The sequence below is a fragment of the Vigna umbellata genome, chromosome 5 (assembly GCF_029865625.1).
Source record: "Vigna umbellata cultivar VRB3 chromosome 5, Vumbellata_1.0, whole genome shotgun sequence".
NCBI lineage: Eukaryota > Viridiplantae > Streptophyta > Magnoliopsida > Fabales > Fabaceae > Vigna > Vigna umbellata.
Window position 1 is genome coordinate 26049891 of NC_142169.1, and position 70187 is coordinate 26120077.

At 31.5% G+C, this 70187-nt stretch overlaps 9 protein-coding genes across 11 annotated transcripts in view; 5 read left to right on the forward strand and 4 right to left on the reverse strand.

Moving 5' to 3' along the window:
• The first annotated feature begins 2677 nt into the window (after positions 1–2677).
• LOC124836107 (putative methyltransferase PMT3) lies at positions 2678–7849 on the forward strand. 2 transcript variants are annotated; one of them, XM_047311186.2, is made up of 9 exons: positions 2678–2824; positions 2912–2983; positions 3094–3335; positions 3462–3626; positions 3740–3922; positions 4032–4626; positions 5033–5145; positions 5763–5983; positions 7289–7849. In XM_047311186.2, coding segments are annotated over exons 2-9 (1851 nt in total). In that variant the 5' UTR covers positions 2678–2824; positions 2912–2982; the 3' UTR covers positions 7620–7849. The 2 variants fall into 2 exon arrangements, with proteins under 2 accessions (XP_047167142.1, XP_047167143.1); XM_047311187.2 differs by lacking the exon at positions 2678–2824 and having other exon boundaries at positions 2831–2983.
• Positions 7850–9298: 1449 nt separating this feature from the next.
• On the reverse strand, positions 9299–18118 carry LOC148198011 (dolichyl-diphosphooligosaccharide--protein glycosyltransferase subunit 2-like). 2 transcript variants are annotated; one of them, XM_088116458.1, is made up of 20 exons: positions 17960–18118; positions 17709–17844; positions 16940–17129; positions 16725–16814; positions 16291–16353; positions 16017–16086; positions 15821–15885; positions 15299–15353; positions 13893–14020; positions 13697–13812; positions 13484–13553; positions 12701–12805; positions 12460–12549; positions 12208–12356; positions 11871–11982; positions 11709–11792; positions 11253–11333; positions 10939–11163; positions 9845–9967; positions 9299–9569 (listed from the first exon to the last, which is right to left on the reverse strand). In XM_088116458.1, exons 2-20 carry the CDS (start codon positions 17840–17842, stop codon positions 9453–9455), a joined length of 2067 nt encoding a protein of 688 aa, XP_087972584.1. In that variant the 5' UTR covers positions 17843–17844; positions 17960–18118; the 3' UTR covers positions 9299–9452. The 2 variants fall into 2 exon arrangements, with proteins under 2 accessions (XP_087972584.1, XP_087972585.1); XM_088116459.1 differs by having other exon boundaries at positions 17709–17858; positions 17960–18103.
• Positions 18119–20782: 2664 nt separating this feature from the next.
• LOC124836143 (H/ACA ribonucleoprotein complex subunit 3-like protein) lies at positions 20783–22778 on the reverse strand. The gene is given in 5 exon segments (XM_047311235.2): positions 20783–20983; positions 20985–21054; positions 22142–22184; positions 22481–22553; positions 22654–22778. Coding segments are annotated over 4 exon segments (192 nt in total). The 5' UTR covers positions 22535–22553; positions 22654–22778; the 3' UTR covers positions 20783–20958.
• A 307-nt stretch (positions 22779–23085) lies between these two features.
• Positions 23086–28244, forward strand: LOC148198012 (Protein kinase family protein). Its single transcript, XM_088116270.1, has 14 exons — positions 23086–23206; positions 23308–23625; positions 24282–24456; positions 24585–24668; positions 24769–25010; positions 25231–25438; positions 25513–25592; positions 25803–25887; positions 26045–26176; positions 26269–26382; positions 26489–26539; positions 26898–26982; positions 27793–27849; positions 27978–28244. Exons 2-14 carry the CDS (start codon positions 23402–23404, stop codon positions 28064–28066), a joined length of 1626 nt encoding a protein of 541 aa, XP_087972396.1. The 5' UTR covers positions 23086–23206; positions 23308–23401; the 3' UTR covers positions 28067–28244.
• A 9003-nt stretch (positions 28245–37247) lies between these two features.
• LOC148198013 (dual specificity kinase 1) lies at positions 37248–43579 on the forward strand. Its single transcript, XM_088115183.1, has 14 exons — positions 37248–37888; positions 38009–38049; positions 38648–38717; positions 39446–39594; positions 39680–39775; positions 40625–40695; positions 41111–41172; positions 41290–41353; positions 41458–41542; positions 41912–42038; positions 42144–42217; positions 42294–42357; positions 42585–42718; positions 42950–43579. The coding sequence occupies exons 1-14, from the start codon at positions 37813–37815 to the stop codon at positions 43223–43225; spliced, it is 1389 nt and encodes a 462-aa protein (XP_087971309.1). The 5' UTR covers positions 37248–37812; the 3' UTR covers positions 43226–43579.
• A 1627-nt stretch (positions 43580–45206) lies between these two features.
• Positions 45207–48007, reverse strand: VPS2.3 (vacuolar protein sorting-associated protein 2.3). The gene is made up of 8 exons (XM_047311231.2): positions 47958–48007; positions 47738–47842; positions 47537–47608; positions 46609–46680; positions 46428–46508; positions 45799–45834; positions 45651–45706; positions 45207–45534 (listed from the first exon to the last, which is right to left on the reverse strand). Exons 2-8 carry the CDS (start codon positions 47762–47764, stop codon positions 45483–45485), a joined length of 396 nt encoding a protein of 131 aa, XP_047167187.2. The 5' UTR covers positions 47765–47842; positions 47958–48007; the 3' UTR covers positions 45207–45482.
• Positions 48008–58517: 10510 nt separating this feature from the next.
• LOC124836114 (glutathione gamma-glutamylcysteinyltransferase 1-like) lies at positions 58518–62063 on the forward strand. The gene is made up of 8 exons (XM_047311196.2): positions 58518–58761; positions 58843–58999; positions 59319–59557; positions 59669–59832; positions 60039–60090; positions 60778–61005; positions 61104–61601; positions 61719–62063. Exons 1-8 carry the CDS (start codon positions 58687–58689, stop codon positions 61803–61805), a joined length of 1500 nt encoding a protein of 499 aa, XP_047167152.1. The 5' UTR covers positions 58518–58686; the 3' UTR covers positions 61806–62063.
• Positions 62064–62903: 840 nt separating this feature from the next.
• Positions 62904–67692, forward strand: LOC124836144 (glutathione gamma-glutamylcysteinyltransferase 3-like). Its single transcript, XM_047311236.2, has 8 exons — positions 62904–63128; positions 63206–63362; positions 63439–63677; positions 63911–64074; positions 64892–64943; positions 65285–65512; positions 65651–66169; positions 67267–67692. The coding sequence occupies exons 1-8, from the start codon at positions 63057–63059 to the stop codon at positions 67321–67323; spliced, it is 1488 nt and encodes a 495-aa protein (XP_047167192.1). The 5' UTR covers positions 62904–63056; the 3' UTR covers positions 67324–67692.
• Positions 67693–69224: 1532 nt separating this feature from the next.
• LOC148198014 (uncharacterized) overlaps positions 69225–70187 on the reverse strand; it is a 1060-nt gene continuing 97 nt past the window's right edge. The window contains exons 1-3 of the mRNA XM_088115696.1: positions 69919–70187; positions 69687–69833; positions 69225–69569 (exon numbers count right to left, since the gene is read on the reverse strand). The exon at positions 69919–70187 is cut by the window's right edge and continues 97 nt beyond it. Of these exons, the coding sequence (XP_087971822.1) occupies positions 69225–69569; positions 69687–69833; positions 69919–70187 (761 nt within the window). The remainder of the gene's footprint in view (positions 69570–69686; positions 69834–69918) is intronic.

Below are 70187 nucleotides of genomic sequence, written 5' to 3' on the forward strand. Positions count from 1 at the left end.
GTTGAGAGGAATATTCCAACTACGTTTTATCAAATATTCCAAATTATTTTTTTTTGGTGAGGTCCATATTTCTCTCTATAAGTATAATCATTTTTTTCGATTTCATTTTGAATATTAAAAACCGTTTTTTTTTTCTGAATAAACAGGGTATATTTCCTGAGCTGTACTTTGTGACAATTACATCTATCACTGTTCTTAAATACCTTATGAATTGTCAAAATAGTAGTTTTTTTATGCTATACTTTATATTTAAATGTATTGACTAATCTCCTTGAAAATTTTATGAACAAATTCCTGATCCTATAACAACTTATATTAATAAAAAAACAAAATAAGAATGTTAAAAATATTATATCTTTTAATCTTTCAGTTAGTTTGTTATTATTTATTATTTGTATTTTGGACTTAGCCCATATTTTTTCAATTATAAATAGAAAAACCCTATGTGTGTTTAACACAAGGGAGATTAATCCCATATATAATTTTCACTATATTTAACAGAAGACATTAAACACAAATAATTATTCTTTATACGTATGAGTAAGAGCAGTGAGCGAGACAGTCGAAAGGCCCATTATATGGGTGTTGCTCCCTCCACTATCCCAAGTGCTTCTGTATTTCTTTACTATTTTTTTTATTTCAAAAATACTTTATACCTCCCAACTAATTTTTTTTATTTCAAAAATATCCTATACTTTCCCACTATCTTCAACAATCTTTATCTTTCTGTCTCTGCATTAATGGAGCATTCATATGACTTAGATTTAAAGTTGTGATATATTGCAAATTTTTATTTACACTTTTCCTTAAATAAGTTTGATATTTATACTTCTTTTATGTCTTCTCAAACAAACTCACTCCTACCCTCTGAACTTTTTGTTTTTTAAAAAAAAATATCACAAAAGAAATTAATTTTGGTTATTTTGAAGTAATAAAAAAACAGTTTTTGTTATATGGGCGGTAATAAATCCAATAAAAAACACAAAATTTGTCTATTAAGAAGCATAGTGAGTATGAAAACTTATATAGACAAAATAATGAAAGATAAGAAAAAGTAATAATGGTCGTACAAAAGAAAATGAGAAGGACAGCAAAAGTGGGGTAGGAAGATAAAAACGGGGTGTGAATAAAAGTAGTTTGTATTGAACCCAAAATAACGATTAAAGTGTAAACTACTTCGAAAAAAAAAAAGAGTGACAGGGGACGGTAGAAAGTTTCTTCCTGCACATCTATAACTTTCTTTCTGCACCTTTATAATTTTTTTTCCATTTTTCTCTTCGGATTTTAGAATCTAAATTTTTATTTATTTATTTATGGATTGTACAGTTGTGCAATCTAGAAGATAAATATGAATTTTAAATCATATAATTCAAAAATAAAAATAACTTTTAAAGTTTTGTTTTTTCTCAAAAAATAGTTATCAGATTATACTATTTGAAAATCATTTGGCTTTCAGATTACATAATGTAAAAGTATTTTCTAATTTATTTATCAAATTATATAATTCAAATTTTTTTTCTAAAGAAAAAACTTTCAAATTATAAAATCTGAAAATTAAAAAATAATTTCTAAATTGTATAATCTAAAAAGGTTGAAATAGAAAAAAAAATCTTATGGGCTGTAGGAAGAAAGCTATGCATGGAATGCAAACTGACACTGCCAGGACGCTATACAAGGCTGAAAACACAATAACGCAAAATACCATTCACATAATACCCTGACACCAGATTTTACAATATGTAATTTTGAACTATTTTTTAATTTTTTGTGTATATAAATTATCCAGTTAAAAAAATACTAATATAATTAATAAAAATTGTAAGTTGTTTAAATTGAGAACTAAGATTACAGAAAGTAAAAATTAAAAAAAAAACACCACATTCTCAAATAAAAAACAAAAAGAATGGTCAAAGTTACAATTTTGAGAAAGAACGAACTTCAGTCCTCGAACATTCATTGTAGCAAAGAAAACTGTTTGCTGAAAAATATTCCCAACCAGAACAATTGCACGTTGCTCAACTTCACAAGACATAAATAGGCATGATGGACCAACTTTAAGAGAGGGAGACATTCTGTTGTCCTTTTAAAAGATAATCATAAGAACATGCACTTAGTTTTTTTTTTCATCCAAATTTTACAAATTTAAATGTACTGTTTTCAATTTTTCATTTTGTTGTTAAGGTTTATCTTTTGTAAGTTTTATGGATACTTTATGCTTCACTCAGTCAGACAATAGTTCAGTTTTTGACTGTATTTGGTGATCCAATGAACCTTTAATGCATTACTTTGACTGCACAGAAAGAGATTGTTGTGCGGCAAAGCAATGAGCTTTTGGCATTAGGTTTGAGGTAAATATGAAATATGCAGATTACATTATGCATAAACATCAATGAAGATCCGTCCAGAAAACGTGTGAATCTCAGACAGCATAATGTGAAAATAGATAAAAGTAATGATAATTAAGAAGGGTGGAGTGGTTTAAGTCACTTTCCGTTGGCTCCTCCAATTTCTTCCCTCCCCTTTTGGGAATCCCTACACTGACGTCAACAGCTAGCTGGCAAGTGGCACCTGTCGGTGATTCTCTTTCATCATCTCTTCTTTAATGTTTTTCCCACTTGCCCTATTGTTTCTTACCACTTCCATGTGCTTTTTTTAAGCTTCTCTCACTTTTTGGCATATTATTAGATAGATTTGATTTTGCTGTAGCTTTCATTTTTACCATCTTTCTGTCAAAACCTGATTTTTCTTTCTTAAATTATTAATGTGAATTTGGTTCAACAGTGATGTTTCTTTCATGACGGATGTGTTGAAGGTCCCACAGAGAGTAAATCATGTTTAGACATGCTTATTCTTTTGGGCTGTTTAGTTTCTGTGATATTTTTTTTTCTCAACCTTTCAACTGTCTCTGCAGTTCTTGTTTTGCGGTTCTAACTTCTCAGTCACATAAGTTCCTCACGGGGGTGAGTGAGTGAACTTTGAATAAGTAAGTGCTTTGTATGAGTTTTTGAGGTTTGCCTTGTTAGGTTTTGATCTTTGATGCGTGGTGTGGTGTGGCAGTTGAAGTTGTATTGAAAAAGGTGATTTTTTTCGCAGTGGCAAGCATGGCAAGAGGAAGAGCAGATGTGAACTCTAGAAAAAATTTAGTCGTGGCTGTGTTGTTTTTGGTGATTGTTGGTGTTTTCTTCTACTTTTATTCTCAGAGTGGCGATTCATCTATTGTTGAGTATGGGGATAAATCTTTGAGACAATTGGGTTTGAAAGGAGACAGAGATGTGAGCGAATCTTCCTCCACACTTATTGGAGGAGAGGACAGTGCTATACCAAAGACCATTCCAGTGAGTTAATTTAAGATTTTGAACTGAATAAGTTTAATGTTTTCCATTGACACTACCCTAGAATTTGAGTTTCTACTACTATGGCACGTTCAACTTTTTTTTTACTCTCGTATTTACCTTTTTAAGGTCTGTGACGATCGTCTATCAGAGCTTATTCCTTGTCTGGACAGAAACCTCATATACCAAACAAGATTGAAGCTTGATTTAGCACTGATGGAGCACTATGAAAGACACTGCCCAATACCTGAGAGGCGTTATAACTGTTTGATTCCTCCTCCTCCAGGGTACAAGGTGACGTTTTCACTCTCCTGGGATTGCTTACGTTAGATGGAACTATGAAAGTTCAGTGTTTTGAAATATTCTTTGCTTAAGTTTTTAGTTTCTTATGTTGATCTTGATAATAGATTCCAATCAACTGGCCCAAAAGCAGAGACCAGGTGTGGAAGGCAAACATACCTCATACCCATCTTGCAACTGAAAAATCTGACCAGAATTGGATGGTTGTGAAAGGTGAAAAAATAGTTTTTCCTGGTGGAGGAACCCACTTCCATTATGGTGCCGATAAATACATTGCTTCAATTGCTAATGTAAGCTTCAATTACCAATGTAATGCTTCAATTGTTCAAGATCTGTTAATTTTCTGTCAAAATTTGTCCTAATTGAGAGTATTTCAATCCATTCACAATTTTGTTACAGATGCTTAATTTTCCAAACAATAATATAAACAATGAGGGAAGAGTGAGGTCTGTTCTTGATGTTGGGTGTGGAGTTGCTAGCTTTGGAGGATATCTTCTTTCTTCTGATGTGATAGCAATGTCATTGGCTCCAAACGATGTTCATCAGAATCAAATTCAGTTTGCCTTAGAGAGGGGAATTCCAGCATATCTTGGTGTCTTAGGGACCCTGAGGCTCCCTTACCCAAGTAGATCTTTTGAATTTGCTCATTGTTCTCGCTGTAGAATCGATTGGCTTCAGAGAGATGGTATCCTTCTCCTTGAGCTGGATAGGTTATTGAGGCCAGGAGGTTATTTTGCATATTCATCTCCTGAAGCCTATGCACAGGATGAGGAAGATAGGAGAATATGGAGAGAAATGAGTGCTCTTGTGGAGAGGATGTGCTGGAAAATTGCTGCTAAGAGGAATCAGACTGTTATTTGGATCAAGCCTCTCACAAATAGTTGCTACTTAAAGAGAATGCCTGGTACTTTGCCTCCACTATGCAGATCTGATGATGATCCTGATGCTGTCTCCGGAGTTAAAATGAAAGCTTGCATTTCACGCTATTCTGATCGTGAGTCATATTTCCTATGTCTTACAATATCATGATATATGCTGAAAATAATGTTCTCATATCATTAGTTGTTCTTACTGGAAGTTCCAGATCGACTAGAGTATAAGTGAGTGCAAACTTCATTTTACAAATTAGTTTTGTAAAATTGAGTTAGGTTTAAATTCCATTTCTTAATCATTCAAAGTTATGATTATGCAGCAAAATAATGCCCTCATGGTTATGCAGCTGTTGAATAGTTCACTTTATGAAATTGCTTTTGTTATTGCCATTATAGATAGGTCCATGTCTCTCTGGAGATATGGTATATATCATAATACTATATCGTTTTTCCATGTTTCACTAGCAATGGCTTTAGTAGTTAATAACTCTTTTATGCAATAATAGTATATTCTGGTTTTGTATGCAGAAATGCACAAAGCAAAAGGAAGTGGTTTGGCTCCTTGGCCAGCTCGATTGACTACTCCACCTCCTCGTCTGGCTGAAATTCACTATTCTACTAAAATGTTTGAGAAGGACGTGGTAATTTTTAACTCTCTTGATCACCATTTTAATATCTCCAATATAATTCTTTCACTGATCAGAAAGAAGTATCAACGTGAGGCTTCGACTAGCTGTAACAGAAGAAGAAAAATATGAAAGAAAATACAAGAACAAGGGGGAGGATGCTTAAAACCCTGGCATTAATCAACTCATAGTAATAGATAACTGAGATCACATGCGTTACTAGACCGTATTTTACCATGAACAAGTTCATATTATACCCATCTGTTGCCTAGGCATCAGTTTGCCCCCTAAATTTTCCTTCTACAATTGGTTCCTTATTCATTATCTATTGGAAGACCATCTAAGATGACACCTTATGAACAATTCTTTATATTAGTTGAATGTCTTAAGATATAGATTTTAAGCCTAACTCAATTTTATAGAACCCGCTTATAAGATGAAATTTACACTTGCTTTAGATACTGTAAATTGACTTTATCACTAATCGATGTGAAACTTTTAACAATATGTAGTTATTCTATATCTTCTTCTCCAGTTCTAAGATGATCATGATGATCTTGCAATGGAAATTGACATGAACAAACAAACAAACGAATGTTGGCTAGTTTTACTAGAGATCTAACTTTGTGCAGGAAGTTTGGCAAGAAAGAGTTGATAATTACTGGAGCAAGCTAGGCAGTAAGATTAAAGCAGGCACAATACGGAATGTGATGGATATGAGGGCAAATATAGGTTCATTTGCAGCAGCTTTGAAAGACAAAGATGTATGGGTTATGAATGTGGTGCCACAAAATGAACCAAAATCTCTCGCCATAATATATGACAGAGGATTGATAGGAGCAGTTCACAACTGGTATGGCTCGTTTCTTTCACGAAACAATTATTTTAACAAGCTCAATTTATGGCAAACCTTATTCAAATTTTTGTTTCATTTTACTACTTACTCTCTCCTTTGGATAAATGAACATAAAATGCAAGAACCAATCAAAACATTAAATTGTTCACATTCTAAGCCACAAGAAGAACTTATATTAGATGTTTTTTTATTAGAGTTCAATAATCAAAGACTTTTCAAGGTAGATATCATACAATTTAACAAACTAATCATATTTGATGATTTGTGATTGGATGATAGTTAAAAAATTTAAATTAGATGTATTTTTTATTCTTAATTACAACACATTTTATAATTTGCTTAAGATTGAAATACTCTTTAATTATAATCAATTTACCTAAATTTTAGATTGACTTAAATATGTTATTGGTCCAATTTTATCGTTTTGGTTCCTATACTTTTTTTTCCATTGGTTCTTATAATTTCAAATTTTACTATTTTGACCGTTATTGTTAGGGTCTCCTGCTTAAATGATGATGTGACACGCATGAGTAATGTCATGAAGACACATGACAACATGACACCATGTGGCACCACTTATTATCAGGACATGACATTTTGTATAATACATCATCACTTAAAGAATAGATTTTAGATATTCGGAATTAAAATACTAAAATTTTAAGATATAGGAACCAAAATGATAAAATTTATATATTATAAAAACCATTTAGGTATTTAGTACAAATCTACTTTTATAAATTAATATTTTGTTATTTTTAATGATATTTTTTAAATACTGTCACTTAAATATAAAATTTATCTAAAAATAAATATTTATATATATTTTTTAAGTTATACCGAATTTTACATCTAATATTAGTTAAATTTTTAAATTAATTTACAGTTCTTGTTTCATGAAATAATGAACGGTTACCGTGAATCATATTAATTAATGGGTAGTTTGAAACTATTTGATAGCCGGTAGTTAGTTAGATTTAATCAGCGAAAAATCTCGTCAAAATAGCTTTTACCCCATGATACTACGTCAAGAAAGTCTACCTATACTGTACAAATTCAATTTTTATGGTGAGTTTTATATTTATATACTATAAAGTTAAATGTCAAATATTATATAGTGGGTCCTTTTTGAAGGAAAAGAAAGAGGTAATAAGTTCTCTTGAGAAGAAAATCTTATTCAGTAAAACCAACATTATTTCAGTTATTGAAATATTGACTCAACATGATCTGATAATTTGTTCAAATATGAAAACCTGGTATTAACCATGCTATGGCTATTTATATATTTTATGAATGGAACAGGTGTGAAGCTTTTTCAAGCTACCCTCGAACTTATGATCTTCTTCATGCATGGACTGTATTTTCTGATATTATTAAGAAAGAATGCAGTCCAGAGGACTTGTTGATTGAGATGGATAGAATTCTGAGGCCAAAGGGCTTCATCATTGTCTATGATAAGCGGTCAGTGGTGGAGTATGTGAGGAAATACTTGCCTGCATTACACTGGGAAGTTGTGACAAATTATGACATTGATCAAGGTAAAGATGATGAAGATGAAGAAGATGATCATGCAGTGGTTATAATTCAAAAGAAGATGTGGCTCACAAGTGATAGTATCCAGGTTTCAGAATAGTGTCATAATATTCACTGTATAAGTTCACATTAATTTCTGTAGCCTTATTACTGAGGCCTAAGTTTTCAGTGTAGCTCTCTTCACTGTAGACGTAAGTCGCAGTGAAAGCTCACTCAAATCATCATATCTTTTTATTTGAATTTATTTATTAAATTTTGGACGCTTCAGCGTTTATATCCACACCTAAGGGATACCGATTTTTCAATTAATTTTTACATATTACTGTACTAGATATTGTAGTTTTTTTTCTACACTTATGTTTTGGGATCACGTTGGCCCCTTGGTTGTTAACCTAAGTGCTTGAAAGGGGTACTATTGGCATGCAGGACTCTAAAAAACATGGTTTAGGTGGAGTTGAGTCCTGCCATAACTTGGGTTGTTATTTAAAGGAAAATAGTGCTTTGCTCAAACAATAGAGCACGACCCTCGAGTCGAGAAGACTGACATAGTACTGCTTAAATTGGATACTTTTATGGTCGGTGAGGATTTGTTGTTTTTTTAGACTCTGCTCCTTAATTGTCCCAACAGGCTCAGCTTATAAATAATGTACCATTTATAAGCCTAAGCAAATTCCATGACTTCAAAAACACATAAGACCAAGAAAAGAATGACTACTGTTATTAATTAACTCTTGTTTTGGTGAGTTCAGACCATTATGTAACATTACTATAATGGTGGTTTGGAACTTTGGATCCATAAATTTCCCTTTGCTTTGTTAAGAAAAATAATGAAAAGAATTATCAATATTACGTACGTATGCAGCAGTTGATCAAGTAATCACTATCTGGAGCAATTTAATGAGAAGTTCAGAACTTCTGTCATTTGTAATCACTTTTCTGATTTTTTGTTTTGGGCTGCAATGGGGCAAAGTTAGTAGCTGCCACAATTTTCGCTTGAGTTCAGAAATTTACAATTTAATTCTCATTTTCATCCTACTAAGGAAAAGAAACATAAATAAGCTTATCAAAATTTGCATTCAACTTAGTATAGTTTTAGTTTACTCGCTTATATTATCTAAGCTAAATCGAAATTACAGATTTTGATGAGGTAGCTTTTTCAAGTCCATATTTTCATTCGTTGTGTTTAATCTCAGAAACTAAACAAAATTGCATAATTTAATCTCCCAAGAATATTTGTCAATCGTGAACCTTTTCAACTGGGTATTTAGTGTGTAATACTTAAAAGTCAAACCACTCTTCGTGGCTAACATTTTTTTTCCGGTCTTATGGGGAGAGGAAAGGGAACTTGAGATAGCATGCATTCTTTACCGCGGATGCATGTCCAGCTGGCTGTGCTACTTGAGCTACGCTGGATGGACTTTCATATCATTGCCAACGTATATGAACCAAAAAGAGGCATCTTAAAACAAATCACTTCATAGCATTTGCACGATCCAACCCCATCTTCATAAAGGGATCTAAGCCAGATCTATATCCACTTCCAGAAATTGTCCATCCCTTCTGAAACTTGTAGACAGTAAACGATAATCCTCGAAACTGAGAGTCGACACGAAATCACAAACATGTATCTATAAAACGCAATTATTTGAAGCCGAAGGAGGTAGACGATGATAGCATATGGTGTTTTGGGGCAAAAAAGTTATCGACCATAATGTCTGGGAGAGGTATATGCAAGAACACGAGCGGAGTCGACGACTTTCATCAGGATAAGGCAAGATCAAGATAAAAAATTTTCTCTTTTGATATAATTGAGCTCTAAATTTGTTACGAATTAGTACAACAAAGTCCTACAAAATTGGATTAGTACCATATGTTCAAGGAAAAACACAAATTACCATATCATGTCTTTATAAATAGACAACCTTCCTTTTACTCATGCAGACTTCAACTTGGATGAAGTTGAAGCGAGATGGGAGAGAATTCTGTGTCCCACGAACATAAGAAAAACACCCAAAAGTCCTACAGTTTTGAGTGTAGTAAACAAGTCCAGCTGCATTTGAACAAAGGAAAATCAGCACACAAGCATTTCATATACAAAAATGGTGGAATAAACTGTGACAATACAGCCCCGCCAGAAGAGAGGATGAAAATTGTTCCACCAAAAACCAATGTACCAGCTCTGCTAGCTAAGCATTTTGTTTAATATTATAATTTACAGGAGACTGCTTCTCATTTATTAAGATCGCCATACTTTAAATGGAGAAATAAATATCACCGCAGAAAAAATTGACAGAAACATGTTGAATAGAATATAAGCAAGAATACCTTCAACCAGAAAAGTACATAGAGCAATAGAACTGCAGCAATGCCGAGATGGAATAGGATAGCGTATGTGGCAGGTGCTGCTGAAGATGGAAAATTTTTAAAGTTCACCCCCAAGCGAAACAGCTGTAGATGACGTAAAAGAGAAAGTTGTTAACTAACACAAGGAAGATAAACCAAATCATAAGAGGAAGACAGGATAGGTAAACCAATACAAGTAACTTGATAATTGAAACAACGTTGCAGGATGCCAAAAGATCATCTACACAAAAACAGTCTATCCCGCACACACCTAAGCATAAGTGAAGGAAATATATACCTATATGTTTAAACATAAAATTGAAGCCTTTTAAACTGAAAAGATATAATACAACTTAAACATTTAGCAATAGCGACCAAAAGGCATCAGACCAGAGGCTCAACTGCAGATAGTCGTAGATATCTTGTTGGTTAAAGCAGTCTTTAAAACATAAAATGTTGAACCTTTACCAACACTATCTTTCAGAGGATGGGTTTGCGATAAAAAAGGCTCAATTTTTAAAATATAGTCTTTGGTGTCCTAAGCAGATAAGACCTCTTGTTCTCCTTTTAAACCATATTTTTAACATGGGAGCCAGTGACTGATTTAAAAGGTGATTAGAGAAACAAACAATCTAACGCAGTAGTAGGTTATTCACTTCAAGTCCACCACAAATGAGGTTTTATGTCCGAAATTATAAGGAGAAAAATAGGCATGTTTCTTCTATAAAGAAATAAAGAAAAAAGAAAAGCCATTTTCAGTCTTCAGTTTTTATCCCAAAAGTTCCCAAAATAAATATCATATTTTAGAAATATGATAGGAAAAACCATTCATGTGTGAATGGTTGGTTTATGAGAACATATAATTCAATTTTGTTTATAAAATTCATCCAAATGTTAGTTAACTAATAAAGAACAGTCACAAAAGTAAATTAACAGTAAAAATAAATTATCAATTTTAGATAACTTTACTGCAGCTTCTTTTCCACTCATCTATTTGCCACATTATCTGAACTGCCTTTTCTCAGGCATCAACAAACGTGTGCCAGTTTCAAGGGAGGATTATTAACAAGACTTACCCCAACAAAAAAGCCAATAAATGGAAGAAGAGTCAAACTCAAGAAAGTAAGAGAGAGGTTCTGGGGTGGTCGTTTTTCAGGAGCCCTGAATATGTGGGCTATCTCAGCTTTGGGACCATATCTTGAGTAAGGATCAACAGGGAGGGGAGGAAGACGCACTGCCTTCTCAGGAGTTTCTGGAAGTTCTAAATCAACATGACCAAGAGGTCGCAAGAAAGAGTTCTCCTGAAACCACAATTTTTTTGTTAGATTGATTATTATATCATGTATCATGGAGTAAGGGTAAATTAAGCAAACCAAATATTGCAATATACCATAACAGCATCTCCAACGGTCAGTTCAATGTCATATCTGCCCGAGAGATAATAAAACTTTTCCACCAAACCAAGAAAATCCTAAGAGCCAAAATTACAAAGAACGTGAGAATAATAATAACATCTATAATGAAATGACAATTACAGAAATCACATATTGCACGTAATTTCAAAATGACAATTACATCTCTAACAAAATTACAAGCTTCTCAATCCCAGTTCAGCTCTAAAGCAGGTACAAAAGGTCAAATATTGGACATAGCTTCTCAATAACAGATAAATAACCATTCGCTTTCAAGTAGTTAAAGGTACAGTTTATCAGAAGCAGCATGCGATTTCTAATGTTGAAAACTATATGCTGCCATGCACTAAGAAAATATTTATCGGACCTTGGCAAATTATGCACTAAAGAAGAGCATTTGAAAATAGATAATGAAATATGTAATAGATACTTACAAGAATGATCTCAAACTTCTTGCCAGTATTTCCAACCACAAAGACGTGTTCATGGTTTGTCTCATGCTTCAAATTCAAAAATGCCTGCAGAAAAATAATTCCTCAATAAACAGAACAATGAAATGGCATTCATCTAGAAGATCTAAGACAACTACTACAGACCTGATGAGGCTTAAAAGGATGACCATGAGGTGTTGTCAATTGGAAAGAAAAGCGCAACTTTTGCAAGTGGTTAGCTGAGAGTTCAACAACAACATTTCCAGCCAAATCTAGCCTGGATAACAATATGACAATTGAAATTGAAAAAATAAAAACATGCAAAAAAGTTACTAACAGGTAAATATATACCTTAAGATTTAAATGCGCATGTACTAAGTTCATACATCAAACACAACATAAAATAACAAGTATTTGAAGGTTAGATATGTAATCAGTAATAAAGCAAACAGATTCCGAATATAACTGCAGAAAACTTCTTAAATCAGAAACAAAAACATACTTTTTCTGGGTTTCAACACTTCCAAGATCACTGTCAAGAACTGCAATTTCTGCATTGCTGACTTTGATAATGCCAGTGACATATATTGGTACATGAATTTGACCTCCAGTAGCAAAAACATTTTCACCAGCAGAATCGTGAAGTACAATCTACAAAACGGGCTTGAAATAGTTGACAGGCCAATACAACTTACAAATACACCTTGATGAAACTTAAAGGAAAAATATTTCACTAAACTTAACAAGCAGGTACCTCAAAAACAAACACGTAAGTTCCCACATCCACGTTGTCTGGGAAAACTTCCAAGACATGAATTCCATTACTTTCATCATATTGGAGCTCCTGTGTGATCAAACATCAGCAGTACTTCACACAACAGAAAGTAAAACACACCAGAGATATGCAAGAATTCCAACACTGGGGGGCCGGGGAATAACGTCTATATTTATCATGCCATGTTCCTCAAAATAAACTATTGAGAATCATCACTCACCTTGCTCTCAAAAATAGCTGAATCTTTAGCATCAGAGCGGAAAGCTCGGACAATCTTAACTGTTAAAGGTGGTGCAGCTGAACCAAGTACTGTATTCACCCTAACCTAATAAATTTTGGAATAGAAATTATCATGGTTTAACAGGAGTAAGAATGAGAACTAGAAAAACTGCACAGTTATAAAAGGGTTGATATGTACTTAACACAGCCAACCAAGCATGAGATGTTAATGTAGTAGTACTTCATGTAGACGAATCAACAAGGAATAAATGGAGACAAGTGCAAATAGAAGAACTTAATAAGCTTCAGGACAGAATAAAAGAGAATGGGACAAAGGAGAGCATAACATTAAGAAATTTTAAAAAGTTATATTGGCAATGAAAGGACTCATAATAACAAATAGCATCCTGCAGCAACCAAGGAAACCTAATCTAAACTAAGAGCTGTATCAGTAATTGTTGTGACATTACAGGATTTTGAAAGGTGGTGTGAAGAATGTATGCTTGAAGGATGGTTCAGGCCAAAATTAGATAAAAGTCAAAGAGTTGCGGAATATTCTCCGCTCTTCTATGTTAAAAAAGAATGTACATTGTAACATGTTCAGAAAGCAAGAGTGCATACCATCAACCACTCAGATATAGAATATAGGTGGGAATGAGAATGCTGTTTCTTTCTCTTTGGCACTTAAATTCTATATCACAATAATTATTTCCCAATTCCTAAGATCTATCAATTACAAAACTCTCGAAAATAAGACTTTAAAGATGCTATCTTCATGGAATACCTTGAGCTGATCTTTTTTGGATAATGAATAAACTGTTTCAGGAAGTGACAATACCAATGGGATGGAAACCCTACACCACAAGAAGAAATCCGAGGTACATAATGTTACTGAATAACATGAATAGATCAATGTATGAGAAAGAAAAGAATAAAAGAGAGATATCACTATAAAGGTGGATTTCCAATAATAGATTGTTTTTAGAAATGCGCTTGCCTGTTGTTCTCTAGAAGAGCTAATGATTCAACTTGATTGAAGAAGTCCTTGGCATCACCTGGGATTCCAATACCCAGGAAAAATTTTGCTAAACCCAAAACTTTATCCCCTGGAAGCTGGAAATGCAAAACCATAACATTAACAGAAAATTCTAACAGGATAAAAAATTAAAATGTAGCCCATACACTTCACATACATTTACTTTTCCAGAAATTACAGAAGCAAATGTTGTAACCCCCCGAACAACAGATGAAGTTGTGGAAAGAGAAGCCTGATGCTCACGTCCACCAACAAATTTCTCATCAAAGTAGAAGGTTCCATCATCTGAAAAGAGATAATATTTTAATTTTAGATCAGAAGGATGAGGAATGTGGCATAAGAAACAGCGTAACCATTTGATGCAGTAACAAACAATTAGGGTCTACTTCGATAAATCAAAATTACTAGGAATTTGAATTTCAATTAAAATTATGTAAGAATTGAAATCAGTTCAGAATCATAAATTTACTATTTGGATTGCACAAAGAATTAAGGTATATAATTTGAAATCCAAATGTATTATTTGAATGTAAAATCTAGAATTTAAATAAAATAATACAAATCTGACATTAAGAAGTTAATTAATATATAATAATCAAACATTTAAAATTTAATAATATTATAAAATAAATAACAGTTTAAAATTTAAAAAAAAATGGTTCTCTACGCTTATAATTTCTTATAATATAATGATGAACCTAATAAATAGATCTTAAATTCACATCTACTTTGGTAAAATCTAGATCTGATTTGTCTTTCAAAATGACCCTAATGTCATTAGCATAACAATATCGTATAACAATGAAAAAGAAGTGTAAGGAACATATTTTGTTTTTAGGTTCAGGACATTTAAATTCCTAGGCGTGGTGAGGATTTTTAAGGTACTGACTAAGAAATGGAAAGATCTTCCACGGGTTATTTTGCACTTCCAAGGAATTATGACTCTCATACCAAATTCTAATTCAATGCTCTGATCCAAATGCCAAAAAAGCACTTAAAGGAAATTTGCAGGAATATCCAATTAGGGAGGAGAAGACATAAGTTTGTCTTCCAGCAGATTTTATTATGTTAAGTGGCACCAAGTAGGACTGTTACACAATAAAGCAAACATAGAACTGCTATCCATATCCTCAACCCTAAGACATACTGCTTCGAAAAGTTTGTTGAAGAGGTGTATCTTCTATCTTTAGGTCATTTAGTTTGTAAAATGGAACAAAAATTGATCAATGGTATTAATTATTAATTACTAACAGTGGCATTCAACTCGATGAGTCTATCAGAAAATATGTATAGAAACAAACAGAACTCAGTGCTGTTAAAACTCTATAGTTTTTAGTTTACAAAAGAGAAAAAAAGAATTCAACCAAAAGAAAGTTGCACCGCAGCATAGCATGCAATGACATTGGGAGATACATAGTATCTACCATCTATCAAAGAACAAACTCTTTTAAAGGTAAAGCTATGGCTGCTACATATATCCACTCTAGGGGAATCAAATTTCATAGGTGAATATTAAGCCTCATGTTGAAATTTGAACGAGGTTAAGATCAGAGGTACACATACCATATTTCTCAATGCTGTCAAAAAGCTTCAAAATATCATTTTTCACTGTATTCACCTGACAAAATAGGAATGACATAAGATATCAATAGAAATGCCAGGATACCCATGATAAAGTATGGTCGCAAGATGCACCATAAACAACAAAGGTAAGTAAAACATAATCTAAACAGGTAAAATGTATAAAAAATGTAAAACTTATAAGTTTAACCTTAGATTCACAATACATCTCAAAAAAAGGTTAAACTTCAAGTATTTGAATAGGTTGTCTCACTTTGTTCACCATTTAAATTCATTTTCATTTATCAGTGCCCTGCTGGTGTTCAACTTTTAGTAATTTAGTTTACAAATCATCTGATGAAACTTTCCCAACATAAATTTTATTTGGCACAATGCATATACTTTCATCCACACTAATTTTAGAATTTAAAAAGAACATGAATATTTTCAACTAAGCAAGCATTAAAGCTTAAAATGTGAAGAAGGCTGAAGCAGGTAAAGCAACCAATTTAAGACAGATTTTACCCTAGACTGATCAATTTCAGAAGATGCTAATGAGATCACTCCGGCCAGTGCTTCAAGTGCTAACCCTGTAAAATATAACAATAGCTTAAGTTGTCATTATAGATAACCAGCAATATTTCCAAGAAGTCCATAATGCTAGTTTCAATGCAGATCGCAGGAAACATAAAATATCATCCTATTTCCAGCAAATCATTACCAGCGGCAAAGGTACTGGACTCTGGATTATCAGAACTATAGCGCCATCTTCCATCACTTTGGCTCAGAGCCTGACAATAATGCATTATATAACACTACACATCATGACCGTCTAAATTGCAATTGCAGCAACAAAATCATAAGTTGTGAAACGAAACAAATAAAACAAGGGAAATCCTATCACCATGCTATATGAGACCAGAATGGTAGCTATGAAGAAACAAAATAAGTTCCCACCTTACTCAATACCAAAGACACTAAAAAGTAAAACAGACCTTGATTGAATGGAAGATTCCATCCGCATCGGCAAGAAGCACATCAACATCAGAAGCCTGATCCTGTATATATAGAAGGAAGTGATCAAATCCATGAGCAAACCATAATGAAACATAATATCCCATAGCAGCTAGCAAGTGACAGTAAAAATAGCAGAGTCCTTAAAAGAGAGACATTGCCATTATCTAAAATAACATAACAAGAGAAATTTTAGCACATTAGGAGAATATTTCAAGGACCAAAAAAAAATTCTTTTACATATCAATTAGAGTAGCAGGATGACAGGGAACTCAAGCCAAGTGTCTGAGTATAAAGAATGGGAAAATAATCTTCTGCAATGCACCACAGCCTCCTCAGAGGATTCAAATAAAAAATCACATAACAACCCGATGGGTTTACCACCTACCAAGTAGCATAAAGTCTAGAGAATTACCTTTATGAGAACCAAACTTGCTATTGAATGGTACATGTCAACCAAAGTGCTTGCATCATTGACAGTGGCTTTAACTCTCACAGCAATATCCTTTACAAGATAAGCAAATTGCAGCATCAGTTTTCAGACTTGCAATTTAACTACACAATAATTTCATGAGCCATGACATTCAAGCACAACCTAATCATAAAAAGATACCCATAGCACAAAATTACCTTGAAAACGTCCGCATTAACCTTGCACTTTAATATGCCATTAACCTTTAATGCATAGAACAAATCCTTCACAGGGGACGAGGACCCAAGATTTTCCACTACTTGCTTGCACGTGGTTGCGCTCACATCTGGCTTATTCCCAATCCCAAGAATCTCAAAAACTCTGATGGCCTCATAGGCCTCTTCTAAACTGATAAGAAATAAGAGAATAAAAATAAGTTGACTTATATAGAGTTATCTAAAGTTTCAAAGTGATGGAAACCTAACAAATCAATTCATTACAGAAAAATAGAAGATACACACCAGAGCTATAACAATCTTGTAATGTCTTAGGATGTTGCATTTCAATAAAACATGCGATGCGAGAAAACAAAAACGAGATTAAAAAAGCTAGCGCATGGTTTTCGAAACAATACTATAACTAAATGGCGGCAGTGTCCGTGTTCATTATAGTCTGCATCAAGTTTTTAACTAGTGATCCGGACACAGTTTCATTGCTCTGCGGTCGAGGTGATCCCAAAAACCTTATGGTTGGACTAAAATTGCGGTCGGAAACTGTTTTTAAAACCCTGGTTTGTATTCACGACACTCTACTTCGACAAACTCTACACTGATTACACTAATTCGTGAAATCAATTCACAACGAAACCACAGCTACTCTTACGAGGATAATAACATAAGGATCCATGATCTACGTATCAAAACTAAGCTAAGCATTAACCAAACTACACAACACGCGAGAAAGGGAGCTAGAGAGAGTTCAATTGACCTTGAAAATGAGCCACCGAAGAGCTCCGATGCTACGGAACGGTGAGCATCAGAGATGGGGCCAGGAATCGTGACGGCTCCGCAGATCGAAGCAGAAAAAAGCAGTGCCAGTAATCCTCCTAGGTATCTGGCCATTCCTGCACCGTTGAATCTAAGAATTTCAAAACACAGGAAATCGCATTTACAATTTGGAAGCGGATCGACGGCGAATGTTAGGTTTTTTAGGTCAAGAAGATGAGAACTAGGACATACGCGGCAGCAGCAGGAAGATGAGAAGGAAGGAATACACTTCGCAGCGACGACTTCAACTGAGGAGTGTTTACCTTCTTCGAATGCAACTTAACTAGAAGTCCTCTTTGGTCGTGGCATTAAATTTCATTTCCAATATTGTCCCTGAAACCACGTTTTTAGTGTTCTCAAAGAGAAAAAATTTTAAATGTTTTTTTTCATTAAAATATATAAATTAATTTTAAGTGTAAAATAGACATAATTATAATTTTTTTTATCTGTGTTCTACAAATTTGTAGTTTTTATCGCTAAATTTTGTCTGCATTTTAACCTTTAACCATCGGTATTTTTATGGCACAATGTCACTGAAAAATATGTGTGATAGTCGTGACTTATCTTATAATTTGATTGTAATTTAACATCATTTTAAATTAATTTTAATAAAATTATAAATTATTTGAAGTTAAATGACTAAGATTTTAAAAACATGTAAATTTTATAAAAATATAAACCAAAACTATAATTAAGTAAAAAAAAATGTCTCGTGTTTTTTCAGAAGATACGTCAGTTTGCATATAGATAAGATAAATACTTTTCAATATAATAACAAGAAGAAATGGAGAAAAGAACGAGTAATTTTAAAAATTTAATGGTTAATCGTGTTTTACTATAAAAATTCATTTTAATTCTTTAATTTTTAAATTTTAATTATTTTGACTTGTGGTCTATGGTCGAGTATGACGTGGTAAACAACATGAATCTTGAAAAAAATAGTCCTTCAAAAGCAAATCTTTATGAAAATAAAAAGTTACATATATCAAATTTCTTTATAATAAAAGTGAGAAAAGTCATGTCACATTTTTTTCTCTCAATGGATAAAAGAAATTAAGGAACGAGATTAATACCAAACACTTGAGTGACGTACAAGTCAGGCATCATTGTAAATTTTGACACTCAGTATTGATATCTAAATGTTTATTAACAATTTTTAATCAACTAAAAATGTATTAAAAAGAAAAAAAAATAATGCAAAACAAAAATAAACAAATTATATCTATTATAAAAATAAATCTAAATAAATGTATGGTCAAATTATCGGTGGTAATGACTCATTAGACTCCTAATGTAAATTAAGGTATGATTTAGTCATTATTAGACCAACGAAAGGTAAAGATCCATCATAATTATTATAAATAAAGGTCTCAGGTATGACTTAGAGGGGAAGAATGCACATAATATGTACTACTTGTTGTGCTAACTGATCAGTCATATTACTGACTTGAGTATTAGAGTACCTTTGGCACGGCTTGGACAAAAGAGAGAGAGGAAACAACATAACTTGGATGATGGAGGACCATTAGGGAGCTCATCCGGTCTTCAAAACAACTTGAATTGCTTTGAGTAAGGAACCTCAAACTTGTACCCGAAACATTTTGGCGTCCACTATGGGGTTGAACGAGTATCCCCCACTGTAGCCACAAGGAACTAGTGAGTGGTACTTTGGAAGACCTCAATTGTCCAATCGTTCAACCTCAATATTTTTGTTCAACATCAGCTTGCTCAAACCACTTTATCAAACTTGGTCTCAAGTGTTCGACCTAAATTGTTCGATCATACCTTGACCTCAACTGCTCGGTCACCCATCACAAGTATTCGATCCGGCACTCCCTCACAAGTATTCGATCACACTTGGTCTCAATTGTTCGGTCATTCCTATGGCCTCACAAATATTCGGTCATTTATGACCTCACACGGTCACCTATGGCCTCACAGATACTCAGCCACACTTGATCTCAACTATTCGGCCTAAAGTGTTCGATTTCAATTTTTCGGCCCTACCTTGGCCTCAACTGCTCCCCCCATGGTCTCACAGGTACTTGGTCACACTTGGTGTCAATTGTTCGGTCATACCTTGGCCTCAACTACTCGATCATCCATGGCCTCACAGACACTCCGCCACACTTGGTCTCAAATGTTCAACCTAAAGTATTCAACATCAACTGTTAACTATATTTTAGTCTCAACTACTCGGTTACTCATGACCTCACAAATACTCCATCACACTTGATGCCTTAGTGTTCTGTCATACATTATATTAAAATTATCATTGTTAATAAGCTTCGCTAATAATTATATCTTAGTATTTTTTTTTCTCCCCTCCATCTACTGTCTTCATTCACCTTCCTCCCAAACATGAACTTGAGAGAAAAATCCCAAATCAAATCAAATCAAATCATAATAATTAAAATGTCATCGTTTTTGGGCATAGCTTGCTTGTTATGTTTCCATCAGTTTCATTATTATGAGTATGTTGCTAGTGCAGGAATTATCTTGATAACTTTGTTTCAATATTGGCGTTTAATTCTGAAGAACTTAAATGTAATAGAAAGTGGTGAGTGAGAACTTAAATGTAACAGAAGATGGTGAGCTATGAAGAAAATGAAGGGTGAAAAGAAAAAAAAACTAGAAAAATTTCAAAATAAAAGATAACCAATTTAATAGAAGATTTAATGAAAGACATTAAGTTGATTATATTTAACAAATATTGAAACTCAATTAAATCTAAAAAAAATATAGAAACTAAAGTACATCATAAATCTATATATAAAAGTCGAAATACTAATTTAGTCATGTTAATATTAACTCGCTTCTTTCTCGTATGTTTCCTTAGTTCGGAAAAGGAAAAAACGTGTAAATTATATTTGAGCAGATAAAAATATCTCATTCTTAATAGATTCATGTAGCTGGTTTAGCTGCACTTATCTTGTTTTGAGAGCTGGCAATCACCCCATGCATGGAGACATGATTTGTTTTACAACATTATATTGACTGCAACACAACTCAAAATGCATTTCAACATCAGGTCACTTCATTCTAATACGTGAGCCAGATTTTACGTAATTCGTTCATAACACAATATATATGGCTCAATCACTTGGCCTCATGTATCGGCACTACACTAGTTCACAAAAACACTGCTAATCATAGGAAAGACACTTAAAAAATTGGAACTTCAAAATCACTCAGTACTTTGGAGGTGGCTGCTGGGGGTAACAATCCAAAACGCTTCTTCAGAGTAACTCTCTGCCTCGAATATTTATCATCGGGTGAAAACCGGGCTGCATTTTGGGAAAACCATTAAAATCATAACAAGTACAGAAAATGGAACAAATTAAAAATAACATTTGACAGTATTTGGCAGATATGAAAACGAGGAAAGTTTTTCTCAATTAGCAGTGACAAATCTGCCTTATTCCAATGACAAAATCCAAACTGTGCAAAAAGTAGATCTTTAAAATATTATACAGGGAGCAATGAAAATAATAAGTTATTTAACTGCTGAAAATAGAAAACAAAGTACTGACTTTTTAATTAAAATGAAAAACAATAAATCAAAATAAAAAACATTTTCTTGCAGTAAATTAGCCCCAAGCAACTAAGTTCTACACTATAGAAGTTCTTAACCAGACAGCCACATTGATAATGTTTCTCAGTCAATGACTTTCATCCAATGTTACATATAACATGCACGTCAAGATGAAACTGACTCGGCACTTACGGAAAAACGATGAGGCTGATGATGTTACTTTTTCACTTACAAATAATGAAATCCTCGATGGAATAAAGACCAAAAATCCTCGATGGAATAAAGACCAAAAGGTGAAAAGGGTACAAAAAGAAAACAAAGATCAAGAACAAGCACCAAAGCATGCCAATCTCTCTAAAGAATTTGACACTGACAGTGGCTATTACCACACAACCAATAAAACTCTTGAACCCAATTTCACAAATAAACTCGAAAGAAGACTGCCTGCCAGAGAAAAATCTAAAAGAATTTTATTTCCAACCATAAATTCCACAGAACCACAGATTGAATGCAATGCTAAAACCCTTTTTCCGTCGTCATTGACAAAGCAAATCCTCTAAAAATTAAAACACAAACTGCCATTAATCCAAAAGAATTCTAGCCACCAAACAATGCAAGAACAAGAGATGACCGTTTCAGAAAATTATCTACGCAACTAGAAGAGAAATAAAAAAAATACAAACAGTAACTATAATCCACAGTGCATTTTAGTGTTAACGCAGAAATTGGACAGAGAGAGGGACAAAAGGTTTTCTTTAAAATCCACGAACAAGTAATATAACATATTTGAAAGACCTCACATGTATAGGTCAAAAACAGTAGTAAACAGAGCAAAATACCTGGATGCGCAGATTGTGTAGCTAGCCCTAGCGGCGACTCTTTCTGCAAAGAAGAAAAACAACTCACTTCAAAACACTGATAACCACCAAGATACAATTAAAGAACCAGCGCGAAGGAAATTCGTGAAGATGCAATTACATTACAGGAAATCCTAATACGAAGAAATTAAAACGTAGGAAAAGAACCAGTGCGTCAAATTGAGCAAGGGCTGAAAGAGCCTTTCAATAAGTAATTTCAAATTGAGTCAAGAGGGCTAAAGAAAAACAAAGAATAAATCTTCTAATTCCATTACTGAATCATTAATAGATGTAAACTACAGAACCATACACAAAACTTACCTTAGTGGTGTAGACTTTGTCACCATTCTCGTTTATGTAAAACTGAAGATACATTATCACTGATAACTTCTCACTGCGAAAACCGAATAAGATAACAATAAAGCTAGAAACAGATAACGTGTTGATATCAGAAATTGGAAACAATAATGAGTCTGGGGTTATCAGAAACATACCTGATCGAAAAAGAACAGCAACAGGGATAGACTCAGCCGAACGTAAGAGAAAACTGCGACGGAGGCGAGGGAAAGGGTTATAAGGTTTTCTTGTCTACACAAGTGCTTTGTTTCAACGAGAATGGGCCTTTCATTTAGGTTACATGCCCTTTTTATTGGTTATGGGCCATTTTGGTAACACGGCGTGGCCCATGATGTTCACACTTTTTTTATCTTCTCACTCCCCACTATTTTGTTTAATTATTTGAGTTAGATATATTTTATATGTTATATACAAAAATATATATAGTATTTAAAGAGAGAGTTGAGTGAATAAAGGTTTTTCATGAGCCAAGTCATACCCATAATGTTGTACCCGACATTATTGGATTCTCTCTCTTGCCAGTTTTACATAATTATAACTATTAATTAGATGGTAATCCGAATTGTCAGCTTCTTCCCACAAATTCAACTTTTTCACAATCTCAATCTTTTAATCCATCAATTATTGTTTCACTCCGCTGCGTTATTTGTTTTTCTTACGTTTGTACCTTCCGAAAAGCTTCAATTTAAGGTACGATCAGAAACTCTTGCGTGTTCGCCAAGTCAATTAGAACTATTTTTTTTTTTTTACTTTTTTGTTGTTTCGATATTTAATATGAAAATGATTCGCAGGGTTATCATAGTTGAAATTTGTTGAATTGAAAGTTATTGCGAAGGGAGTGATGGTTGTTGTTGGTAGTGGTTGAAACTGTGATTGGTGAGCGAAATGGATTCTGCTAGGAGTTGGTTACAGAAATTTCAACCACGAGATAAATTAAGAGCCTCAACTAGAAAGAAAGACGATACTCATGGTGGGAATGAAGCTCCAAACGGGCCTCTGGACGAAGCAGCTCTTTCCAATATCACAAAGCAGAAGGTTGCAGCAGCTAAACAATACATTGAAAACCACTATAAGGAACAGATGAAGAACCTTCAAGAAAGGAAAGAACGGTACGTTACATTCCCTTGATATGAATAGTCCATTACTTATTTTCTTGTTAGTTTGATTTTCAAATGAATGCGTATTCTGTTATCTACTCTTTATTAGAATAAATGTTGTTTTTTTCCCATTAATGCATTATAGCTTACTTAGTAAACTAGTTGCAGTGCAACAAAAGATATTATATCAATTGGTGTTCCTAGTTTAGCTAGAATTTTCTAAGAACATTGGAAGAACTACCCTTGTTGATATGAAATAGGGGTGCAAGTTTGAATAAGAAAATATGTGAATAGGATGAAGAATCAAGAATGTTCCAAAATATGTAATTTATTGTTTGACTCAAATTTGGTGGAGATGATCTTTATTTATGATCTATATATAAATTTGAATGTTTCACCAAATCTTAGGTTAGTGGTTCTTAATACAACACAGTGTAACCATGCAATCCTAGTGAGTAAGTGGAACTGTATAAACTATTATTGTGGCAGAATTTTCTTTGGAGTGCAAGTTGAGATTTCTTGAACCATGACTACAGGTTTTTCTAACTGTTTAGTTAAATTGTGTTAAAACTATCCAACTTATTGTGTATGTTTCAGTATTAATCTGAGTTATGATCGTTGGATTAACAAATATGTTGAAAACATATCTAATACCTTACATGTGTCAGTCGAACCATCTTGGAAAAGAAGTTGGCAGATGCTGATGTATCTGAGGAAGATCAAAATAACCTACTTAAATTTTTAGAGAAAAAGGAAACTGAATATATGCGTCTTCAAAGGCACAAGATGGGTGTAGATGATTTTGAGTTATTGACCATGATTGGAAAAGGTGCATTTGGGGAGGTATGTTTGTGCTTCTTATATATGATACAAGTTAATGTGATTTCTACCTGTTTTCTTAGCTTTTAAATCTATTTATGCTTCTGTCCATCAGTGGTTCTACTTTTACCTACAATTTGAAATTGTTTTAGGTCAGAGTTTGTAAGGAAAAGACTACAGATCATGTATTTGCAATGAAAAAGCTAAAGAAATCAGAGATGCTTCGCAGAGGCCAGGTTTACAATCATTTACCAAGCTACATGTATTATTTTACAGAGAGTAATTTTCATGTTAAAGGCTAATGTTATCACACTTTAACTCAGCTAACTATTTCAGGTAGAACATGTCAGAGCTGAGAGGAATCTCCTTGCAGAGGTTGACAGCAATTGCATAGTTAAACTTTATTGTTCTTTCCAAGATGAGGAGTATTTATATCTTATTATGGAGTATCTACCTGGCGGGGATATGATGACTCTACTAATGAGAAAGGATACCTTGACCGAAGATGAAGCCAGATTTTATGTGGGAGAAACAGTTCTAGCCATTGAATCAATACATAAACACAATTATATACATAGGTATCTATGAAATTGGTTGTCTACCAGATATCAGTCTTGCTTTCTGCAGTATGTTATAGTTGATTATACCATGTAGACTAAGGTGGCAATAAGCCTAAAATAAATTGATCTACAAAACTCATTATTAGAAGTAAGTATTGTTGTGATAGCTAAAATTATAATATAACTTTTGTTGATTGTACATCATATAAACTAATCTTCATAATATGGCACATTGCAGGGATATTAAGCCTGATAATTTATTACTTGATAAATATGGACACTTGAGACTGTCAGATTTTGGGTTATGTAAACCATTAGACTGTAGTACACTTGAAGAAACGGATTTTTCTGCTGGTCAAAATGCAAATGGATTTCCTCAAAGTGATGAATCTGGACGCACACAACAAGAACAATTGCAACACTGGCAAAAGAATAGGAGGACACTTGTAAGTTCAAAACTACTATGTGGATTTTCTTGTGTGTGTGTGTGCTTGCAAATGTGAATGTATGAATGTTGCAGGCTTATTCTACTGTCGGTACACCAGACTATATTGCTCCAGAAGTTCTATTAAAGAAAGGCTACGGGATGGAATGTGATTGGTAGGTTCTATGCTTGTGAATGATAAGATTCAAATTAATTTCATTTTGCTTTTATGACACACCTAATACGGAAGCATACTTGTGTTTCATTCAGTAGTAGTGATTCTTTCAAGACATGTTTCAAGTAACACAGTTTACTCTAGACGTTCTTGTATATTTGATGAGTTAGATGTTTTATTCTGATACAGTTTGTCATGATAAAATTCCCAGGTGGTCACTTGGTGCTATTATGTATGAAATGTTGGTGGGATATCCGCCTTTTTATTCTGACGATCCAATGTCAACATGTAGAAAGGTAACATTCATTATAAAAATAACTACAAGCTAAGACTACTGTAATGTTTTTCATTTGATTAGCTTTAGCCATTTTTACTATGAACATGATAGTTCAAACAGTTTTATATTTTGTATTGCTCAATACATTTATCTAATTAACTCTCTATTTTATGTAGATAGTAAATTGGAAATCTCATTTAAAGTTTCCTGAAGAAGCAAGGTTATCTGTGGAGGCTAAAGATCTTATCAGTAAGCTTTTATGTAATGTGAACCAGAGACTGGGCTCAAATGGTGCAGATGAAATAAAGGTGTTGTATGGTGTGTCCTTTTCTACATTCTTAAATATCTTGTGTAGACTTTTTAATATAAACATTACCTTTCTACTGCATTTTTTCTTTAGGCTCATCCATTTTTCAATGGTGTTGAGTGGGAAAGATTGTATCAAATGGAAGCTGCATTTATTCCTGAGGTCAACGATGAGTTAGACACTCAAAATTTTGAAAAGTTTGATGAGGTATTTACATTTTTCAAATTATTGCTTATTTTGTGTTGCAATTTGTTTAAGATTATTCACATTTGTAAAAAGAAATATTCTCATTTTACCTTTATCACTTTTGCAGTCTGACCACCAGACTCAATCAGCATCAAGAACTGGCGGTCCATGGAGAAAGGTAATCCAAGATTTTACTCTGTTTTACATTTTTCATGAAGTTCTCTTAGAAATTATTATGCAAATTAAGTCTAAATACTACATACCTCATTGATAAAAGAATATATGTGTTTTTGAAAAAGTTATATAGATTTTTTAATAATATGAAAACAAACTTTAAAGCTTATCAACTGTGTATAATTATCTAAGTCAAATGTATTCTCTCACTTTCTTGGAAAAATTTATCCATATTCTGGTATTTATTTCTTGCCTTGTGTATAGTTCTTGAATGATGGTGTTTACAATTTTTTATTTCTTAATTTATCTTACACATTTTTCTGTTCTAATCCTTATTTGACTTATTATATGTGATGGTACAGATGCTTTCATCTAAAGACTTGAATTTTGTGGGATACACATACAAAAACTTTGAAATTGTCAACGATTATCAAGTTCCTGGGATGAGTACGTAACTTTTTGCTCATTTCGTTTTGAATGTAAATAATGTTCCTTAGAAGATTTTGCTTTTATTTTGTTTCATATCTACTTCTGAAATTAATTTTTGTTTCATATCTACTTTAAGACGACATTGATTATATTTTTTCTGTTTCTTATTTAAATATTTCACTTAATAAATTAAAGATTAATAATGGTGAGAAATATGTTATAAAGTTTAAAAAATCTAATATAAATGAAAATATTATTCACGGTTATGTGTTAAAATTTTAAAATGTACACATTTAACTTTTGCTAGATGTTGAGATTAAGTCGTGGTATTTTTGGGTAAGAGAAGTCTTGTATTAATTTTAAAGAATTAATCTCAGTTCAACTTTATTGTAAAGAAAAATAACAATGATTTTCATTAAACTTGTTGTGAAAGAAGAAAAATTTGAACTCATTCCTCTTGTTTCCTTTTTAATTAAACGAGAGAACTTTATTTTAAAAAACTTTTCTTCCTTTAATATTTCTTGTGTACTCTTCCTTTTTCTTTTAATGTAAACCTAAAAAACTCAATATTTTATTTAGTACTTTAATAACAAATATAAGTAAATCAGTCATAAGTGTCATATCCACAACTTGAGATCACCACCAAGTTAAGCCAATTGCTCATTCAATTTTTCTTCTGTACGAAATATTGCAATTTTATATAAATAATAGTTCACACCAATGAAGTTATATGACTTTCCAATAACCATTGTACAACACAAAAATTGTTCATATTGAAAATTAAATAAAAAAGTAATTTTTTTTTCTTTTCTTTCCTTTCTTTGGCAGCTGAATTAAGAAAGAAAACTTCTAAAGTAAAGAAGCCATCTGTTAAGTCTCTTTTTGGTATGTCACTTCTTTTAGTTTTTTTTTTTTTTAAATATGTTTGTTTATGTTGCTAATTGTATACATGTTTTTCTTTATGGTTTTGTAACACTAACTCTTGTTGTTCAATTACATTGATTAACATATAGATTGTGATTCTGACACATCTGAAGCATGTGCATCTGAGGCTTCTGATTCAACTGCAAAGATTGATGATCAACATACTCATTCAGAATAGAAATAACAACTCAAGTCTATATTAGTTAATAACCATTTTTCGTGTTTATTGTAATTTTTGCTTTTATTCCACGTTTTCATTTCTTCTTGAAAACCTCAGTGGATACATGATTGATGGCTCGCAAAAAAACAAGAAGCATATGTTATTTGTAGAAGCAATTGATTACTCTTTAGTTAGTTACCAAAACTTATATAGAAATGTAAATCTCTTATTTAATATAACTTGTGAAACATAAAGATTGTGTAAGCAATAGAAATCATGGCTTTTTAATCAATTATCTTAAAATTACAATAATTGTGTAAAGTTTTAAAAATATTTAGAATTGACAAATCATGTCAAATTGAAACAACTTCACTCTTAATAAACCAAAATCGTAATGCCATGTTGTGATAATTTCAGTTATGTATGGAATTAATTAAAATTGAATCATAGTGTGACGACTTTAGTTTTGTATGGAATAAACTAAAATCGTTTTATACTGTGACGACTCCAGATAACTTCAATTTTTATCAATCCTTAGCATTGTGTTTCACACCATGTTATACTTCTTAATTTTAGTTAAATAAAAATAACTTTTTTACTCTACATAAAAATTCATTGAATGAATTAACATAATAAAGTAAGAAATAGATATTAAATTGAGGTAAAAAAGTAGTTTCTAATTTTATTAAATACTATTAATTGGGAGTTTATAAGAAAAAGTTAAATGTATTGAAAATGAAGTAAACAAGGTACATTTTATAATCATGGATACTTTTACAAGTGATCAAATTTTACTTTATATGTTGGCAGTTGTCTCAGTAAATGACTTATATGGATATATGTCCTATAAATAATTTCTTTCCCTAGATGTAACAAACTATGTAGTCTTTCAAAAATAAATGTTGATTTTTTTTATTATTTAACTGTAAAAATAAAAATAATAACTATTAAAATACACAAGAAACTAAAGGTTGAAATTATGACATAATTGAAGTGGTTACAACGAGAAGGCATGACTTCAATTTATTCCATATGGAACTGAGGTCGTCACAATATAACACAACTTTAATTCATTTTTATACAGAGCTGATATTGTCACAATATGACATGACATGACTTTAATTCATTTTAGTATGTTATTTCAAGTTGTGATGACTTCAACTTTTCACCAAAATTGTTATATGTTGACACAACTTATTGGTTTTAAAGTTGTATAAAAGTTAGTCACCATGCTTATTAAATGTAAGTCTAATTTATTTGTTATTTCTCAAATATTTAACTCTTTGTACACAAATTACGTTTATGACAATATAGTATTAGTTTAAAAATTGAAAAAATATGTTTTCAAAACCTAACTCAAGTGAATTAAAATTTAAGTTACATCTAGAAAGAAGATGTTATATTTTTTAAAAACATGTTTTTAAAAATAGAGGGCCTAATTCGAATTTGTCTTATAAAATAATATAAGTAACTAACTGAATTATTTAGAAAACAATACAAAGTACCTATTATAATTTTTAAATAGTAAAGAATTAAAATCTATTCTACAAATTAAGTCGAAAAAAAGGAGTGAGAATGGCTGTGTAAATAAAGAGAACTTGATTCTCTATATAATTTTTTATTAAATGATGAATTTTATATATTTTAATTTTTAACGCTAAGCATAAATACCAACTCTAAAAAAAATATTAAAAACATTAAACTTAAAATACAAGAACGAAACAAATATCCGTACAATACCCACACAATAAAAAATTGAAATGAAAAAAAAAATCAGCAAATGCTGTCATCTTTAAATTAAAACATAATAATATTTAAAATCAAAAGTTTCAGCAGTTTGACTCATAACGGTAATTATTCTAATATAATTATACAGTCAACAACAACTATGTTATATTTATTTGACTATCATTTATGTTTTACTATTCACAACAACGATAGAAAGAGACCCATTCAATCCTCAACAAAAGCAATAAATCTATACAAGTGTATAGTGTTTTATTTTATTAAAGAAGAGAATGATGAATTAGAATAAATGAAAGTGTACTAGATAGAAATAATTTATCCCGCCATACAAAATAATTAAAATATATATAGTTACTTTCATCTTTCACTTTAAATTGAAACATCTAAATTTATAAAATCATGTTAATAAACAAAATTAATTATATTGTAAGACTTTTGGTCTAATATTAATGAAACATTCCTGGTAGGCACACAACAACAACTACACTTATCTTCTCGTGACTAAACTATAATAAATTAAATATTGAACGGTCACCCTTCAAAACAATTAGATTTAATATTAATTAACTTACTAATAAACTATTATTAACAAGTGAGTCGTAATTAGGATGTTGTTAATTCAAAACTCTTTAAAATTTATAAATACAAGTTTGTAGTAAAAAGGTAGATGATGACATTTAATACACTAATATTTTGTTGACTTTAACATCAAAGTATCTTGTATAGATAATTTCCAAATTTAATTAAAGAAAGAGTTAGGACAAAAAGCAAAATGAAGACAAATATTCAGAGCTATCAATCCACCAATTAATATTTAATTAGGTTAAATATGTTTTTGAGCTTTTAGATATAATGCAAAATTAGAATTGGTTCTTTTTCAAAACTTTGATTTTGTTTGATCTCCTAACTTTACAAATGATTGGATATATTTCATTATGCTCAACAACGTTAAACTTTCTGTAACATGTCAAACAATGCTCCCATGTAGCATCTGCACGATTTAAACTTCCTTGTCATAAGCTTTTTCTCCCTCGTCTTATTCACCTTATGCGAGACTCTCATCTACCTTCATGGTCATTGAAGCTTTTTCTATGGTGTCCACTCCTTTCTCCTCAGCGTCATTGCAACGCTCCCAACCAACAACGTTGTTGTCGTTGTTGTTCTCATTCCTCGCGTAGGGTTTTGTCGTTCCAAATTCAACTCTACTGGTAACCAATGAGATCCTCTCTCAATTTGTCGTCATTGTTGCCACAATAACCATAACAAATTGCCATCGCTACAAGAGTCAATCTTCTTCTCTCATGTGGAGTTCTCCTTCTTTTTCCCTTCTAAATCACATGGGACTCTCAACCCACCACCCCTCTTCCCTTTAGTTTTAATCTTCACACATAACTCCTAATTAATTTGCTCATGTTTTTAATATTTTTAAGTTTGATTATAAAATGTATTTACTTTTGTGATATTGACTCGGGTTTCATCATCTACTCATGATTTTTTTAAGTTAAAGACGAATATTTGAAAAGAAAGGGAAAAGAGTGACTAAAGATGCTTTGTGGTTTTTTTTAGTTGAAATGAATATATAAATTGGGAACTGTTTCTTTTTTTTCCACCATTACTCCTTGTTCAATCTACAATCGTCCCCCCACCCCTAGTGGCCAATAGTTCAGGTCCTCTCGAGTTTAATTAGAAACTCTTCAACTAACTATCGCATATATATAAGAATACTGCATGAGTTGGGTGGTTGGGAGTGAACTTAACCCAATCACACAAATTTTTCCTAATTCTAGTTCACTCCATGAATGAATAGTCAAACATAATGTTATCTCAACAAAACAGAAAATAATAAAATTAAACAATAAAACAAAATTTCAACAAATTAACCTAACCAAAAGCATAATCCTAAATTATATAGATGAAAAAGATACTAACATTTGTTTAAAACCATAATTGTTGAGATGAATGGAGCAACACATTTAAGAAAATAAAGCAACTTGTACTAGGGTCAGCCATGATCGACTAAAGGTGTGAGATGAAGAGTAGTAAACAATCAAAACTGCTAGAATAAGAAAAATGACAGATGAACTTACAAAAGTTCAACCCAGTGATGAGGAGAAGGTCGAAATGTGAGCCACGAAGGAAGTGAGTAGGTAGATAGTAATGAAAAGGTGAAAATGGAAGAAACAATAGAGGAACACCTTGAACTTTTTGAGAAACGTAATAACAAATGACGAACACAATGACAAATGAAAGAGAAAAAAAAACAAAGTCTTCAAACTCACATTGCAGTGACAAGATTGGGAAATTTACGAGGAATAAAGGAAGGGGAAAATTGGCGTGACGAATGAAGAAAGGAAGAAAATAGATAGTATGCAAATCCCAATTTTACTAAGGATATTGGGAAATTTGAGAGGGATGAAGGGAGGGAGAAATTGACACTCTGTATTTTTAGAATTTGAGAAAAAAAAATTTAATTGTAAAATTTTGGGAGAGAATAGATGTAAAAAATGGAGAATGAAAGTAAAAAATGTATTATAATTTTGGTAGGTTTTAAACCTCTTAAAAAAAATAATTAAAATCTTCATAAATAAATCATTTATCAGAACCATCCTAAATTGTGTTAATTTATGGAGATTTTTATAACTTTTTAAAATAACCTTTAATATATAGCATTTTTTTTTGTAGTACTTAGAAGTGAATAAGAATCCGAGAAGATTGTTTTGGGTTTTAATAGGTGTCTCTTACCTTTATGTTGTTTACATGAAGATTGATTGAAGATGAGAATATCCAAAAGAGAATAAGCTCGTGACAATAATGTGTAATCACTATAGGAATACAGTGATAAAATATCGTTTAACATTTAAAAAAAAATTATTGAATATATAATAAAAGTTATATCAATAATTTCTAAAGTTAAAATACCAAATAAAATCAAAATTTAAAACAATAACTAATTACAATTTTACGTAATAAGAGATAAGAATATATGTAATCATATTTAACTCTACACTTTAAAGTTTATAGTCTTAAAAGTTTACTTCCTAAAAATATCTTAAAACATTTTTTACAATAGCACAGCTATCGTGGAATGCACCTTATTTTCTGTTTGCGTGTTGCAATATCATGATAAAGGTATGGACATTTGACTTCACCTCATCCTGCGTTTAAAGCTACATTATACATTATGAATCTCCTTTTGATTTTTTATTATGCATTAAAGTCCCTGGCATTATTTTATGCACTTGCGTACCATTTTTCAATATGCCGTGTCGTTTAGGCAGAAAATTCTGAACTTCTGACCCATCATGCTATGTATGGATCTCTTTATCGTTTGAAGTTGCCAACCTCACAAACCACTCATCATCAATAACATCTTTATTTCTCAAGATTCTACTGTCTAAAGAACCTTGCTTTTTACCAAAACTAAACCTATAATAATAATAACTTTCTGTTTTATTAAATTCTGATTTTGGTTTGGTGACGGTTGTTTTCTGTTTCCTTTAGCCACAATGGATTAATATATATATAAACGTAACTTTATCTTTATCTTAGGATTTAACGTAATTGTAAAACATTGTCTGGGTAGGTTACTCGGAGTTTTATTATGTAATACAACATCAATCTATGTTGGATTAATATTGCAGGTGAAAATTTGTTGGATGTGTCGCCGTCATGATGTTTGCGACCGAAAGGGGAAGAGAAACAGATAAATAAGACAAGATTATTAAATATCATTTTTTACATTAATAACTCTTTGATGATTGAATTAATATAGATGTTATTAAGTTTGCACTTCCCTAATTTGTAGCTAGTTGAATACTAGTTTGTTCATTTATGTAACCTTTTAATTTTTTTTAAAACTAAATATTTTTGTTATAATTGTAAATATGTATAAATATATATAATTTGTTTTTATGTTTTTGTACCCCTCACGATACGAATATCCATGTCTTGGATGAAGACAAACCAAGCCATTCTAGAGTACCCCGCTCAATTGGTAACGTCTCATTCATGTAATACATAAAACATACTTATCTATATGCACCGTGTTTTACTTGATAGAGCAATGAAAGTTTCTAAGACAATGTATAAGTTATCAATAAAGTAGATTGAGTAATGATATTAGCAATTAACTAAAATAATATTTATAATAAAATAATTATCTACGAAACAAATAAAAATGATCTATAATAAATTTGTAAAAAATTATTAAAATTTACTTTTATAAAAATAATATTTGTAATAATAATAATTCTATTACACTTTGTAATCATAAAAAAAAAAATAGATATACACATAACAAATATTTTTCCACCATTTTATTGGAAGTGAGACTTATTATGTATAAGTAAAATTATGTTTTCACGATTTTATTGGAAGTGTACTTATTATGTGTAAGCAAAATTGTAATCCAAATTAATTTGAAAAGAACAAATTTGTTATACGAGTCATATACTGATTAATTAAGAAAAAAACATGTGTTTTTCTTTATCAATTATCAATCCATTATGCAAGAACACATGTATTGTTAGGTTATTCAAATGAGACTATAAAGAAAATTAATATCAACTAGTAGCGAAAATTTATCTTAAAGACTAAAATATTATCATTAACAAAAAAATTTAAGCCAATGAGTTTGTTGGATCTTTCATATTATATATATATATATTTATTGTTCATCTTATTTATTTTTATTTAATGTGAGATTTTTAACTTCTTTTAAATTTTTAACATCTTTGATTCCATTATGTTCTTATCAAGAAAGGGAAAAATAATGGTGTTAGAACTGACAATTTGCTTTGGTGATTTGCTTGAAATTTTTTTCATCTTTATTTAATGTGAGACGTCTAATTTATTTTAAATTTCTAATACTTTTCTTTGCATTGATATATACTAATTAGTATCAAACTTTAAATTTAAATCCTCTTCAATTCAGTATATTTTTAAAATAAAATTTCTGTCGTTTGCAATGTTTGCATAAAAAAAAAATTAAAAGATTCAAGTTTGTATATTCATAGTGTAAATTTTTTTATCTTGTATAAACTAAAATCACCATTGATATTATTTCTCATATAGTTCTATAGAAGCTTACAAAATTTATCACGCATGATTGTCTAACTTTGATAATGTAATTATATATATTTTTTCAAAACTATAAATTAATAAAGTTAAACAAATTTTTATTTTCAATTGTATTACGTTAATATGTTATATATAAGTTAAGTAGAAAAACTAAGAATTCATAGGGAAAAAATAACTCAATAAACAATAACATTTTAAATTAACGTTGTTAATATAATAAATAAAACATAAACTATATGCACTTAAAACTTTAAGTTCTTTTTTTAAATAAAATTATTTAATTGGCACTTAAAAACTACTATTCTTCCTAAGAACCAGACCCATCGATATTCTTCAATATCTATAAATCACTTCCACAATTAGGTTTTGAAAATTTGATCCCATCTTATTGTTTTCAGTGACAAGTCAAGAATGTTGATGCTAAGGTCATTATTCCATTCTTAGGAACATACGAATGTCTTTAGTTTTCTAGTACTATCAATACCTAAAATTTGGAGAAACAGTGACACAAAACACAACACAATCATCCTCTACCACATGATGCCAACTGCCTAAGTTCCCATACTAATCATCAACTCTTCCTTTTAAAAATACTTATTATGGTAAGAGACATGGTTACATATTAGTTTTTCTTAAACTATTATACAAAATTATGTTTCATCTTTAAACTAAATTATCAAATATTTATATTTCTTATACACTTTTTTAAAATTATATGACAAATGAGGTATTATAATAAACTGAAATATAATGTTTTACATTTATAAAAATGTAAAAAATGAACACCTTATAATTGGTTATAAATAAAACATAATTTTATAATAACTTGTAAAACAAAAGTGTAAAACATATAGAAAAGAGTTATTTACTATAAAAGGTGAAATAATTTTTTCCAATTGATTGCAATCGTGTACTCTATAATGGTACACAACCTCCATGATTATGTTTTTGTTTGGCCAATTCATTAATTACTATTTAGCTTTTTTTCTTGAGTGGAATAATAGGATTTATGATGGATCCCACGTTCCTCTCTCTCTATAAGTCACTTTTTTTTTTGTCTTCCAATTATTGTTTTTTATATAATTAATGTGTCCCATATCTACACGGGTATTCATTTTATGCACTCGTGACATCCTCATTATACAAAACTTTTCAAACTTCACCTTTATTTTATTTTCACAATAACTATACAATAAATTTTTTTATTTTCTTGGCGTTCTACAAAACTATGTTCCCTTCATCATGTTTAATATTTTACTTTATTTAAAACAAGAATTAAAATATTATCTTTTGCAAGTAATTAATAAGTCAATTACTATATATATATATATATATTTTTTTTTTTTTTGAAATTATGAATTCACGAGGATGAATATGCATTCTCCATACACAGCTATAGAAATCACATTGTATAAAAGTCAAGTTAGAAATAATGTTAAGTATTGACTACAGAATTCAATTTTTTTCGGTGCTACTTCAAACCGTTTTAAAAAATAAACTCGACCAACAAGTTCTATCAGTGCAATTGAAAATTGGATTTGTAACTGATTTATTAACTTAAAAAATGATTTATCTTCAAATTATAAGCATATTTTAATTGATATTTGTAGTTTTGTTTTTAAAAATTTAATCTGGAATGTTTAAGAATTATACATAAATATACATTATTCCTAAAAAGTAATGAATTATTTTAATCTGTAAAATGTATAATTTAATTTGTTATATTAATTGAAAATTTGATATATTAACTTACGATGATTTTTAATGAGGTTAGATAATTTTAATTATTCTAATAATCAATTATATATATAATAATTATTTTTATAATAAAATATAATCATAATTAATTTCTGTTTGGATAAATTATTCGAATGAATAAAATAGTTACTTATATACAAAATCTGTGGATTTAAAAAGGAAAATATTGTTTAAATTAATCATAAATGGTATATTTGAACACACATAAAATGATTTCTCTTTCTAATTATTTTTTTAAAAAGGTAAGTGCCATTTAATATTGTAACCGAGATTGTAAACAGTTTTTAAGATGAAAAGAAGAGGAAATAAATTAATAATGAAAAAAAAAGGAAAAAAAAGAAAAGAAGGGGAGCAGTTTGACTAGGAATGGGAGAGGAATAGAGATATAAGGGATCGGTTAACCCCTCGTCTTGTCATAATCTACAAATTTTCTTTTCGAACACAGTTTCGCTGAAAAACGAAGATGAAAAAGTAAAGAAATATTAAAATAAAATTAATTTTAAATACAACGAAAACACATCAACGATTACTATAATCTTGCCAGCTTTTCCTTTTTCTCATTCTCTCTCTGTCTCTCTCTCCCTCTCTGTCTCTCTCTCTCTGTCTCTCTCTCCAAAGTCCATACTTTTTTGATTTGTGGAATTACTCCAGTTCCTACTTGGTTCAGCACAGCCTCCACAATCTCCTCTTCTTGGTCTTTCTCTTTTTGTATTTTTACAATAAAAAGACTCAGTTTTGTGTGTTGTTGCTGATACCCGTTAGCATTTTGTGTTCTGGGTCAATGCGGTCATGTTCTTTGCAAATTAGGGCTTCAATCAGTGGTCTGGGGTGATCGATTCTGGTTTATGTGTGGATAAGGAATGTAGTTGGAGAAGGTGGTGTGTATTCTGAATAATAAAGATTTAATCTTCATTGTTGGGGATGCTACGAATTTTGTAAATTTAGCTCCTTTTTTTTATTTGCCCCTTATCCTGGATTTGTTCCTTATTCCCCTTTGACGGCTAATCGGACGACTAGATTAGAACATCTCATTGGATTTGAGTGGATGCTCCAATAGAGGTTGGAAAATTTGACCTGGTGGACCCCTTGGTGCACATAATTTGGTGGTGGAATTGGGAACAAATCTGAGCAGCAAAGGCTCGCTGTAGTTACCGGTGAGGGTGTATTGAAGGTCTTTTAGGATGGATCATGTTATTGGTGGGAAATTTAAATTGGGAAGGAAAATTGGGAGTGGGTCTTTTGGGGAGCTTTATATTGGTATGTTCATGTTTTTGCCCTCTTTTTCTTAATTACAGTAATTATTGTCTTCCTTTTGCAGCATTTTTACATATAATTATGTGGTTTGTAACGTATTTTTGTTCCTATTCTCTTTTTCAGCTGTTAATATACAAACTGGAGAGGAGGTGGCTATCAAGCTGGTATGTTAGTTCTCTTCAAGATTTTAGCCCTCTTTTGCGTCTGGATGTGGCAGAATGATTATTAGTTAACCCTTATATGAATTTGTAGAGATCCATTGATATGTTCGTGTTTTTGATTCCATTTGCCTAGTATGTGCATGCATAAACTAGTCAGTAATTACCTTGATTTAATCTGTGGAACATGGTTTTTAGACCTTATAATTGTCTTGCACTCGTTGGAGTGCTTCAGAATACTCCAAGTTTGTTTTATCAATGTTCAGAGAGTTCCAATAAGGATACTTGACATTTGATTTGAGATGTAGTTTATTATTGTCTGATTAACTGACAGAGGAAGTAGCATCTCTCTCTTGCACTTTTACTGAGCAATACTTACGGTTTCCAAGAAATCAATAAGATTACTTAATGCATTTCAGTGGCATGTGCTAGGGGTGTAGTGCACAATTTGGTTCCCATTATTAGCTGCAATTTATCTTAGATTTTTCATCACATTCTTTCTTCTGTTGTGTTTTGATAGTTTTTCTTTAAGTTTATTATATTTGTCTGCTCATTATATATGTGTTTGTTCTTAACCCATTTGTCCTCTCTATAAAATTTCCAGGAACCTGTGAAGACCAAGCATCCCCAGCTTCACTATGAGTCAAAATTGTATATGCTTCTTCAAGGAGGAAGTAAGTCTAAATCTCTATATCTTCTCTCTCCCCTTTTTTTTTCCATTTTTGGTACTAATTGTATTAGGCATTACCTCATGCTAAAGTTTCACAATAAAATTATTTCTCAATCGTTCTGTTGTGTGTATGAGTGTTGCTTTCTGGAGGGGAACCCGTCACAGAGCAACAAAAAATCAATGAAACAGTATGAAGGGAGGATTACTGAAATTACTTATCCATTATAAGCCCTCCAGTACACAGTCATGATGCAATAATAATGCAAAACGCAAGCATTGTATTCACAGTATACCATAAGTAGAAAAATGAACAACAGAACAGTACAAAGAAAGATTCCGACAGAGAGAAGGATCACAATTCAGAATTCTCATTGCCCTCTTCCTCTCTCCTCTAACCGTCTCTTTTATTTATTTGTGGAACAATGAAAATCTTTGAGCTTGATGTTAGTTATTTTGGGCCTAGAGCTCCTCCTGACCTCAACTTTCCTTTCCCTCACGTGTTCCTCACCTCCTCTATCATTAAGTGTCTCTTTTGCCCCCTCATGCATTGTTACGGTGTCTTCTTGAGTGTGGAGGGTATGGCTTAATAGATGTCCTGAATAATCTTCTATTTATGAATCCAAAATCATTAGTCTCAAGCTATTCCCTCAAAGTAATGTGAGACTGAAAAGGTTTCAGAAAAAAAAATAAGATTTTTCCTTTTGAGTAATGCAATTTGGTTCCTTCTTGAAGCGGGTATTCCCCATCTCAAGTGGTTTGGAGTAGAGGGAGATTACAATGCGATGGCAATTGATCTTCTTGGACCAAGTCTGGAAGATTTATTCAATTATTGCAACCGGAAGTTAACATTGAAGACAGTGTTAATGCTTGCTGATCAATTAGTGAGTCCATATGTGCCATCATTTTCTAAGCAAAGTACATTAAATAGAGATACTGATATTTTATTTGCTTAATACTGTTCTTCAGATTAACAGAGTTGAATATATGCACTCTAGAGGTTTCCTTCACCGTGACATTAAGCCAGACAATTTTTTGATGGGCCTTGGACGTAAAGCAAACCAGGTATATTATTTTGTTGAAGTGTCTTGTTTCTTCATCTTCACCTTTTTGTTTTGGAGGGTTTTGGTTGTTATTTCATCATTTTTCACACGAATGGAAACTAAATAACTCATTTAGTCATTACTTAGACATGACGTCAAAGCACATTTTGGAATTCAAATGTGCAAGACTTCTGAAGTGTGTACCTATAACAGAATTGGATTAATCTTTGTAGTGCAAGAGAAGACATAAAATGGTGTTGTGCTACTACGTATCAAAGAAGATAAATTTGATAAATTGAATTCTTCTTCATAGTTCAAGAGAAGGCATAAAATGGTGTTAAGCTAGCTACTAGTATCCTAGAAGATAAGTTTGATAAACTTGTTTCAGGAAGAAGAAAAGGAGCAGAGTGTTTATCTTTGCTAGGATGAAGAAAGAACCCTAAAAAATTCAACTCACTTGAAAAACTGCGAGTCTGGTGGTTATTCTATTTTGTCCTGTTTTGTACCTAATTGTGCAGGAGTGATTAAGTTTAGATTTAGGAGCCGCTTTCTACAACAAAGCATGAGACAGTACCTCACATGTCATGGTGCTTTGGATGTTGGCTTGTCATGGCCTCTTCTACACCTTGAAACTCACAAGGCATTCTTGCAAAGTGATTGAACATCGCTTTGAGACAACACGCCTTTCCTCTGGCTCTTGTCATTTCAATGAGTTATTTTCCTTTCTTTTTGCCTTCAATTCTATTCCAGTGTAATTCTTTGTTGCCACTAAAACAAATGATTGATATATTCTGAATGAAACATTCTATTTGCTCATCCAAATTCCAGTTCTTTTAACTATGTTCATCTCATGCTGGATATCTCATTTCAGGTTTACATCATCGACTATGGCCTTGCAAAGAAATATAGGGATCTTCAGACACATAGGCACATACCATACAGGTAAATTTTATCATCATTATTTGAGGATATTGAGGTGTAGTGTATGAAATTTTGACCAGTGGTTCAGGGAAAAAACCCTGCTGTATTTATTGATGTCTTTGATTTAAGCATTTCTATCTCATCACTTCTATAGGCATAATACCCTTTTTCAAGTGGGTAGTCTTTACCTAAATTTAGGTGGTATTGGTATCATTCACTCGCTACAATGGTTAATGATAATATTAATTGGGATCACTGTCAAATATTGTGGATGTGGTTCGGTTGTGCTTGCAACCAAGCTCAACTCTGCAAATTGCAACATTTATCTTTCACTTTATTTTTTTTTTATTTTTATTTTAGTAATATAGTTCTATTTCGTAGTTTTTTGGTAAAATTCACATTTCTTTTCTTATTTACCGTTGTATTTCCTGTGCAGGGAAAACAAGAACCTTACTGGCACAGCTAGGTATGCAAGTGTTAACACTCATCTTGGAATAGGTGAGTATTATGTTGTGAATTTGCGTGGTTCATTCTGTTTTTTTTTTTCTTTTATTTTTTTAACAACCAATAATTAGAACTCTTGCTTTAGTTAATTTTGCTTTATTTTGCTGGCAGAACAAAGCAGAAGGGATGATCTGGAATCTCTTGGTTATGTGCTCATGTATTTCTTAAGAGGAAGGTCAGACAATTGATAGAGACATCTACTTTATTATGTTATTCTTAACATAGTTGATCATAAAATGTTATTCTTACTATATCTTTCCATTGTACAATTTTTTTCAGTCTTCCCTGGCAGGGACTGAAGGCTGGCACCAAAAAACAAAAATATGATAAAATCAGTGAGAAGAAAATGTCAACTCCGATAGAGGTATAGTAATTAATTGGATCAGTACAGCTTTTGGATAAATTTGATATTCCCTCTGGATCTAGTATTTTGTGCAATGAATTTGGTTGGATGTTGTTGAATGGTGACTTCTAATGTGAATACTTATGAGCAAAATGAACTGCTTGTTTCTCCTGTGCATTGAACTATATTTAGTTATCTATGAATATTGAATGATGTTATTAACTAAATACTCAGGTTAATTTTCACATTTCAAGTCTTAACAGTTGTATGTGCTGTGCATACAATTGGCAAAACTTGCCTATTGTGTATTTTACCTTTCTTTAATCTTCTATTATAGCTCTCAATGTTGTCGGTCCTGTTTTATTGTTAATATTTGTGCTTGTATAATAGGTGCTTTGCAAATCATATCCCTCAGAGTTTGTATCATATTTTCACTACTGCCGATCCTTGCGGTTTGAAGACAAGCCTGATTATTCATATTTAAAGAGGCTTTTTCGAGATTTATTTATACGAGAAGGTATGACACACATGGTATCTAATTAGCAGATTAGCATTCAATATATTTTGATGAAAAACTAGTATGTTAAATGGATGCAAATTGTTCTGGACATTTCTACTGCAGGCTATCAATTTGACTATGTTTTTGATTGGACTATATTGAAGTATCCACAGATCGGTGGCAGCTCTAGAGGGCGGGTTAGTACTTTTATATCATGCTTGTTTGGATTTTTCTTTCTACTTGAGGTCACTTACTATAATGTTTTTACAACAGCATGAAAGTGGCAAGGCAGCTATGCATGCTGGACCATCTGTACAAAAGCCAGAAAAGATATCAGGTCCAATCTCTTTCAGCCAAATAAGATGATAATATTTCTTATTCTTCTAATTCAAAACAAATCTGACTCTGGTGATCAGAAATTAATATACTCTGACCTCCAACTTCCGAAACATTAAGCCATGTCTATCCTTTTCATTGTTCATTCAATTGTGGTTGAACTACTCCACCTTTCTCAAATTGATTTTTGTATAGTTCATGGTCATTCAAATCACTTACTCATTTCAGTTGGGAAAGAGATTCGGGAAAAATTCTCTGGTGCTGTTGAAGCTTTCTCCCGGAGGAATCCAACAAGTTCTAGTCCTCGTGGTGATCACTCCAAACATAGGGGTTTTGAGGAAGGAGCAGTGCACAAGGACGTGGTAAGTTTTGTTTTTTAACAATTAGATTCCACTATTGTTTTCGAGCATGAGAGCTTTGTGAATGTGTTGCATCATTGCATGCAATCATTTGTTATCAATTTTTATAGTTGTGGAGTACTTCCATCACGGAAACAGTGGTGAAAGTTGTCAGTTAAATAATGAACTAGTTTATCTTCATACCTATACGAATTTGTTTATATTTCTATTGACATGTTAACATTGTCTTTGAAGTATCATGATCAAGAGAAGGGACGTAATTCATCTCGATACGGTAGCAGTTCAAGAAGAGCCATAATCTCATCATCAACCAGGCCAAGTTCATCCGGGGATCATACCGACAGTCGTACTGGCCGGCTCACCTCAAGTTTGAGCCGTCCATCAACAACACATAGAAACATTCAACCTATGTACGAGAGCAAACAACCAACGTACACACGGTCTGGATCTACCAGAGGCAACCGTGACGACCCTCTCCGGAGTTTTGAATTCCTCTCTATCAGGAAGTAACAAGTATATTTAGTTTCATTTGTTGGAAAGACATTTTCTAAATTCTAATGCACCTGTTTCTCCCAGAACTATTGATCTCAAGCTTTATGGAATCATGTTCACGTATATTATTGCATTGCCATGAGCCACGAGCCATGAGGTTATAAGCAACTTCATTTGCTGTGTATCAAGGTGGACTATTTTCTACCCCCTCCTAGATAGTTCCTTCTGAAGAAGATTTCTCAGATGTTGTATCATGTTCCTAAAACATGCTTCTGAGAATTCAACCAGCGTCCTCTCTTGTTTACCACAAAAACTTGTTTTCTTTTCTATAAAAACAAAATAGATGAAAGTAGAGTTGTAGTTTATGATACATTTGTTCTTGTCTTTTTTGCAATGAGACTCAACACTGTCTCTATCTATCTTTCCCTTGCTATGAGAGTGGAATTATTGATGTTAGAAATTGGTCTCAACCATTTAGAGCTGTTTGAGATCTTTCATTCTTCATTTCTCCGGCAGTTTTATAAACTACGTATGATGTTCTTGTTAGTTTTAAAATTTCTGGTGTTTGGTTAGTTGATATGATTTTCTCTAAAGATAAATTTATTTTCGTAATGGTTCTTAAATTTAATCATGGATGGTTAAGATTAAAATATGCGAGTAATCATGTTGCATGATAAGCATTTCTTTTACTTCAATTTTGATTACCATAGTATATAGTTGTACGATTTAAATTTATTATTGTTTTTCAATGGAAAGTGACTCATTTGATACATTACGTTGAGTTGAAACTAGTTCATTAATTAAACATAGTATGTTTAGTAGTATTTCATTAATTTTCGTTTTAAAGGTAAATAATTACCAAATACAATTTATCCAACAGATTATTGAGGACAAGCATGATTTTCTCCATGGACAAATATGGTATTTGAGAACAAACATGGACAATTACAGTATTTCATTAATGGTTATTACTTTCTTTACTCTCTCTCTCTCTATATATATATATATGTATGTATGTATGTATGTATGCATGCATCTTCGCTTTTTGCTTTCTCTTAATATTGTGCAATATTGCTTGTAAAATTCTTTTCGTACTAACTTTTACTAAGCTAAATTCCCGTTGCGTAGGGGTTAAAGGGTGAATTCTTGTATTTTCTACTGAAAAAGAAATACCTTTCAATGTATATATGCTTATTATTAAGTTGCATATTTCTAATTTTTTGTGATTTAAAAATAAATGTATTAATTTTAAAATAAGTAGACGTATATAAAGTAATTTGTTGAATAATTTTGTACTAAGAAATAAAATTGAACAAAGTGCATCTATTAAATTGAATTCAACTTAAATGGAATTGTATCATGAGTAAATTGAATGAACTAATCTACTTCGAATTGGTTAACTACCTGCATTATTTAAATTATTATCAATTAGGATATGATTTTAAAATATATTTTCTAATCCCATACGTTATAATTCAATTTAATTTAAACAATTATATATAAGCATAATTCAATTTTCAAAACAACTTAAATTTTATATATATTTCCAAACGACAGAAGTCAAACTTCGATCACTTTAATTAAGTGATGCGAGTCACTTGCTACTAGTATCAACCCAAATTGGTATAAAAATGAAGCATCTAATACACTTTACAAGAATTTTACAAAAATCTCCGATTACGAATAAAAGAAGTAGCGATAATTCGAATTAACTTGTAGTTTTCGTTTAACCCAATAGCACTTTTAAAGTTAATTAGGCACTAGTTATTTCTTAACGTGTAAAACATTGTCTGTGACAGAGGTTTAAACCACGAGACTAGAAAATGCTTGATTTTCACACAAATGAATATTTCTCATTTTAGTTAATTTATTGACGGTAAAGCTTTGGGAATCAACTCTTGATAATGCAAGGCCTACATAGAATCAATGAATGTACACATGTTCAATCTACAAGCTTCTATTTTATGATTTTCCCTTGCTTTCATTCCAAGCAAGCACCTGCACCAACAATCTAAAACTTTTTTTCGGCTAGCCTCAGCATTAATCAACGTGGCAGTTTACATAAAAGTAGCATCAAACTTAAGACTATTTATTATTCTTTATGTCCCAAACTAAAACTTCTACTGGTAAATTGCCATCTCAGCAATTTTGATATATCATCATTCCTACATGATAATATCAAAGATGTATGTACACACTCAACCTGTCAAATCCCAGTAAAACATGATCCAGGAATGAATTTTTGTTTAAAACTATCACAATCCCAGGCAAAAAATTAAGGGTTTCTTAGAGCTGCCAAACGCTTCTCAAGTTCGTCAATGCCCGAGCTGCAGGGGCATCAAATAAACATTAATAAAAAAAATGACTAAATTTTTACTTATTCATAGACACAATGGTCCAAGTTTGGTTCTTTAAAAAATATGACCAGTTAGACAGAAGATACCTGCTAACATCTTCAGTATTCTTTGTTCTAATTCTCCCTTTGGGGGCTGCTGATAACTGCCAGAGTTCAAATATGAATCACATTAGCTCAAGAAAAAGCATTATGACAGATTAAATGAGTGCAGAGATTAAGAACAGCTTATTCCTACCTGTGAGGCAACATCCACACCAATTTCATCCAGCACCTGTAAAGAAAGAGTTTAAGAGAAATTGTCATCAATTTCTTTTTTGTAATTTGAAAAACAAATGCCATCTCCAAACAATAAGACCTTGACCATCTGCCTTCTAAACCTTGTAAACTATGCCACAACAAAAATAGTTCAGAATTCTAGAAGTTGTTTCAGATCTGGAGAAGGAAACATGATAGTAAAAACACCATGCTCTTTCTCTTGACAGACATTCACCAATTACTCCTTTACTTATCTCAATGAGATTATGGAAGTACTAGCCAAATGGCGTCAATTGATCAACCTAGTTCACTCCACCCAAAATTTACATAAGGCTTGGTGATTTTTTCTATTGATTCTTGACTGCCCTGAGTGTTGTTGCTGTGGTTAGGACCTAAAATTGGACCAATGATTCTAGCACACCCACCTAATCCTCAAGAATTGTAACCAAAGATATAATTGTTATTCCTCCCAGTAATCAACTTGATGTGAAATAAATGCCATGTCAAATATAAAAGGAGTCTTAAATTATTTGAAAAATTAGTAAAAGGCCCTGCAAACATTACAGCATATTATCTTTTGAAGTTGCAATGGAAGATAATAGAGAATACCTGATTTGTCAGTTCATCAGTTTCCTCTTCAGCATCATCATCATCCAAGGCATCATCTATGGCATCGGACATCATTTCAGTCTGCTCATAAATTATATAGCATTAAAGTCCGTAAGTTGTTAAAACAAAAATGATTCCTGTTTTTTCTAACTTCAAAAATTAGTAAACCAAAACATCTTACAGTCATATCCATCTGTGCTGACTGTTTCTGGAAGTCCTGTATAATTTTAGCTTGCTTAGCTGGCTCCATTTGCTGCAATGAATCTTCTAATTTAGCACAGGGGAAAAAATAATAAAAATGGAAGTAGAGTTTAAAGACTTCGATTTAAATGTTTTTTTTTTCAGAGGAAGTTATAAGAAGTGCTGTAATCATTGCTGTTTCTATACACAGCATTTTTCCTTTGAGTTTCTCCTCAATGCGGGATATATCCACGCCATCCAATTTTATCTTCGAATTCTCATTCCCTTCCCTCACGTGTGCATGTGATAGGAGGGGAGAAGGAGGGCAGAAATATTTTTACAAAAAATTAGCAAAAGAATAATGTCATGCCCTTGACTATTGTGTGTAATAAAATCTAGCAAACCCCTCAGTAAACCCTAAATATGAATAAACTTTATGCACCAAACCCTCAACTTTTTATAAACTTGCGGATCCATGAATAAACATCAAAATACATTCTCGTTCACATATCTGTATTGGACACATATATTATACCATTACTTTTAGATACTTCAACGATATGTATTTTTGAAATATAGAAGCCTTCAAAAATTCTAGTACAGCCAAACCTAAGACATAGAAGTACTGATTGTAGGCAACAACTCATCACATTTACTTAGTAATATTGAACAAGTATGCCGTTAATGTGGATTTGCAAAATAGAAACTCTATATTAAGTTTCATGAATTTTTGTACATATCCTGCATGTATCATATATCCTATAAAAGTAGTTGTCTTGTATCACTACATTGGATGCATATAGACTTCAATACACATCATATATATGGATCATAAATAAACCTAATCAAATGTAGCTCTCATGGCCTAGAAACATATATACTATATACGGACAAGGTACATATTTAAAGTATAAGACTGAATGTGCAACCTTATTGATAGCTGACATTGCCTTTGTAGCGCCTTTCATGCCAGCAGCAACAGAAGAATGGGCATGCATCGCCTGCATCAAATTACAAACACAGAAAATACAGGGCAAATAAACCATGTACCTATTCAATTTTCAAACACAAGTAGCAAAAGAAGACAAATAAACGCATTACAAAAAACGAAGGCTCCATCGACGACGTACCTGCGTGTGAGTTGCTATGCCTCTCATCTGAGCTCTACTACCTTGAAGATTGGCAATTTGTTGCCTAAGCCTGACCAACTGGCGTGCTAGAATTTTAGTAGCTGCCTGAAAACAAAACATTCATTTTTAAACTCTGAACAAGTGATCAATGTCTGCAAACAAACGCAAAAAAAAAAAAAAAAAAAAAACTCCGACTATGAGCATGAAATGCAGAGGACACCTCATTGCCTGTCTTAGCAGTTCTTTTTATCTCAGCAAGAAGCTCTTTTCCTAATAACACAAACACATAGTTCATATTATATAAATACACACGAAAGTTGAGGTTCCAAAAAAGGATAATCTCACATTAACTCATTAAGAAACTGTAAAAATGACATACTTCCAATTGTAGTGCTCCAATTTCCTTCTCCACACCTGAAATAAGAAAACATATTATTTTATACACACAAGTAGAAATCTCAGCTCTCGAAACAAAAAAATGATCATAACCAAGGTAAATTGATCGACGGAAGGGTTTATGAGGTTGACTGAAACATCACATCACCTCTAGTGGCGTTGGCCATTTCTCGTTTACTCTCACGAAGGGCCTCTGCAGGAAAAAGAAACAAGGGCTTTTAACCAAACCAAAACGTGAAATTAATCGGCAACGAAAGCATCCCAAACATGACGCTAAATTAACTATGATTGGCCGGGAGAGAAAGCGATGATTTGACAGAAGAAGAAGAAGAAGAAGAACCTTTGGCAGTGGGTTTCTTGGAGAAGATGTTCATGGCGATCGGTCACCGTGGAAGGGAATTAGGAAGAGACACGCACAGCACAGCGATGGTCGTGGATAGAAGAAAGATCCTCGTAATTTGTTAATCCTAATTTTCATGTTTTTTTAATATATATACTTTTTGTTTGTTTGTTATTATTTCCCATCTTCCACTTACTCCTCGATTTCACATTTTTAAGATTTTAGTTAATAGAAACCGCGTCGGTCTTGGTCCACCATTTTAACTATAAAGTTTCTAAAACAATTTAGATATTTATTTCTATTAATATTTATTTTCCTTTCCAAAATAAATTTGACATTTAATTTTGCAAACAATTTAGTTAAGGGTTCACGTCAAGTGATTAATTCAGTTATTATTTGTTTTGTTGTATGGAAGAAATTTCTACCCTATAATCAATAATGCCTTTTAGTTTAACTTTAATGATCTAGTTTGGTTGATTAGTGTGAATTATTATAAACTTCATCACATGTATTCAATTCTTATTAATAAAATGAAAACAAAATTAAAGAAGCAATAAAATTTTGATTTAGACTTTGGATTAAAAAAATGCCTCCATTTTTTTATTTCTATTAAATTAATTATAAAATTATATTTAAGAATAAAATTTAACTGAATTATTATGAGTCACTGTTAATTTTTATTAGTATTAAAAGAATATTTAATAAGTTAAGTTTTTTCGATAAATTATACTATTATTTACTAGAAGAGGATGATTAATTATTTTTATTATTTTACTAATTAATTATATCTTTTTCTTTTCAATAAACTTAATTAAGATCAATATTAAAGATTAAACTGATTAAATTTATTATCTATTAAAAATATTAAATAAAAATAATTATTAAAATTTATTAGGTAATTTATATTAAAAAATGTTAAAAATAAATTTTAATTATAATACATTTTAATATAAATAATTTAATTAATAAATAAAAAAGATATCACTAAATTTATATTAAGTCGTCTCTAAAAAATGATTTGGTAGATAGAGATAACAAATAAGAGAGATAAAAGAAAGTGTAGGTTAAACAAGAAACAAATTATTTTATGGGCATCTTAAACGATTTATTTATGTTGATTTTATCTTTATATTTCTCATTTCTCAAGAATCCAAATCTAACTAAAATAATTTGTTGAAATGACATGGAAAGGAAAATAAAGACATGTCTGTAATGTTAAAATAAAAAACATAAAAAATAATAATCGATTTAAAGAAATATTGTATCGTTTCAATCATATTCTTTCATGCCAAACATTCTTAAAATTTATAATATTTCTCATTTATTTTATGTATTTTATTTTTCAATTTTATCCATTTATTTCTTTCATACAAGACACGGTTCAAATAATAACATATTTACCAAACTTTAAATAAATAATCCTTTGAGGTGTTTTTTAGTTCAGAGATAATATTTTAACATACAAATTTTTTTATACATATTATTTTTTTTCTTTTTTTTTAAATATACAAATTTACTTTTTTATAATTATTTTATTCTTAATATGTGTCAAATGAATCCTATAATTATACCATTATTCTTTTTAGCCTTACACCAAACATCTTCAAACACTCACTAATAAAGAAATACTTAGATTTTGTGTCTTTCTCTCTTCAAGTCACACAATTCCACGACTTAAAATGATTAAGATTCCCACAAACTGTTTTAAGAATAACTGAAAAGAAGACGAAGCTACCAAGTAGTACAAAAATGTTTGCAAAAAGAAAACATTAGGTACATTATTTTCATATAAATTGGTTGTAAAATATCTGTACATAAAAAATCATCAATAACTGAGGTAAAGAGGTTACCACCCAAAGCATAAAAAGATACAATTTTAGAGTTGGGAGAGAGTTCTAAATTCAATCTTTTACTACTCGATGAGTAACCTAATATATAGAAACAAAACTTTTCTAATTTAGGTGATTTTTTTTTTAAACAATAACTACCATTTACAATCCATGACAGAGGTAAAATATTCTAATAAAAATGAAATTTTGTATTTGTAAAGAAAAAAAATACTAAAAATCAATTTTTATATTTATATAAAAAAAAGAGAGTAAAAGGACAATGAAAAATAGTGTGGTGAAAATTTTGTGTGAAAGTATCAGTGTCCATTTAGGTTACTTTTTCCTGTATCTTCTGTAGACTTTGTTGTCTCAACGTGTCCATCTTCTTGTAAAGACTCATGTTTGTTAGCTAATTTGGAGCTACGTCTCCCATGGCCTTCGCATTTTGATCTTCCTTTGCTTGAGGCACCACCGACATTGGAACCCTCTTTTGTCATCTTGGGACGTGACTTTCTAGGCGCCAAATCACTGTCTTCGTGTTGGTGGGAAATATCACCCGTGTGCATGTCGTGGTCGGTGTCTTTCGATGTTTGACATGAATCATGCGGTTGGTGCGATGATTTTGATGACTTTTTTGAACGCCTTGGTCTGTCAGATTTTTCCTTTGCCTGAGATTCTCTTACATTCCCCGTTGAATTTGAATGTTGTTTAGATTTTGCCGACTCGAACGAATGCCTCTCATCACCTTTCACAGATCTTGAACTTCTTTCCATTGAATCTGCAAAAGAAAACTCTTCATCTATGATATACACATCCAATACAAAACACGAGAACTTCTGCTATCATCATGTGTTAATCTATGACTTTCATCTAAACAAAACATGCTATATATATTACGTACCTTCAGAGGCCCTTTGGATTGAACTATTGGATTCTTTGCTATGATCAATGTCTCCTTTACGACTGTGAGATGCAGATGAATTCCCTGGGACAGATTTAAACTCGTTCATCTGAAACAAGTGAAGTAATGCTCCAATGGCTTCTTAAATGATGCAACATTTACAAACCTTATTCATTAATATTTCGGTTTGATCACCATTATTCTATAAGACAAATTATGCATTGTAATATTCTCTCTCTCTCAAGACAAGGTTAACAAAACCACTTTTACAATATTTCGTTCATACAAAGAGTGATTAAGTAGCTAATTGAATGTGTTAATGTTCATAAAGAATGTTTTGGAAAAAAAGGAGAATTACCCAGGAGGGGTTATTGTCAGAGGGACCTTGGCCATCCCATCCAATGTGTGCTAGATGCTTTACATCTGTGGGCTGACCAATCTGAATGTCTGAATCTTTCTCATCTGCAAAGAGAAAATTAATTAATCTTTCTTCAACTTTTATTATATTTGAAATTGTAAATGGATAAAATAATTAGCGTGTTAAAAGTAATTTGAAATTAATTACAGTGAGGGAAAGAAATTAAGAGAATGCCATGCACGTACCGAACATCTGAGAAATGAATCTTAGACCTTTCAGGAGACCCTTCACCTTGTTGTTGTTGGACATGTTGAGCAAATCTTATGCCTTCAATTTTCTTATATGAATTCAGCTTTACTTAGACTTCACAAAAGCCTGGAAGATAATGCTTAAAAATGATGAATTTGATATCAGAAAAGCCTGGTTTGAATAAATGCTCATAGCATGAATGAGGATAAGGCTTATATTTTAACTCTTTTTGCTTGATACTCAGAACCTGAAAACATGGTTTAGTGATTTTAATGTCATTTGCAGAAAAGGAAGAGTTGTTTGAAAAACTTGTGGCATGTAATTGGAAGAGTCTATTAAGAGAAAAGGTACGAATGCAGGAAAAGGATTAAAAGAACAGCCATTTTACTTTGGTTGATTCATTGGCGATAGTTTACTTGTTGGTTTTCCCTTTATTCAAAACCAGAGGCTGATCGAAATTTCAGGCGTGACAATGACAATATTTTAAAGGAATTCTTGCTTTCAATTTATCATATTTTTAGTCGGTGAGATGCTTTTTAACTATATTAATGTACTATTAAATTGATTTAAACTGAGAATACCATACTAATTTATTGTATGACAATTAAAATCACAAAAACTAGACAAGAAATCTTTTTGGAAGAAAAAATAAGTATTTTGATGATAAATTGACAACAAGTAACTCATGGTTTAATTAATGAATATAAAGAGAACAACATGAAAACATGATCAACATTAAAATAAAATATAAATAATAAAAATACTATCGGTCAATGTCCGTCAAAAAGGAAAAAATATCAAAGTTATACCATATATATTAGTTTTTTTACAAAGAATAACATATTACAACTTTTTTTCATGGAAAATACTTACAATTTTTATATGAAATATTTTTGGTGAAAAATATCTATAATTTTTTTAGAATTATCTTTTTCAGGAAATACCGTGTAAAAAATTATTTGTAGAAAATAAATATTAATACCCGTAAATTTCGTTGCATTAAATATTTTATACCTACATTTTTTTTAGAAAAATTATTTGTAAACCACCAATATTAATACTTGCTAATTTTTCTGCATAATATTATATTTTTTATTTAGCGAATAAAAGTCTGTAGCAAAATTTTACTGCATACCTACAAAATTTTTTTGTGTAAAATTATTTTTGTAAAACACTAATGAATATTTGTCAATTTTACTGCATAATATTATATTTTTAATTCTCGAAAAAAATCTGAAAATTTTCCTTCATCACTTATATTTTTATTTATTGAATAATATATTATAGTTTAGTCATTGTTCATCTCCTCTCTATTTTTTCACACTTTTAAAATCTCAATACTACTCCCATTCAATCTCTTTTGTGTTTTTGTATACTCTTGTTATAAAGTTACCACTCTCTCCCTTCTCGCTTTCTCTCGCTCTTAGTTCTTGATAGTTCATTCTTGCGTACTCTCGTTATCTCGCTTTTGGTGCGGTTCATTTGATTTATAGTTTCACTTTTGCTTTTATTTGATTTTGTTTTAGATCGATGTGTATATTTGGTTTGATTTTTAAAGAAAATGATGTTAGAGTGTGTCTCTTGTAGCATGTTTAGAAGTGTGGTAGCTAATTTTTAAAAACTGACCAAAGCAATTTGAAACGAAGCTTCATTATATGAAATGTTAGTATCTATAAGCTTACACTTGAGGATTTGTTTTAATAATCACAACATGAAAAGAAAAAGTGTTAGAATACAAGGGAAGAGTCTAAGGGGACACCGGTACACTACTTTTCTAATTAAGGTTTCTTTTGAGTTGACTTTTTGTGATTATCATCTCATTTTTTATTCTCTATTAGACCGTGTTGAAAATCTGAAAAGAATATTTAAAATAGTTGATCATGAAGTTTGTGTGGCTTGTTGTTTTATGGCATGCTGCATTATAAAATTGTAAGTGAGATTCACAAAAACATATGTTAAGAAGTGAAATTTAATTTTAATTCAATCTTATAAAATTAACTTGTAAGATAAGATTTATATCCACATATATATTGTAAATTAGTTTTATTTCTAGTTGATTTTCAACACACTTTTCTTACCGTGAGGTACATTTAAGACTAAATATTAATGGGTGGTTCCATATGAGATGGAATAATAGACTCAACAAACATCAAATTTCACTAAAACAGACTCATGACTTTGATATTATGTTAAGAAGTGAACTTTAACCTTATTAAGTTTTCACCTCCTGCAAATTGATTTTACTTCCGAAGATTGCAAGGTTGTGTCATGCTTCAATAATTTCTTTATGATTATTAATGTTATTCTATAATTAATTGATTTTCTACTATATTGTTAATTTGTATTTTCTCTCTCTGTGTATATATATATATATATATATATATATATATATATATATGGGTTTGCTAACATATGTAATTAAGCTCTTTTTTTAGTACTCTTATATAACATGGATTCTAAGTTTTAAGGTCAAGGGTATTTGAAAAATTTTCATTTTCAAAATTAAAAAAAAAAAAATAAGAAACCCCCAAACCATTACTCACCCCTCTCTCATTCATCATTCATCTCATCAACCCTTTCTCTTTCGTCTCTCTCACTTCAACCTTCTCTCTGTCATCTCTATAGTGGTTTTAACTGAAAAAATTAGAAACACCCACCTAACCCTAATCCAGCTTCCTCTCTTATCCAATTTGTTTCTCTCTCACCCACACACAGCAATCCGCGACCGCAATTTGTTGCTCTTGCTCTGTTCGTTCATTTGTTTTCCACTTTAATAACAAAATAATTGATGATGTTGATGTTGATTTTTGATTGGAGGGCTGTGTTATATCTTTTCCCTTCTGATTGTTATAAAAATTTTAAAATACTAAAGTCTACAATAATTTCAAAACTTAAAAAAAAAATAAGAAACCCTTTAAGAAAAGACATTAACATCAACCCATAATAGTTGCAAAACATTTAGTTTCTTATTACGAATTTTGATAAGATCATAAAAATGAAAGGAGTAGAAGTTAAACTATGAGCGTGATGATAACAAATTGAATGACAACATCATATTTATATTGACCAAACAAGTTGGAGATGTGACTTGTTTAAAATAAACTGACATGATGTGATTTACTTTGAAAAATAATTTTCTTGTCCAACTGAGAGATAACAGGTTAACATTATGACTAGTTTACTAATTTCTAGTTCATTTTTAATTAGTTGGTATATCAATGCAGTTCTTCTTGAAAACTACTCAATATTTTGCAATCTACTCAAATTTGGAAGATGTGTAATTGGTTAGAATATTTTTATTATTTTTACAAAAATGAAATGAAAATATGCTTATCAATATAAAACATTGGAAAGTGAACGAGCATTGGTTTCTTTGGTGAATAAGGGGATAGAGTTAACAACAACAATTTTCTCTATTCATAACTCTCTTCAATAATTTGTTCATGTTAAATCATTTACTACGATGTGCAGGAACTTCTTTTTTTTTTTTGCTGTGTTTTGAAGTTGGTTTATATGCACGAAGGTGAAAAGTATAATCCTTTAGCAAAAAATATGTTTTTAGAATTATTTTTAGGAGCTGACTTCATAAATCCATTTTTTGGACAATGACTTTTCCTTTCCGGAATCCCTTTCCACACAAGGGTTTTTCTCTTCTCGAAAATATTCCAGACAACTTAATAGTTAAAATATCAAATCTCCCTAAAGATAAATTACTAATTTTAAAATTTAATTACGAAATTTAATAACAACCAGCTAAAATTTAAAAACAAAATTTAATAACAATCAGGAGGGAAAAGATATAACACAACCCTCCAATAAAAAATCAACCACAACATCATCAATTATTTTGTAAGGATGATAGAGAGAATGTTAGAGTCAGAGAGATGAAAAAGAAAGGGTGGAGAGGAATGAGAGATGAGTAAATAAGGGTTTGGGGTTTCTTATTTTTTTTTTAATTTTGAAAATGAAAATTATTCAAATATTTTTGACCTTAAAACTTAGAATCCATATTATATAAAGTTATTTTTGTCTACTAAAATCCGGTACACTCTGCTAAAATGTACCAATTGAAGAAAAAAGCTTAGATATGTTAGCAAACTTTTATATATATATATATATATATATATATATATATATATATATATATATATATATATATATATAACCGATGTATAATATTTTCATTCTAAATTATTTTATTGTTCACATGTTTTTGTTAGAATAACAAAATTTAAATTTGAATAAAAAGAGTCAATTACTATATCAAATATAAAAAATGACTTAAATATTAAACAATCGTTATAATAATGTTAGTTATTAAAGTTTATTAAGAATTTTTCAATTTATATTGACAAAAAAAATTAATAGAAAATATTCTTAATAGGTTTTGATTGAGATTATTTGTAGTCAGTGTTAACCATAATCAATATTATTTTTTACTATATTTATGATTGGGGTTTTTCTTTATCATTGTTGTCTAAAATGTTTCTCAGTTAATATTGATAAAAAACAATTATAGTCTCGGTTACCATTAAAAAAATAAATTATAGTAAATTATTGACAAAGAATAATACAAAAAAATTACTAAAAAATAATATTTATTAGTATGAATGAATAGACTCTACTCAATTAATCTCAACAAAAAATAGTTATCCAATAAGCCTCAACCAAAAGTTGAGAAAAGAAATAAAATATGACTTTAAAAATATAAATAATTTCAATTCCTTAATTTTTTTAATTATTTAAGATATGAATACAAATCATTATAAAAAAAGGATGCTAATACAAATCATTATAAAAATCATTAAAATAATTTATAATTAACTTTATTTAAATATAATATTTAGTCCTTTTCTAAACCATATCTAAATTTAAACCATATTATGTGTAATTCCCAATAAATTATAATCAATCAAATAAAAAATCTTAAAAAATAAAATATTCTTAACATTTCTCCTATTTTAAATTTGTTTAAAATTCAAACCGAATCAAACAAATATACAAACATACATTTAAAATGTGGCCTAATTTATATTTGAATTCAATCTCTTCAAATAAAAATAGCAAGATATGCTTCTCAAATAGAAGTTTTTTATTTTTTATCAAAGTTAATAAGTACATATTAGTTTATTTCACTTACCTGTTGATTAATATTTCTGTAATAATAATAGTAACATAGCTCATTTTTTAGTGTATTTTTCTTTTTCTAAATCAATTATCCATTTTAGTGTAGTCAGAAACCATTTGATTTGTTTTCTTTTTATCACATTCTCTAATTAGAATTCCTTAATTTATTTATTAACGAATTTTAAAAAATAAAATAATTTTCTGTCATAAATAATTTTGAAAATTGACCTTTTATAAGTAGACAATTAGAAAAGACAAGTAGTGTATTTTTCTTGTCTCTGTTCTTCTGCATTGCACTATTCTTAATTAGTTCTTCACTAATTTCAACTACAGTAATCAGAGAAAAATGAATGGATTTTACAAAAGAGATCTTGCTTCTCCTCCTGCAGTTGACTTCTCTTCCGATGATGGCAAGGTAGTTTATTCTGTTACAAATTCTGTTTGATTCTTTACTATTTTCTGGAGTTCTGTTTTTTATATATATTTAAATTATGTATTGCTTTGTTTTTTCTTTTTTAATTTATGAAATTTATTTATTATCTTTATCAAACTTTTTACGAGGTATAACTTTTATTTTTTATTTAGTTTTTAAAATATAATAAAAGAAGAAAAGGAAGAAAACAACTTTTTTCCACACAATTTTTTTGACATAAAATCAGCATTTAAACTCTAAGTTAAACATTGGGTGTCATAATAACCGTAAATTTTACTTATATTTAAATATGAATTTAATTTTTTTTGTAATAATTAAGTTTTGATTTTAGTCATAATTTTTTTTTCTATTTTATTATGTCATGGTTGTTAATGTCTCTATCATTTTATTTTTTAAATTCAATTCTATAAGAGTAAAATATATATTTTTTATAACAATACTATAAATCAGAAGTAGTAATTTTAGATTTAAAAAATATTAAATTTATATATTTTTTTACAAAAAAGACTGAAGTAAAAATAGCCAATTTCACACAATTAAAATGACTACTTTAACTCAATTTTTGACTTATAAAAACATTTTCTTATTTATTGGTAAAGAAAATAATAAATAATGTGTGATTTGTCATCTCACATGTTTTATTTTTTTTACATATAATAATAAAGGAGTGAAAATTGTAATAAAAATATATATATATATATATATATATATATATATATTATGTATGTATTAGATAATGTATAATTTATAATTTTACAATTACTTAATTGTAATTAATTTATTTATTATTTTAAAAATTAATTTTGATGTGTTTCAATGTTATTTTTTAAAATAAATATACATATTATTTTCTCTGTTTGTCTTATATTTTTAGATCGTCAATATTATTTGTTAACAATTTATTAATGGATAAGTTGAGGTCACAATTTTTTTTAAACTTCTTTTAGTTTTTTTACGTAAAAATATTTTATTATAATTATATATAAGAAATAAAAAGCTAAGGTTAAAAAAAATTGTTGTAAACCTGTGAATTCCAAAAATATGTTCCGTCTCTTGTAAAAAAAAAAAACAGAACTAAGAAAAAGTTTATATATACTTTTTGAAATTGAATTTTCTGTTGCATGAGAGATTACGAGGTGCATAAACTGAATATTCTGTGAAGGAATCAAGACAAAGAACCTCTGCAACCCAACAAAAACGAAAATGTTTGACGGTTACAATCATCAAAAGAATGACCTGATCAATCGAACATCCAACATAGAAAACTAGATGTAGTGCTTAGGTTTTGCAAAGAGTATTTGCTTCTGCTTCTTTCAATGGCGACGGCGGGATTGTACCGACGCCTTCTTCCTTGTCCTCCCGCCGTCGAATTTGCTTCCTCACAAGGCAAGGTAGCGAGAAGGAATGAACATGGTAATGTTTTTAATGGTATCGTGGTTTTACTCAATTTTTCTTTCTTCATTGAATTTCAGGAACTTTTTCTCGAAGCCATTCACAATGGAACCATGGAAGGCTTTTACAAGTTGGTTTCCCACTTTCAAACACAGTCCGAGCCCGCTTTCTGCGGTCTCGCTAGCTTGTCTATGGTTCTCAATGCTCTTGCCATTGATCCTGGAAGGAAGTGGAAAGGTACAGTTTATGCTTCTATCAGTAACCAAACCTACGCGATTAAGCTTTTTGGACAAAATTCTGTAAACACTTTTGGAAAAATAATAATAAACTTTGTTTGAATCTATACAATGTCATATAAGAGTGATTTGACTTATTCATTATTAGCTTAGAGGGAGGTTTATTTATTACTTGTTACTTTTCTATTCTAGAAACGTCTGTGGAAAAAATTCTGTAAACATATCCTATTTATGAATCAATGTTGGCTTAAATCAATTGTAATGCCTTGATTTGACTGTTCTGATTTATGTTTTTCTGTCTTCTGGGGATTTATCTGCAGGGCCTTGGAGATGGTTTGATGAATCTATGTTGGACTGTTGTGAATCTCTAGAAAAGGTGAAAGTTCAGGGCATCACGTTTGGGAAGCTTGTGTGTTTGGCTCAATGTGCTGGAGCCAAAGTTGATTCCTTTCGTGCTAGCCATAGCAGCATTGATGATTTTCGTAAATATGTCATCAAGTGTTCCATGTCTGATGAGTGTCACGTTATCTCCTCATACCATAGAGCTGCCCTTGAGCAAGTATGTTCTATCGTTTAATAGGAAATATGAAACTTTCCAAGTTTGATTGTTATTTCTCATCGCCTATCATGCTGATTACTTACTGTAATCTTGATTTTCTTTTCATGACAGACTGGAAACGGTCACTTTTCTCCTATTGGAGGATATCACGCTGGAAAGGACATGGCACTTGTTTTGGATGTCGCACGATTTAAGTATCCTCCCCATTGGATCCCTCTTAAAATTCTCTGGGAAGGTATGAATTATGTCGACGAGGCTACTGGACGAACTAGAGGGTAAACTTTCTTATCTTATACTATTTTCTATTGACTTTTAATCTGATTAATCGCAGTCCATTTGTTATGATGTTACTGAATGTTGACAATAAGAAATTATGTAGCCTGGACTGCAGTGGGCCATTTTGAGCAATAAGAAAACTTGACACTTTTTTCTTTTCGTTACATACGTTAAATAATTTGCTTAACTTTTTTACCTATTTCAGATTCTTGCTTGTATCAAGGCCTCATAGGGAACCTGGATTGCTTTATACTCTGGTATTTATCTTTTTGATAAGTAATGGCTCAGGGTTTTACATTTCAGATATAGTAAACAATACTGGTTGGGCATTAATTTTTTTTGGATAATTTCTTTAATTGTGAAAGCCTGTAGGCACATGATTCCTCCAATGTAGTGCATTATAATTAGTTTCTGTGATATGGTGAAATTGTCCTCAGGAGCAGGCATGTTGGTTTATTTCTGGTTTGTATGATCTTCTTGTCAGCAACTATGTTTCTTGTAAAGTAAACTACAATTTCCATTTCCAAACCGATAAAATACCTTGTTTGTCATCTTACTCCTATGATCCAATGTTTTATTTGCTAATACCAAATCAGATACTTTCATGTTGTCATAATAAGGATTATACAATAGTTGAATGAAGTTTAACTGGATATGCTTTATTTGTGGTACATTCATACCAAACGGCGGAAAGTCAATTTGCACCATGTAGTTTGGCCATGTTTATTTTTACTCGTCTTAATTCATGCATTCATTTTCTTCAGCAATCCTATGAATTCTGGAAATACATGCTTAGTGCAGTTTGTGTTTGTGGAGTGTCAGTATTGTGTTTTTGATTGTTTACATTGGTGTGGGTTGGATGTATCTTGTGTGTGTTTGTGAGTTTTTGAGTTTGTCACTGTTTTTCATTGTTTATGTTGTAATGGGTTGTATGAATCTTACAGAGCTGCAAACATGAGAGTTGGATTAATATTGCAAAGTTCCTAATAGACGATGTTCCTCTTCTATTAAAATCAGAGGATGTCAAAGACGTTCATCAGGTTGTTTCAATTATAGTCTCATCACTGCCATCCAAGTCTGAACAGTTTATCAAGTGGGTGGCAGAGATCAGGAGGCGAGAGGATGGTGGTCCAAGTTTGAGCACAGAGGAGAAAGCAAGGCTTGCTATCAAGGTTCAATACGTCCAATTTTATCTTGTCCCGATTCTCTCATTCATTGTATATTCTATTTTGGTCCCATCAATCTTCTTAGTAACTTTTTTGTTATGCAGGAAGAGGTATTGAAACAGGTCCAGGAGACCGGCCTTTTCAAATATGTAGCTTCCTTTCTGTCAAATTCTTGCAGCAGGGAATCACCAGATGATACAGATGCGTTACCTGTCATTGCTGCAAGTATTTGTTGTCAAGGAGCAGAAATTTTAGCTGGGAAACCTTGGTCACAGGCAGGGTATAGCTGTCAAGTAACATGTATGAAATGCTTGAAAGCTGAAGATGACAAGCCAATAACAATGGTTTCTGGGACTGTGGTAAATGGTAACACTGAGCAAGGTGTTGATGTGTTGATTCCTTCTTCGGGTAGGAAATTATGTAGCAATTGCTCTAGGACAAGTAATTATATGAGGATGCATCCAGCTAGCACTGACGTGCTAACAGTGCTACTACTGTCCTTACCATCTACAACATGGACAGGCATCAAAGATGAGCAGCTTTTGACAGAAATACACAGTCTGGTTTCAACTGAAAACCTTCCCTCTTTGCTTCAAGAAGAGGTAGTTTATATCTCATTTGCTTTGTAGTTTCTTTTATACATTGCACTTCAGCACTGTTTTCTTCTAATTCTACTCAGTCTTCAACTTCACCTCACTGTTAATAATTCTGCATTTCAGGTTCTGCATTTGAGACGTCAGCTTCAGCTTCTCAAGAGATGTCAAGAGGGCAAGGTTGATCAGGATCTTGGTGCTCCTCACTCTTAGCATCTCACATTTTTAGTCTTCCATCTCAAGGCCGAACCACTTTTCCATAGTCTTGACAGCTAAAACTTAGATCTCATACACGAGTGTAGAGTCACTTAATATTTTATTCACCTATTTTTGACAACTGAAAGTTCTATTTTCTACCTGAGATTCAGTACCTTAGTTGCTAATTACATTAATTTTTTTCGTTTATGCTTATTCACTCCTGCTGATAGAATTTACTTTCTGATTTTATATTGTACTTTAGATAACTTTTTGTTTATGATGTTTATGAATACCAAATTATATCTTGTTTTGTATATTTTTCTAGTTTCTCCTCTCTTGATTGTCCGTAAAAAAGTATGTAAAAATAAATAAATATGACACCAACTCAAGTTAGAACTTGTAGATATAGCAGTGCTTGCAAAAAGACAAATTACAACCATTTGATAATGTCAAATAATAATATTTTAATTATAATTATATTATTTTTAATTTATAATTGTAATATATATTATTATATTATTAAAAAGGAGTGTTAAATGAATTTTTTTAAGGAGTGTCAAACTAACTTTTTTCAAAAGTATAGACATGACAGGGACTGATAAAAAGAGAAATATTTACGAATAAGAAAACAAGTTTGATATGACGAATCAAAATTTGAGAATTAAGATGTAAGAATTAAATAGTATGAACTGAAGAGTGCATATTCTTTCGTTGCATAGTTATTGGTGCTGTTGTGATCCTAATTTCACACTAAGCTCTCCAATATTTCTTCGACCAAAGTATAATTTCCATTAATATTGCCCAATAAACTAGGAATCGTGGGTTGAACATAGTTTCCATCAGCCATCACTTTCTTAAATTAATAAATAATATTGTTTAATTTTGACTTAATAATCTCGGTCTCAACTAATGGACATCTCGGTCTTAAGTTCGAAGAAGAATTTCATTGGACTTTAATGTTTTCTTGGAGAAGCTTATGCCTGGCAATTTATACAGGAATAAAAAAACAATTTATTTTTTAAAAATTAAATACGTTTTTAGTTTTTAAATTTAAACCTGAAATTAAAACTCACTTTTTTTTTTCTAAGTTTGATACATTTTAATTATCAAATTTTGAAAATAAATAAATACGTTGCGAACAGAGAGACGGCAGAGAACTGAAGAAGAAGACGAAGAAAGAAAGAGGAAGTGAAGATAGTAATTAACGGTAATTTGTTAAGTTCAGAGGAGAAACATTACTGTAGGAGTTGCAGAAGAGAAGGTTTGATGGCGAGCCCAGGTTTATACCGCAGAGAGCTACCTTCTCCGGCAATCGAGTTTGCTTCGCCCCTAGGCAAGGTCAACGCTCTTTCTCATCATTCCATTTATCTAATTCTTCCTTCAACAGTTTCATCGATTCCTTCTTCTTTGCACAGAAGCTGTTCGGCGAGGCACACGAGCAAGGAACCATGGAAGCCTTCTTCAAGTTAATATCCTACTATCAGACGCAATCAGAGCCTGCATACTGCGGTCTCGCCACACTTTCCGTTGTTCTCAATGCCCTTGCTATTGATCCTGGAAGAAAATGGAAAGGTATATTGCTGTAGTAATCTTCTCTTCTTTTTTCTTTTGTCGTTTTGAATTTATGAAAGGAAAAGTCGCTTAACAGGTCCTTGGAGATGGTTTGACGAGTCCATGCTGGATTGCTGTGAGCCTTTGGCTCAAATTAAACTGGAAGGCATTACGTTCGGGAAAGTTGCGTGTTTGGCTCGATGCAATGGAGCTAAGGTGGAAGCCTTTCGATCGGATAAAAGCTCGGTTGATGAGTTTCGCAAACGTGTGATTTCGTGCTCTCAGTCTGAGGATTCTCACGTCATCGTATCTTACCACAGGACACCTCTCAATCAGGTGGTGTAGACTTCATTGGTTCACCATTCGTCTTTATGCTAGATTATTAGTCTATTCATAACTCATGTTTCGTTAACTTTGATCGGGCCTACTTCACTTTATACATAGTTGTTTAATTCAACATCTAAGGTCCTTTTCTATACAGATACACTTACTGTTGAGTTGTGTAGGAAATGGAGAGCTACATGAGTTTATAGAAATGATGGAAATTTTGTCATGTTGTTGGGTAACAGACTGGAATTGGTCATTTTTCACCAGTTGGAGGATATCACGCTGAAAGGGATATGGTCCTCGTATTGGATGTTGCTCGTTTCAAGTATCCTCCTCACTGGGTTCCCCTTACCCTTCTCTGGGAGGGAATGAGCACCATTGATCAAGCAACGGGACTTCGAAGGGGGTAACACTAAGATCTCTTATACTGCCAATTCGAGCATAGTAGGATAACAGCTAGTTGTGTCTTAGGGGATGCTGGCGACACATTCTTTATTCCTCAATGTCTTTTGTAAAATTTTACCAAAATTATAGCCCCTTTAATTGCTATTATCTCCTTCAACTTTGTTGCACTTCTCCTTTTGCCAAAACGAAACCTTCCTGAATTTTGTGAGAACTGGTTATTTAACAGTGGAAATGTTTTCCTAGTCAATAAATTTTCATCTCTTACGGGGTTCTTTCTTTTTATTCAAGCTTACCAATTTCTCAAAAATGGTAGTTTTCGTGGAATGTACGGTATGCTTCAAGTAATTTACTTATTATTTATGCCCTGATGCATTTCATTAGGGAAAAGAAATCTGCATTGGAAACTCCGGAGAATAATTTCTTTTTTTAATTATCGAAGTTGGTTTGATTAATTTATAAAGGTTCATTTTCGGAGTCTTATTTTGTAGGTAACAAGTTCCATTCTAATCAATCATGTTGTAGAATTTGAGAGGGAAACGGGTGGAAGTCGAAAATATCTTTACCTCATCATAGTCATAACATAATATGATTATATGTACTAAATTTGTGTATATCTATATATTCTATCCACATATACCTTAGTTGTTTTCTGCTGATGTAATCTGAAAATCGTACTATTTGAATGTCTGAGTGCCATTAAAATCTTTCTAGTTGCTATGATTATAGGATGTGATTTTATGAACACGTCTAGCTTGTTAAGCATGTTCAACTAGTCTTCCTTCCTTCCTCTATTTTATACTTGGAAATTTGTATTTCAGGTACATGGTTATTTCAAGGCTTAACAGAGCACCCTCTATACTTTATACTGTGGTATTGTGATACTATTAGATTCTTTGTTGAACCACTAAATATACAATATCTAAAATCGTGAGTTTACTGTAAAATTGTAACGGTTAGGTCAGCTAGAAAGAGTTTCTTCTCCTGAAATCATTTTGAACAATACAAATGTCTTATAGCCATACATAGATCATGTTAAAATATGAAGCGTGATTGGGAGGTCTGCATCCATTTTCACTTGTAGGAACTGTAATGGTTGAAAATATAGGTAAAAGTCTATGTTAACAAAAACTCGACTTTCGTATGCTTTGCAAATCAGTTTCTATTTGTAGATTACGGCAAATAGTAAATAAATACTGAAAGATTTTCTGCAGAGTTGTAGACATGAAGGTTGGAGCCGTGTCGCCAAATTTCTAACTGAAGATGTCCCTCAACTTCTTAAGTCAGAGGATCTAAAAGATGTTCAGGAAGTGCTGTCTGTTGTTTTTAAACCGCCTCCTAGTGAATTGAGAGGGTTAATAACATGGATTGCTGAAGTTCGCAGACAAGAAGATGGAAATCTCACATTGAGCGACGAGGAAAAAGGAAGGCTTGCTTTAAAGGTTTTGACTCTACTTCCTTTCTGTTTTTTGGGGTGGTCATAATTTCACTCTTGAATCTGTCAAATGCATCATTTGCATAATTAGGAACTTCATCAAATAAATGAAAAATAACAATATTTGAGAGATTTGAAATTTCAGGCTGACATACTGGAACAGATTCGAACAACTGCACTCTTCAAACACGTGACCAGATGGTTGGATTCTGAAAATTCACGTTCTAAAACATATGCAAACCTTGGTGACGAAGATACGCTAGCAGTACTTGCCACCGGTGTTTGTTGCCAAGGGGCGGATCTTTTGACTGGTTGTGGTAGGTTAGGTTTGTCAGGTGGAAAAAGCTGCAGTCAAATAGAGGTAAAACTTCTGAATGTTGACAGTGAAAATCCAGGAACATTAGTTTCAGGAACTGTTACAACTAGTGGTGGTAGTGAAGAAGTCGAAGTGTTGGTTCCTCTGTGTCAAAGGGAGCCAAGTAGGTTATGTCTTTATAATGAAGGTCACTGCATAGAGATGCACCCGTCTGATGCAGATTTCTTAACGGTACTTTTATTGGCCTTGCCCTTGCATACGTGGTCGGGTTTTAAAGAAGAAAAGCTGCGAGTGGAAGTTTTGAGCCTTCTAGCAACTGAAGATCTCCCTCCCCTACTTCAGGAAGAGGTAATGTTCAGTTATTGACTAGATAAAACTGGATTCCAACTAAGAATTTTCTCCTGACAAAGTTCTCTTGTCTTACAAATGTTTTCCTTCTCAGTTTATAGCAAACTGTGAATTCACACCATTTGAAAATGTCAATCCGAATTAATTTTATCACACCAAAATTCAACACTACCTTCAGTTCATTGAGTTTCAAACAGAGACTATGAAATGCTAAGTTGCTCATGATAACGCTTAATAGAGAGGTATGAAAGAACATAATATATCTTAGAATTTAAAATTAAAAAATTACATAAATGTAATTAAAGGATTGTCTCTTTTAGTAGTGTCAAGATATCACCCTCTATACACAATAAACATTTACGTTGACCATCTTTAGAATATTCTGAATGCTTCAGTTGCTCATTATATATATTAAAGCTTAATAGAGAGAGTATCATTCGCATGTTACGAATTATCAACAGAAGATATGGTGTGTGTGTATATAATGGGAATTAATAGATCGGTGTCCAACCCACCATTGGGATAAGGTTTGATAGTGATTTGGCGTTGCCAATGCTTATTAACATGCTCTAAAATTTCACTATAGCCAATAAAGTTGAAGAGGTAAAATAATCAATTTATATAGTATTACCTTATTTTAAAATAATCACAGTTTTAATTATAAAAAAAATATTTTGAAATATTCTTCTGACTTTAGCATTATTTTTTTCTGTATATTGGTGGAACAAACTTGGTATTAATTGAAAAGTTAGTAATTGTTTTATCTAAATTTGTACTAATTGAATATTTTTAATTTCCCAATTAATTTGGTTTTGAGTTAGCAAAATTTGCTGGAATTAATTTTCCAACTAACAAATTAGAAAACTTGCCTAAGAAACTTGATATGCAACCAAGTAAATCTTGTTCATGTTCAAATGTATGTATGGCATAGAAATCTCAGGAAAGCAAATTGATACCATGGTTCTACATTGTCGAAGAGGCTTCATGAAAAACTAATGAATGGAACTTAGTGGGTTGGGTGAAAATAGTATTATAACTTTTCAATGTAGTCATTAATCTGATTAGCTTCTGATACTTAGCAATAATTCTTGAAACAGGTTTTGTTATTGCGAGACCAACTTCATTTTCTCATGCAACGTTGTGGTGACGTGTAGAACACACCTGAGAAAAACTATTGTTCTACATTTGTGCAAGATGTCTGAGCTGTACAGCGTAATTCTGTACGGAAGATAACATGCAGATTTGCATAAATTGAAAGATGAATCAACTGAATGTGCCAAAAGGTGAACGTTCTCTGATATTTCTCACTTGGGTAAAAAATTATGAGAAGTTAAAACAGTAAAACTCTTTCATTTTATAATATTGATCTATTGAAAATAAATGAATGGATATAATCATGCATCTCCAAATGGATATTTTCTCTTTTTGAAGCTATTCATTTCCTTCAACCAGATGATCATTTTTTTCAGCTGTTATATTACGTGTAAGAACTAGTAACATTCGATGGCTATTATCTTTTATTACATTCGTTGCGTGTGCGCTAAAAGTTGACATTTGGAAACATGCAAAGATTCATGCGAAGTTAATGTTAAATGAATTGAACAATGCTGACAGGTTTTTTTGGCAATTTCTGTTTCAAGAATTTCAACTTATCGTAAATGGATTGTCCCTTTTGCTTTTTTTGTTGGTGACTACTGTATTTGTAGAATTATTCATACTCTAAATGGTTCTTCATAATATCCCGAGTTGGTCAAAAGTGTGGAGTAAAAGACCACGGAATGGGGTTTTAATATATGTTTTTGGTCTATGTTTGCATACATGGGAAAAGATTTTGTATGATGTTGGCTTTCTTTATAAATTTAAATTTAAATGTATTAGTTACTGGAGTTTAGATAGTTAATAAGTTAATAGTTTATAGTTATTTTTATCTGTTTTGAATATAACAGTTTGAAAATTATAAATTTATAATTTGTATTGTTGATTATATGTATAAGAAAACAAAGAAAAGATTAATTAAATTTCTTCATATTAGAAAATTGTTGTCGACAGAAGTTTAAATAAGATTGAATGGCATAATCTCATTTTGTGTGGAAGGTTGTTGAGTCACTAATGAAATGAAAATTGAGTAATTGCTGAAAATTTTCATATTTTATTGATGTCTCAACCAGAATTGAAAATACTAGATAATTCAAAAGGAAAGGTAACATTGGGTTGAGTAAGGTGAATTTTGATGAGAATTTACTTTAAGATAATTATTAATTTTTGTCTTTTCTAATTTTATAAGTATGGAAAAAATTTAATTAAATTACATTAATCTCTTACTATTATGTCATATCATTAGTGATATAAGAACTTGATTTCACTTTTAGTCTAATCTAATTTTATTTTGCTTCGCATATCATCAAATATCTAAACTGCACACTTTGAAAACTATTTGGTATATTGCTTTCATTCATATAGCCCATTGCGGTTCTTCTGTACCAATTTTTGTGGGAAAAGCATGACACAGACAAATAATAATAATAATAATACTCTTCAATTCATTGGAATTACTTTTTATTGAACTTGACAACTTTTAAATAGGTATAAATAGGATCTTGGGACAAATACAAATAATAAAAATTGACAATAAAATATCAACTAACTTAAAATAAAATCTACTTAATCTATCTCTATCTTATATCAATAAAATAAAATAATACTCTCCTAAATAAAAGAAAAATCAAAACTACTATATCTATTTTATCTTTATCAAAATCAAACCAAATATTACTAAACCCAAAAACTAATAAAATAAGATTTAAACAAAATTAATAAAACCCTAAAATTTAAGTTTATTCCAACAAACTTCCTCAAACTTAAATTCTTCCTTCTTTCGTTCGGCTTTCCATGTGCATCATCCCACACCGGGTTTGCATATTCTCTCCAAGATTTTCAGCTCCAGTTCATACAACCAGTTCTTCTTTGCTTTTACCTGGGTTATTAGACGACCATGCTTATCCTTTAAATACAATACCTGGTCCTTCATAAAAACTGAATCACCATTTTCAATTATCTAACTCATGCTTAAAATATTGTTCTTCAGCTCCGGAACATAGTAAACATCCCTAATCTCTCCAACCCATCCATTCTTCTTCATATGTCGGATTGTTCCACGCCCTTTCACGGCCACCTTGGAGTCATCTCTGAAAGACATAAATTTCGCCTCCACCTTGGTGAGTTTATCAAAAAAGTTTTCGTTTCCACACATATGATTGTTTGCCCCAGTATTTAGATACCATACCGAGTTGGTAGAAATCTCATCAGTCTTCATCTCTTCTTCATCTTCTTCTTCCCTATTTTTATCTGGTTCATGAATGCTATATGTTTTCTCTTCCTTTTCAAGAGCCGCCTTCTTCAGCTACTCAAGCTCAACCCTCTCTTCATCTAGAAGCCTCCTTATTCGTTGAATCTCTTCATCTTTTTGTTTGAGTTCTTTCTCCAAACTTTCCTTCTCCACTATTGTTGCATCCTTTACCGAGATCACTTCATCCATTATTGAGACCAAATTTTCCATGTCCACTTCATCCGAGCTCTTTACCAACAATAATTCTTCTGCATCTTCAGTAAGGAGATTCGTCTCCCCCTTTGTCTCGGTCTTGCAATACTTTGCAATATGGCCTACCTTACCACAATTGTAGCACTTGCTTGATCTACATTCATTTGCATAGTAGCCATACTTGCCACACTTAAAACATTCAACCCCTAACCGATCTCCTCGGCCTTTCCCTTGTCACGCCAATTCTACCGTCTGGTTTGCTCTTCATCATTCTCCAAATTACCTCGGCCACGTCCACCTCGTCCTCGGCCTCCTCACCATCTTCTGCCGCCAAGACCTCGACTCTGAGTAATCCGAGATTTATTCGAGTCAAATTGTACCTGTAGTCGTTGTGTTCCCTCCTTTTCTTTTTCTTCCTCAATTTGTGGGCTTTTAATGACCTAGCTAACTCCTCCATAGTGAGAGTTGACAAATCCTTTG

Excerpts from the sequence above, each read along its gene's own strand:
- LOC124836107 (XM_047311186.2), top strand. Across the intron at positions 3,923-4,031 it reads ACATTGCTTCAATTGCTAAT|ATGCTTAATTTTCCAAACAA; the intron begins GTAAGCTTCAAT and ends ATTTTGTTACAG. Across the intron at positions 5,984-7,288 it reads ATAGGAGCAGTTCACAACTG|GTGTGAAGCTTTTTCAAGCT; the intron begins GTATGGCTCGTT and ends TGAATGGAACAG.
- LOC148198011 (XM_088116458.1), bottom strand. The coding sequence starts at position 17,842 with ATGGCCAGATACCTAGGAGGATTACTGGCACTGCTTTTTTCTGCTTCG. Across the intron at positions 15,886-16,016 it reads GTCCAGTACCTTTGCCGCTG|GGTTAGCACTTGAAGCACTG; the intron begins GTAATGATTTGC and ends TATATTTTACAG. Across the intron at positions 12,806-13,483 it reads CCAAAAAAGATCAGCTCAAG|GTTAGGGTGAATACAGTACT; the intron begins GTATTCCATGAA and ends AAAATTTATTAG.
- LOC148198012 (XM_088116270.1), top strand. The coding sequence starts at position 23,402 with ATGGATTCTGCTAGGAGTTGGTTACAGAAATTTCAACCACGAGATAAA. Across the intron at positions 24,457-24,584 it reads GAAAAGGTGCATTTGGGGAG|GTCAGAGTTTGTAAGGAAAA; the intron begins GTATGTTTGTGC and ends AAATTGTTTTAG. Across the intron at positions 24,669-24,768 it reads AGATGCTTCGCAGAGGCCAG|GTAGAACATGTCAGAGCTGA; the intron begins GTTTACAATCAT and ends TAACTATTTCAG.
- LOC148198013 (XM_088115183.1), top strand. The coding sequence starts at position 37,813 with ATGGATCATGTTATTGGTGGGAAATTTAAATTGGGAAGGAAAATTGGG. Across the intron at positions 37,889-38,008 it reads TTTTGGGGAGCTTTATATTG|CTGTTAATATACAAACTGGA; the intron begins GTATGTTCATGT and ends TCTCTTTTTCAG. Across the intron at positions 41,173-41,289 it reads TAACACTCATCTTGGAATAG|AACAAAGCAGAAGGGATGAT; the intron begins GTGAGTATTATG and ends TTTTGCTGGCAG.
- VPS2.3 (XM_047311231.2), bottom strand. The coding sequence starts at position 47,764 with ATGAGAGGCATAGCAACTCACACGCAG. Across the intron at positions 46,509-46,608 it reads CAGCACAGATGGATATGACT|ACTGAAATGATGTCCGATGC; the intron begins GTAAGATGTTTT and ends ATTTATGAGCAG. Across the intron at positions 45,835-46,427 it reads CTGATGAACTGACAAATCAG|GTGCTGGATGAAATTGGTGT; the intron begins GTATTCTCTATT and ends CTTTCTTTACAG.
- LOC124836114 (XM_047311196.2), top strand. The coding sequence starts at position 58,687 with ATGGCGACGGCGGGATTGTACCGACGCCTTCTTCCTTGTCCTCCCGCC. Across the intron at positions 59,558-59,668 it reads ATAGAGCTGCCCTTGAGCAA|ACTGGAAACGGTCACTTTTC; the intron begins GTATGTTCTATC and ends TTTTCATGACAG. Across the intron at positions 61,602-61,718 it reads CCTCTTTGCTTCAAGAAGAG|GTTCTGCATTTGAGACGTCA; the intron begins GTAGTTTATATC and ends TCTGCATTTCAG.
- LOC124836144 (XM_047311236.2), top strand. The coding sequence starts at position 63,057 with ATGGCGAGCCCAGGTTTATACCGCAGAGAGCTACCTTCTCCGGCAATC. Across the intron at positions 63,678-63,910 it reads ACAGGACACCTCTCAATCAG|ACTGGAATTGGTCATTTTTC; the intron begins GTGGTGTAGACT and ends GTTGGGTAACAG. Across the intron at positions 64,075-64,891 it reads GCAACGGGACTTCGAAGGGG|GTACATGGTTATTTCAAGGC; the intron begins GTAACACTAAGA and ends TTTGTATTTCAG.